The 72,089-nt window shown below is 43.7% G+C and overlaps 4 protein-coding genes across 4 annotated transcripts; 2 read left to right on the forward strand and 2 right to left on the reverse strand.

Moving 5' to 3' along the window:
* Positions 1 to 4,280: 4,280 nt before the first annotated feature.
* Positions 4,281 to 32,721, reverse strand: LOC311590938 (uncharacterized protein). The gene is made up of 7 exons (XM_084770230.1): positions 32,477 to 32,721; positions 31,876 to 31,914; positions 29,119 to 29,245; positions 22,869 to 24,646; positions 16,939 to 17,121; positions 12,557 to 12,683; positions 4,281 to 8,768 (listed from the first exon to the last, which is right to left on the reverse strand). The coding sequence occupies exons 1-7, from the start codon at positions 32,561 to 32,563 to the stop codon at positions 6,835 to 6,837; spliced, it is 4,275 nt and encodes a 1,424-aa protein (XP_084626356.1). The 5' UTR covers positions 32,564 to 32,721; the 3' UTR covers positions 4,281 to 6,834.
* Positions 32,722 to 38,940: 6,219 nt separating this feature from the next.
* LOC311590940 (vomeronasal type-1 receptor 4-like) lies at positions 38,941 to 39,879 on the forward strand (the record flags this gene model as incomplete). Its single annotated transcript, XM_084770235.1, has 1 exon — positions 38,941 to 39,879. The coding sequence occupies one exon, from the start codon at positions 38,941 to 38,943 to the stop codon at positions 39,877 to 39,879; it is 939 nt and encodes a 312-aa protein (XP_084626361.1).
* A 14,786-nt stretch (positions 39,880 to 54,665) lies between these two features.
* LOC311590941 (vomeronasal type-1 receptor 4-like) lies at positions 54,666 to 55,589 on the forward strand (the record flags this gene model as incomplete). Its single annotated transcript, XM_084770236.1, has 1 exon — positions 54,666 to 55,589. One exon carries the CDS (start codon positions 54,666 to 54,668, stop codon positions 55,587 to 55,589), a length of 924 nt encoding a protein of 307 aa, XP_084626362.1.
* A 6,879-nt stretch (positions 55,590 to 62,468) lies between these two features.
* Positions 62,469 to 63,371, reverse strand: LOC311590942 (vomeronasal type-1 receptor 1-like; the record flags this gene model as incomplete). The annotated part of the gene is made up of 1 exon (XM_084770237.1): positions 62,469 to 63,371. One exon carries the CDS (start codon positions 63,369 to 63,371, stop codon positions 62,469 to 62,471), a length of 903 nt encoding a protein of 300 aa, XP_084626363.1.
* Between the last annotated feature and the right edge of the window lie 8,718 nt (positions 63,372 to 72,089).

Below are 72,089 nucleotides of genomic sequence, written 5' to 3' on the forward strand. Positions count from 1 at the left end.
TTGCTACCATAAGAAATTAAAGAAACCAGATTAATATTTTTTAAATAAATGACTCCAATGGGAGGGGTGGTACATGCTTTTAATTTCAGCGAAAGCAGGCAGATTTCTGAGTTTGTGGCCAGCCTGGTCTGCATATGTTCCAGGCCAGTCAGGGCGAGAGAGAGAGGGGGTGGGAGTGGGAGAGAGAGAGAGAGAGAGAGAGAGAGAGAGAGAGAGAGAGAGAGAGAGACTGAGATCTTGCTTAAATCAAAACAAGTTGGTTGTAATAGCATACACCTTTAATCCCAGCACTTGGGAGGCAGAGGCAGGGGGGGGGGGTCTCAGAGTTCCGAGCCAGAAGCATGTAATTCTTGGATACCTCTGGGGCTTCGAGGCTAAACAGCTCATAAGGAGGTGTCTCACATTCAGTACTGGGACTTTTATTTAACGATCCAGCCAGCAACATATGCACACTTGTGCAGCACCGGCATGACTTGAGGGTAATCACCCGCTTTTTGATGGGATTTGGGGCCCACTACCAAGGAGGGAAGCCATGCCTGGTGATGTTAACCCAGTCAAAAGCCATGGTTGGTGAGGTCACAGGCCTCAGGCCCAGACTTAATACTGTTGTTTAGCTAATAGACGGAGCATAGAGATGGCTACTAAGTATGTGTCTGTATCCATGGGCAAATGCTACTGTCTGTCTCAATCAGAGAAGGCCCTTGATGGAGTGAACGCAAATAAATGAAGAGTCTTTTGTTTGCTTAAGGTGCTGACGATAAGTTACAGTTGAATGCTCAGCCCTAGGCAGGTACTTACCCTATTCCCGTGAAGGTAAGGACTGAACGTGCCAACAGACTCACTTTCTCCCCACCACGATGTCTTTAGAAAAACACAATTGTTCGTTTCTAACTGTGTTCATTTGTGTGTTTTGTGTGTGTAGGGTTATGCACATGCGGGCAGGTGGCCACAGAGGCCAGAGTTGCCTGATTCCTTGGAGCTGGAATTACAGGTGGTTTTGAGTCCTGTATGTCCCACCCCAAACTAATGAGTGATGGAGGTAAAGGCAGGTCCTCTGCAAAAGCAGTGAGTTCTCTCAACCACTGAGCCATCTCTCTAGCGCCTGTTTATTTGGTGTGTGTGTGTGTGTGTGTGTGTGTGTGTGTGTATGTGTGTGTGTGTGTATACACAGGCACAAAAGTGTGCCATTCGGGTGGTGATCCACAGCACAACTTGTGGGAATTGGTTCTCCTCCTCCTCTTCCTCCTCCTCCCCCATGGGTTCTGGGGATTGAACTCAGGTTGTTTGTTTTAGCTGCAGCCATCTTCACTCGTAGAGCCACCTCACAGGCCAAAATGGCCAGGCTGACAAATTTGCTGTTGTCAGCTAACAATGTGGCTCCTTTTGTTCCACCTGGGCCTGCGCTGGCACCTGTCCAGCCTAGCAGAGCTGCAATGTCTACTTCCGCCTCCGTCGCTGAGCTTGGCTGAGACAGAATATGAGATCCAAAGGATCAGATTCAGGCTAAGCTGGGCACTAGAGAGACACACAACACTCCCATTGGTTTCTTCCAGTTTTCTCAACTCATAGGGGGAAAAAATGTTAATGTCTCAATCTTCTGGTCATGGCTGCAAAGGGAGACATGTTTAAGGTTTTGTTCCTGGAAAAGGAATTCACACTGAGGGTTCAGGACTGAAGTGAGAGTCATTCCATGTACCAGTGGATAGGGTCAAGAAACACACCGCACTCTCCACGGCTCATCCTACTGGGTGACGGAAACAACTTATCTTCCCCCTAAGACAGTGGCCAAGAATTGGGACCTAGGCCAAGAGTGGCCTTCAGCCCTAAGGCTGGAGGAAGCAGGCTGGCTGGCCATGGGAAGACCTCCTGGGAATGTATTGTACATTTTTAATTTAGTGTGTGTGCGCGCGCGAGCGCATGCGCCCACGCTCGCACACGCGCACGTGCTATATCATTTGAGGTTAGAATACAAGTTTTGAGTTGTTTCCCAGAGTCCAGTTTGTACTGACCATATATATATATATTTGGGTGTAGGGCCATCCACTGATTTGTGTGTGTGTGTATGTGTGTGTGTGTGTGTGCGCGTGCTGTATCATTTGAGGTTAGAATACAAGTTTTGAGTTGTTTTGCAGAGTCCAGTTTGTACTGACCATATATATACATATATATTTGGGTGTAGAGCCATCCACTGGAGCATGGTTGGCCTACCAGAGGACATGCTTCTAAAAAAAAATCTGACTCTCTCCTACCAATAGCTATCAACAGGCAATAAGTCTTCTGTGGGGTTTACTAAGCCCTTCTCCCTTCGTGCAGGGATGCTGAGTGGCTTAACCTCGTGCAGGTAGTCATAGCTGCTGGGGGGATTCATGAATGCAGTGGTCCTGCCATGCCCAGATGATACTGTTCTGCCTGGACATCCCCAAGATGCTCCTGTTCTCACAGAGCCGCTCAGCCACGCCTGATTGTAACGGACTGAAATCCCCTGACTCTTGTAAGCCAATAAAATAAATAAATAAATAAATAAATAAATAAATAAATAAATAAAAATCCCTTTCTCCTGTAGGTTCTGTCGGGTGTTTTATCATAGCAACGAGAAAAATGAAGCGTGTAGCACGGCACCTATAGTTCACATTATAGAGGTAGAATTTGTGTGAAACATATTGCGTGAGGTCTGTTTTACCTGTTTAGAGATGGTATCACTATGTTGCTTGTGATGGCCTTGAAGTCCTTACGTGATCCTCTTAGTGCTGGAAATACAGCCACACGTCAACCTGTTTGTAAGTTAGGCTACCCATACAGAAAAGGGTATGAATCCCCCAAACTGTCACTTTGTGATTATTTCATTATAGTCCACAGTAGGATGATATATATATATATATATATATATATATATATATATATATATATATATATATATATATATATATATATATATCAGGAAAACTGATAATAAGAATGGGTTGTTTTTTACCGAATTGCTAGATTCAAGAATTTGATGAAAATGTTAATAATGCATTTTAAACTTAGAAATTAATATGCCTGTGCTGTTACTATTATGTTACAAAATGTTGAGAAATATTCTTTTAGTATCTCAAAACAATTGATTCATGTATCAAAGTTATTCATATGACCCAAAACGAAGTACAGTTCTACTCTACTACATTTCTTTTTTTTTTTTTTTCTTTTTGGTTTTTCGAGACAGGGTCTCTCTGTGTAGCCTTCGCTGTCCTGGACTCACTTTGTAGACCAGGCTGGGCTCGAACTCACAGCGATCCGCCTGCCTCTGCCTCCTGAGTGCTGGGATTAAAGGCGTGTGCCACCACCGCCCGGCTCTACTACATTTCTTATATATGGTTCTTACTTTTTATTTTATTTTTTTAAAGATTTATTATTTATTTATAACCATGTATACAGTGCTCTGCCTGCATGTACACCTGCAGGCCAGAAGAGAGTGTCAGATCACATTATAGAGATGGTTGTGAGCCACCATGTGGTTGCTGGGAATTGAACTCAGGACCTCTGGAGGAGCAGTCGGTGCCCTTAACCTCTGAGGCTGAAGAGATGGCTTACTTTTTAGAAATAAAGGGATTATCAGTCAATACCATGTAGACAAATGGTATTAACATTTTATGAAAAAAGGTATACAGGTGATACAACAGATAAAAATGTCAACATCATACAACATCATAGAAATACAATTAAATCCCAAATGAGCTGACATTATATGCAGTTCCCCGTATCAAAAGGACTACATTTGTCAAGGATGGACAGACTTAAAACAAACAAACAAACAAACAAACAAACAAACGAATGGACAAACTTATTAGTGTGCATATACTGATGTTGGTGTTACAAGGATGTTAAGTCACAGCAAAGGAGATAAACATATAGATTTAAAAACTGCCACGTACATAATCTTTGTGGCCTTTTTGTTGTTAACTGCACCGAACTGGAAATATTTACCTGCCTATTAATATGAATAAAAACAACACATTGATAAAATAATATTTCTCAGGAAAAGAAATGGTTCGTATCAGTAACTTTAATGAATCTAAAAGTGACTACCTATTGTCAAAAACACAAGAAAAAGTTAATACTTTATGGTGGCTGAAGTGATATCCCAGCAGTTGAGAACACCTGCTGCTCTTACAGAGGTTTGGTGCTCAGCACCAATATGGTGGCCCTCTTCTGATCTCTGCAGGTACCAGACACACACTTGGTGAACATACGCATGCACGGCAAAAACACTCGTACATATAAAACAAAATTTAAAAACTTACTTTTTTATTATTACTTTAGTTTATTTATTTTATTTTTGTAATTGAAATTACACCATCCCCCCCTTTCCACTTTCTCCTCCCACTCTTTCAAGTTTATGACCTATTCAATTATTGTGAAAAAAATGTCCCTAAATACATTAGTACAAACTCTTCAGTCCGTATAAAGCTACTTGCATTTATGTAAAGACCTACTTTTTTTTTTTTAAAGGTAGCACATTATGATGCTGCTCAGGATAGTTATAAAGATTACAAATCAATCCAGTTAAAACACGGAGATCAGGCTAGAACGAGTTGGCTCAGTGCTTAAGAGCATTCGCTGCTCCTGCAGAAAATTCAAGTTCAGTTTCCCAGCATCCACATGATGGCCCACAACCGTTCATACCTCCAGTCCTAGGGGCAAAATGCTTATACACATAAAATAAGAAAATAAAAAAGGAAAACTGTGTACCTGAAAGCCTGGGACGACAGGGGAATTATACAGAAACACAATAACTTCTGAATATTGGTTACTGAGGTCACAGTGTCTTTATGGGCTTAGATGGGTAATAAACTTTAAAAACGTATACACTTTTAATATTTACAGGTAATCATATTTCAATTTTACATAAGGAAATTCTTTTAAACGTGGCTAAAAGTGAAAAGGCTTAATCTTCGATGTTCTGGAAGTCGTGTTTGGCAGTCCGTTGTTTTTTCCATTCTTCCCTGAGACCAGGGGAGGACAGATTTACAGCAGCTGGGATGGGGAGGGGACCAGTGGAGGCTGATAAAATCTGAGGCAAGAAGACCAACATATGCTAGACAAAACCAAAGCTAGACACCAACCAAAAAAAAAAAAAAGTCATCAGTTCTTCCTTCTTTATGGAAATCTCACTCAACTCCCTTGTATTTTTGTCTGTATAATGTGTCTAGACTTATGGGGACATCCAAGAAACAAGGCGGAGAATTGCAAGTTTAAGGATATCTTCACAAGGGCTTCAAGTGGAAGGCATAAAGATGTGGTGGTCGGTGATTTGCTCAAGATACAGGGTCACTGGGATTTGAGACTAGGTCCAGAGCAAGTGTTGCTCTCCTACAGTGGGAGCCAATACAAGTAGCTGCTGGGCTGGCCATGTAAACTAAACTCCACTGACTCTCCTGTGGTACACAAAGTGAGGGTTTCATTAAAGAACAAACAAACAAACAAACAAACAAACAAAAACAAACCGGTCCTGCTTTTCATAGCAACTGGGCCTATGTTAGGAGTCTGCTCATTGAAGGCAACAAGCAGTACCCGGTGTTTACAAGTACGCGAGGGAATAAGGCCTTTATTAGTGCACAAAGCAGACCGATGTGACCCAGAAAGCTACTGGTTAGTGAGCTGAAGTGTGCAAGTGTCGCTTAGAACCACGCATAAGTCAGTCAGAAGAGCGAGAGAGGGCAACCTTAACTACAAAGAGTAATGTGTTACAGTAATTTGTATCCGTACAGCCTACAAAGCAAATAACTGACACAGGGAGACAGAAACGTACTTTAAAGCTGCCAGCACTTTGCCGGGCAGAGTCTGAACTGATTCTAATCTACTCGTAAACTAAACAAACTACTCTAAACCTTATAACATACATATATTCCAAGCACTTGCCACTATGACCCCTGGGCCAGTCCTTGTCAAATCCCCACCATCCTCCTCCAACCGTCTAACTCCTTTCCCCCCTCCAGGAAGTCCCGCCTTCCACTTCCTGTCCTTCTGCCCAGCTGATTGGCTAAACAGCGCTTTATTGACGGTTGATACATTCAGTTAGCATTTCTCCACAGTAATGCTAGGCTAAGAATTTAAAGGAAGGCAAGCCTTCCCCCACAAATCTACTGCTTAGCAGCCAAACTACAGACTCACACATATTTAGTCAGAAAAGGGAAATATGTCACCTATATGATGCAGGCTATGGAGACTTTTCTTTAGGGGAGTGCAGGCATGGTGGAGGTACACGTACATATATGCTGATGGTGCTAAGAAAGGAAGCTGTCAGTGAAAGAACGTGGCAGTGATTTAATTTAGGCAAGGGAGACTATCGAGAACTGCTGAAGGGCAGTTCCCATGTGCCTCACACCTGCCTGGAAGGCCTGGGGGCACTTTACCCCTCCAGATGTTTATGATGACGATGATGTTTACATGGTGGCAGATGGCACACTCAAAAAGTTCAGCTCAAAAAGTTCAATTCATGCCGGGCGCGGTGGCGCACGCCTTTAATCGCAGCACTCGGTAGGCAGAGGCAGGCGGATGGCTGTGAGTTCGAGGCCAGCCAAGTCCAACACAGAGAGACCCTGTCTTGAAAAACAAAACAAAACAAAACGTTCAGCTCATTTTAGCTGGGTGTGGTGGCGCATGCCTTTAATTCCAGCTCTTCGAGGTAGAAGCAGACAGATCTCTGTGAGCCTGAGGTCAGCCTGGTCAACACAGTGATCTCCAAGACAGCCAGAGCGACACACGGAGACAAACAAACAAACAAACAAACAAACAAAATGTTCAGCTCATCGGTTAAGAGTGAAAGATTACATTACCTGTGTCCTTAAGGCCTTTCTAAAACGTGCACTTTCGGGGGGCTGTGTTGGACGTAGGGTTAAGGAGCTTCCTACCTTTTCTGCCTTCCTGAGTCTTCCCTACGCTGTGACATTTTTGGTGCTGAAAGAAACTCGAGCGCTGGCTAAACGATTTACCACAGTTGGTGCACTCATAAGGCCTTTCTCCAGTGTGGACCACCTGGTGCTGAGTGAGGACGGACTTTTGCCTGAACGATTTCTCACACTGGTCACACTGATAGGGCCTTTCCCCAGTGTGAATTCTACAATGTTGAGTAAGGCTGGTGCTTCGACCGAAGGTTTTCCCGCATTCTCCGCAGGTGTAAGGCCTTTCCCCGGTGTGAACTCTCTGGTGTTTGATGAAGGCGGCCCTCCGGCTAAAGGACTTTCCACACTGGCCACACTCATATGGCCTTGCTCTAGTGTGTATCCTCTGGTGCTCAACAAGACTGTAGCTTTGCCGGAAGAATTTCCCACACTCGGCACACTCATAGGGCCTTTCCCCAGTGTGAGTCCTCTGATGTCGGTCCAGTTTGGATTTGTACCCAAAGGCTTTCCCACACTCCCCGCACTCGTAAGGCCTCTCTCCCGTGTGAACTCGCTGGTGTCTGATAAGGGTGGCTCTTTGGCTGAAGGATTTCCCACACTGGCCACACTTATAAATCTTGGTCGTTGCGTGAGTTCTACGGTGTTCAACGAGGCTGAAGTTTTGCCTAAAGAGTTTCCCACATTCTCGGCACTCAAAAGGCCTTTCTCCAGTGTGAATTCTCTGGTGTCTAACGAGGGTGGCTCTTTGGCTAAAGGATCTCCCACAGTCCCCACACTCGTAAGGCTTTTCTCCCGTATGAATTCGGCAGTGCTCAATAAGGTTCGAGCTTTGGCTGAAGGATTTGCCACACTCCCCACACGCATATGGCCTTTCTCCGGTGTGAACTCTCTGATGTATAACGAGGGTGGCTTTTTGGCTAAAGGATTTCTCACACTGGCCGCACTCATACGGCCTTGCCGTGGTGTGGGTTCGCTGGTGCTCAACAAGGCTGAAGCTTTGCCTAAACCATTTCCCACACCTGTCACACTCGTAGGGCCTCTCCCCCGTGTGAGTTCTCTGATGCCGAACAAGATTGGACTTACAACCAAAGGCTTTCTTGCACTCCCCGCACTCATAGGGCCTTTCTCCGCTGTGAACCCTAGAGTGTTCGATGAGGTTGGAGCTTTGACTGAATGACTTCCCACATTCGCCACATTTGTATGGCTTTTCTCCAGTGTGGAGTCGCTGGTGTGTGGTAAGTGTGGCCTTTTGGCTGAAGGATTTGCCACATTCAGTACACCGATAAGGCCGCTCCTCAGTGTGAGCTCTCTGGGTTGCTAAGAATGGGCATTTATCTTCCAAGCCTTGTCGGCACGCGCTAAGCTCAGGATCCATTTTCCCAATGCGCACCCTCGGGTGCTGAACAAGTTTGAGTTTGTGGCTGGAAGGTTTTCGGGATTCTTGTGACTTAAAGTGAATTTTCCTACCGTTAGCCTCCACAGACGTGGTGACTTCGCTTGGCTTCTCATCTTTGGGACTGCTCCAGGGCTGGAGAAGCTCCCATCTGGCTGGGAAGTCCTTTCTGACTTTTCTACAGGTGAAGGGATTCCCCGACTCGTGGGTTATGCAGCGTTTCTTAAGGGAGTCACCGTCCCCATCTTCCTTGAATGGATTCTTGGCATTTTCATGCTTTTGGCCCCGGAGGACTGAACAGGCTTCTAGAAAAGACAGTTTTTGTCCAGGTAGATCATCTAGGTGCAAAATGTCAGTCAATACAGGAACACAGGTGTCACCGGGGAGAGTCTTTCCAGCGAGTAGAACTGCCTTTGGAGTTCTGGCTTGTGATATTTCTACACAAACATTTTGTACAGAAGGGTTTTCTTCATACTTTGACTCATGCCAAGAATCTGAAAGAAGAGAAATGTGTTTGAAAGTCATGGGAATGGTGAGTAGGGGGTTATCAATGATGCTTTTTAAAAATTATTTTTCTCCATATATGATGTTTTAACCTCCTTAAAAAATAAATACTTCTAGCTAAGAAGAAGGTCTCATTCACTCCTTTAAAAATGGCGAATTGTTTGTTTGTTTTGAGACAGGATCTCATTTATTTATTTATTTATTTATTTATTATGTATACAATGTTCTGCCTGCATGTACACCTGCAAGCCAGAAGAGGGCATCAGATCACATTATAGATGGTTGTGAGCTGCCAAGGCGATCTGCTCTACATAGTGAGTTCCAGGACAACCAGGCCTATGGCTCAGAGGTTAAGAACACTGACTGCTCTTCCGAAGGTCTTGAGTTCAATTCCCAGCAACTACATGGTGGCTCACAACCATCTATAATGAGGTCTGGTGCCCTCTTCTGGTCTTCTGGCATACATGCAGACAGAATACTATATAAATAATAAATCAATAAATCTTAAAAAAAAATTCACATTTCTCTATATATCCAAGAATACACTCCTGTGTTCTGTCTTAGGGCCAGGCACTGAACCACAATACCTACTCCTTTCCAAAGTCCACCATTATTCTGTCTATGAGATAGTCTAATGCTAGTTTAAGAAGTAACACCTGGGCTGGAGAGATGGCTCAGTGGTTAAGAGTGCTGCCTGCTCTTCCTAAAGGTCCTGAGTTCAATTCCCAGCAACCACAAGGTGGCTCACAACCGTCAGTAATGTGATCTGGTGCCCTCTTGTGGCCTGCAAGTGTACATGCAGGCAGAACACTGTATATAATAATAAATAAATCTTTAGAGAACTTCTGGGTTGATGACTACAGTGAGGTGTTGCAAGAGTGATGTGTTCAGAGAGGACAGAAAGCTGCCAAACCTTCATCCCAAATAATATTTCCTTCCTCCCTCCCTCCTTCTCCCTTTATCTCCACTTCCACTTTTTAATGTGGAAGCCAGAGGAAAACTTTTGGGAGTTAGTTATATAGTTCTACCACGTTGAGCCTAGGAATCAAACCTGGAACTCCCTACTTGGTCACAGATGTCTTTACCTGCTGAGCCATCTTGCTGGACCTCTGCCCAGATCTTTGCCTATGGAGCTATTTCTCTTGAAATTCTTAAATTGCATGCCCCACAACAGCATTTTTCTATGTTTTGTGTGTTTTTTCTAGAAAATTATTAAGCTAGAGACGTGTTGGGAGAACCTTAAATTTTTCTTTTTTCTTTCTTTCTTTCTTTTTCTTTTTCTTTCTTTCTTTCTTTTTTTTTTTTTTTTTTGGTTTTTCGAGACAGGGTCTCTCTGTGTAGCCTTGACTGTCCTGGACTCACTTTGTAGACCAGGCTGGCCTCGAACTCACAGCGATCAGCTTGCCTCCTGAGTGCTGGGATTAAAGGCGTGCGCCACCACCGCCCGGCTAAACCTCAACTTTTTCTAGTTGCATAGGCAGAAATGGAATATGCTGGACATCCAATTTGCAGCTGGAATTTGAAGCGAAGAGACTGGACCTCTAGTAAGCATGAGACACACTTTATATGCCTGACAGAATAAAAACGTAGCCCTGCGGAGCCTGCTGCACTGCAGAATTGGTTTTTTAGCATTGTGCAAACACCCCCACGAACATCCTCCTCATTGGTCAGACACAATGCAATCTTTACAAAGATTTTAAAAGCCTACATCACCATCCGGTTCAACAATACACCCGCTGGACGTGCTTCTTCGACAAGAGTAGACTTGTAACACGCTTTACGTGTCAAGGTCCAGAGAATTACAGCTGTGGAAGTCTGTGGTGCTACGCCACGACAAATGCTCACAGGGCATATTAAGCAGAGACGAGCGTTAGAAAATACTGACGAGGGGGCAAATGATGCTTGCTTGCGGAGAAGAAAGGTTGGAATAGATGGAGCAGGAAGGCAAAGGTAAAATGACAAGCTGGACTTTGCCACTTTTTGGGTTCTTCCTTTTCCAACACTTCATCTTCCTGGTTACACTTTCTATCACTAGGTAGGAAAGAAAGAAAGATAGAGGGGAGAGAGGGGGAGAGAGAGAGAGAGAGAGAGAGAGAGAGAGAGAGAGAGAGAGAGAGAGAGAGAAAGAGAGAGGGATTTCTGAATCTAACTTTTTATTCTTGTTTCTTCTTTGATTTGGACTACTATCAGACTGCAAACAATTCCCCTGAATGACCAGCAACCACCCACCATGCCTATCAGGGATCTAGTATTTCTTTTCTCTTTCTTTCTTTCTTTTTTTTTTTTTTTTTGAGACAGGGTCTCTCTGTGTATCCTTAGCTGTCCTGGACTCGCTTTGTAGACCAGGCTGGCCTCGAACTCACAGCGATCCACCTGCCTCTGCCTTCCAACTGCTGAGATTAAAGGCATGCACCACCACTGCCTGATGGATCTAGCATTTATATGACCTCTGAAAAGTTCCCAGAATTCTAAACTTTGCGCAAGCACAGAAACTATCCACAGCTGGCAAAACCACACCTCCGCTAGAGCATGAGGCCAATCACAGTCACCTACCGTGAGGCAGCCCCGTATCCCCACATCTGGGATTAAAATGAAAACATATTTTTATAATGTTTCTCTGTTTTTAGAGAAACCAAAATTCCAGAGTTGTCACTACAGGCAAAGACTGAATATGGTCAAGAAAAGAGAGAAACGGGATATGGCTAGTGGCATATCATAACACTGCTGTATCACAGGTTTCTAGGGGGGAGATCTGGACACAACTCTGATGTCATTTTCTGCCTCAGTTGCCACTCGTGAGGGCCACGCTTCCCGTGAGACCCCTATTGCCTGTCACCCTGTGAGAAAACCAGAAGTCACCACGTAATCCCAGTTGTGTAAGTACATGTGAACAATACGATGAAAGTCTTGAGGAAAGACAGGATGCGTCAGTGACTAGTAGTGGTCTAGAGCAATTTAGTACACGGAAGATCATTGGGAATGAAAATGTCTTAAAAAAAAAAATAGCCTAGAAGGAGGTCTGGGAAGAGTTCATAGTCCACACAAATATCAGTTATGACAATGCTTGCCAATTCCTGGAAGAGGCGGCTGAACAGAGATGGCAGATAGGAAGATAAGAAAGTGGAGCAATAAAAAAACAAACAAACAAACAAAAACAAACCTCCAAAACAAAATCAAAACCCCCCCAAAACCCAAAAAACAACAACAACAACAACAACAACAACAACAACAACAACAACAAAGAAAGTGTAGCAATGCTACTACAGGTGCGAAGAGTCACTCAGCCAAGGAGAGACCAAGCCAAGTGGGAACTATAGCCTTGATTGCGGGACTCTTGTTACCTAGAGCATTCAATGAATCTTTTGGGGGGCTGTTTAGACGTGACCACCGGTTCTTCTCCTAAGCAGCTTTATTCAGGCCTTTCTTCTTCCTTCGGTGAAAATCCCCCCAAGCCACTCCCCTCACATTCATTTATAGCACTCAAACAGCCAATCACACCAAGACACGTCTCACGCTCTGATAGGCTCGCAAGCAGCGGGCCTTTTTCAAATAAGGGGTTGTGGAGGCGGGGGTCCACAAAGGGCTCCGTGGCTCTCCACAGGGGGCCATTAATTGTTTGGGCTGCTGAGGATAATGTCCCCAGCTCAGTGCTGGCACTCACAATGCATCTACCAAGGAAGCGGGGGAAGGCAACAGGGCCTGTAGCCTGACTGCAGAACGGTCTGGAGATGGAGAAAAGAGGGAAATGAGCACATGGGGGTGGGTACCAGGGCCTTACCCAGGGAGGTTATGAGCGCAAAGTTCTCCAGCATCACATCGAGATACAGCAGCCTCTGAGCATCATCCAGGAACTCCCATTCTGCCCGGGAGAAGTAGACAGCCACGTCCTCAAAGGTCACACAGCCCTGTCATGGCGGAGACAAGTCGCTCGATGACCAACTTCTTTTAGGATTCCAAGTTCACCCACCTGCACACCCTACCTTTATACACCATACTCCTTTGGGAGATACCAAGGCCACTCACACTCATGATGACTTCGGTAGCACTGTGACATCCTACAATATGTACCCATAGCCATGCTGGAGGGAACCACGCAGTTCAGAGCTCGGCAAACACAGGGTGCAACTCATGACAGTTATCCAGGGACACCTTAGTCTGTGTCTTTCATACACACCCACATGCGAGCTGACTATTCACTGAGACATTTTGAATGCCAGCACCCACAGATTTGAATCTCTCTCTCTCTCTCTCTCTCTCTCTCTCTCTCTCTCTCTCTCCCCCTCCCTCCCTCCCTCCCTCCCTCTCTCCCTTCCTCTCTCTCTCTCTGTACACATTTCTCCTTGGATCGTGTATTTCTCTCTCACATGGTCTCAAGTGTACATCCACTTCCAACTCCTTCGAGCAGCACAAGCATCTTCTTGGTCTCCCCGTATTATTAGTGCAAGGTGTTCAGAGCTTTTCAAACTAACTCAGACTTCCAATTCTTCCTAGTGTGAGAGGTAGTCCCCAACTTGGCTTTTACTGCCTCCTTCTTCTGTCCCTTACTTTGGCTTCAACTACTGTTGTAAGTCCTGTCTGGTGCTGTGATAAAACACTTTGACCAGAAAAACTTGGGAGAATAAAGGGTTTGTCGGCATGTATTTCCGCATCACGGTTTTATCCTTGAGAAAAGTCAGGGTAGGAAATCAAGCAAGAGCCTGGAAAAGAAACTACAGAGGACGGCTGCTCACTGCTCACGTATAGTCTCATCCATGGCTAGCACTCTTATACAGCCTAGGACCACCTGCCTAGGGAATGGTGCTGCCCACACTGGGATGGGCTCTGTGCCTCATAAATGATCAATTAAGTGCATCCCCAGTGGGCCAATCTGATCTGGATAGCGTCCCCAACTGAAACTCCCTTCTCAAGTTACTCTAGGCTCTGCCAAGATGACGGTGAAAGCCAAGTAGGACAGCTGCCAACAACCATCTGAGAAATCAGACTCCCATGGTTTTCTTCAGCTTCAGTTATCTTGACGTCGCCTCCCCAATCACAGCTTTCCTGTCTCTAACAACTGAATGCTTAATCCCGGATGATGCTCTACACTCCAGACCACGTAGACAAGCACTAATGACTCTGAGCTAACCCACCCGTCTGGCTGAAACTCCTCAGACACTTCTTTCTTTCTTTCTTTCCTTCCTTTTTTTTTTGAGACAGGGTTTCTCTGTGTAGACTTGGCTGTCCTGGACTCACTTTGTAGACCAGGCTGGCCTCGAACTCACAGTGATCCACTTGCCTCTGCCTCCCCGCGTGCTGGGATTAAAGGCGTGCAACACTACACCCAGTTCCTCAGACACTTTTATTTTTTTATTTTTATTTAAAAAAAAAGGATTTATTTTATGTATAAGGGCTATATTTGCATTGACATCTGCATGCCAGAAGAGGGCATCAGATCCCAGTATTAGGTGGTTGTGAGCCACCCCATGTGGTTGCTAGGAATTGAACTCAGGACCTCTGGAAGAGCAGTCAGTACTCTTAACCTCTGAGCCATCTCTCCAGCCCCCCAGACACTTAAAAAAAGATTTTATTTATTATTATGTATACAGTGCTCTATCTGCATGTACCCTGCATGCCAGAAAAGGGCATCAGATTACATTATAGACGGCTGTGAGCCACCATGTGGTTGCTGGGAATTGAACTCAGGACCTCTGGAAGAGCAGTCAGTGCTCTTAACCTCTGAGCCATCTCTCCAGCCCCTCAGACACTTTTAAAAGCTGGTGAGCCCAAATCCTGGTGAACACGCACTCATACTGGCCACATTGTCATCCTGACTCGAGTCTTTTCTATATGGCTATATCCACTCTTTCTATGGAAGCCTTGATTCCTGTCTGCTCAACTAAATTCCTATTCAATTCCTTTCCTTCATTTTCTCATCATGGTGATGCCCACCAACTCTACCCAGATGCTCAAGTCATGACACCTAGTCTTGGCCCCTACTCTTATTTTCTTGGATGTCAACATCAGGACTTTCCCAGGTGTAGCAGCACGTCCCTGTAGTCCAAGTGCTTGGGTGAAGAAACACTTGGCTCCAGCAGCTGTACATGAGCCAGACAACATAAGGCTGATTCTGTTTCCAGTTAAGTCCCGCTATATTCCAGGGCAAGCACCAGCCTTTTTAGGAGTCTTCAACCTTAATCTTTCCAAGTGCTCCCGACCTGCAGGGTCATCTTTCAAGTGGACATTGTCCACAGCTGCTCTCTGAATACACTCATTTACTGTTCCTTTTGAAAATATAGCCCGTGGCTAATGAGATGGTTAATTTGCTGCTCAGGTCTAAGGACTCAAGTTTGCTCTCTGGAACGCAAGGAAAGATGGAAGGAGATAATTCCACAGAGTGTTCCTCTGACCTTTATACACATGCTATGGTATGATTGTTTGCACACATATACAATAATAATAGATAAAAAAGTTTAAAATATTTTTTTAAAAAAATGAAAATATAGCTCACACTTATATTGAACTCCTGATTGCCTTCCTCTGCCTCACAAAGGCTGGAGTTACTGTGGTACATTCTCCTGAATATACACCTCGTTCTTAAGATGGGCAAAATAAAACTTCAGATATCCTAAGTGTGTGTGTGTGTGTTATACTATATATATTAGGATACACACAAATATATATTCTACAGTTAATTTTAAAATGCAGCCAGTTAAGCTTCCATCTGATAAAAATGTAAAACTTTAGAATCACTTGAGTTATTTTACTCTTCTTTCACTCCTCCAAAAGAGAAAAATCCAGGTTCCCTAAGTGAAAAATCAATCCAGAACCTCTCCACATCCTCTTAACTTCTGGTAGCTACATAGATGCAGCCATGACAACCATTGCCTGGACTATGGCAGTGGGTGCTTCTCTGTTCTCTCCCTGTCTCTGTCTCTCTGTGAGTATGTGCGTGTGCATGCACACATGTGCACACACACACTTGTGACCTCCTTTTATCCCCACAGTCTGTTCTTGTGGCAGACGTGGGGAACCTGGTAAAAAAATCTCACCAAGTCATCTCTGCTCCCATCACCTGCACAACAGCCCTGTAACATCCGAGGTCTGACGTCTCCTGCCCTGCTGTCCTAGTTTCTCCGTGGAAAGAAAAGGAACCTGTGCTCTCTAAGCAAGCTGAGCCTCACATTCCAGCTCCATATTTTGGGACCCATGCCTGGGGTAGCCTTCTTCTCTCATCCCAATGGTCGCTATGGGTCTCAAGGGAGACCTTTCTATATAAAGCCCCTGCGTGGGTTTCCACTCCTGGCTTGGGAGTTCCTGAGGGTTCCCAGGCCTATGTAGTGGAACTGTGGTAAAATCATCACCCTTAGCTCACAGTGCCAGAGACAAGCCGAAGACACCAGTAAAGCCCATGGAATATTCTCTACTTACCCGTGAACGAGCGCTTTTGTGGTCTGAAAAACTGTGAAAAGTTTACTAAGAATCATGGTAGGGGTTTCACCATCTCAGGCCTCCCTGCAATCTCTGCCCAATCCTGGAGCCACACAGCCTTATTAGGTCTGAATTATCCCTAGAACCTAATGCTCAAAGCTGATTCTTAGGAGATTCAACCTCTCTTGGCCTCAGGGTTAACCCCTTCTGGCCATCCCGAGTATTTTCTTTTCTCTTTCTTTCTTTCTTTCTTTCTTTCTTTCTTTCTTTCTTTCTTTCTTGTTTCTCGAGACAGGGTTTCTCTGTGCAGCCTTGGCTGTCCTGGACTGGCTTTGTAGACCAGGTTGGCCTAGAACTCACAGCGATCCACATGCCTCTGCCTCCCGAGTGCTGGGATTAAAGGCGTGCGCCACTACGCCCGGCTTCACCCCGAGTATTTTCAAACCATAGTTTCCCATTCTGAGCCTCACTAGGTCCCAGATCCGTGAGGACACACGTAAAATTCCTCATCTTCCCGTTGTAAGGCGTAAATGGTCCAGCTCAAACTTCCAAACAAGACACACACACCTGTCAACAAATAGTTTTTTGCAGCTTCCACTTTCACCCATCACATCAACCATCTCAGTAGTAAGGATTCCACTCACAAGTTCGGTACTGTTCTGGACACAGGGATTTCTTCAGTAGGAACATCGTAAAACAGCCTCTCTTGGGGATCTGGGACTGTGGTGAGGCCAAGGAGAACGGGACACTTACTTGGGCAGGTTGTGCTACTGCGGCAGCAGCCATCGCACTCTGCAAACGCTTTAGCATCGTTCTCCACAGTGGCCGGTGGCAGCGACGTAGACTTGCAACCCCTGTCTGTCCTCTCTTCTCACCTTGGTCCCCACGCCATACTCTTTTATCACCGATAGCCAGAAAATAACGCCCCCCAAACAGCTACAAGGACCGCTTGGCAGGGATGTAGGAAGTCTTGCCCACAATTTGCGGTCTAAGCACAGAAAAGGCCTTTCTCAAGTATCATTGGTCCAGCCTTTTGCCACTCGGCTCAAAGAATTGTGGGTAATGTAGTTTCCTTAGCTCCGCAGCATCCTCCGTTGGCTCCAGTGGCAGGTTCACGTCGACAAACTAGGGTTCCGGAAGCTGCTAGAAACTTTTAGACTAATAGTGCAATAACAGAGAAGCTCAGGGTCGCGACAAACAACTTCTCGGATAGAGTTAGGGTCCTGCGGGATAAGAAAGACCCCGGTCCTTAGACTCCTGAGCCAAGGTTGACCCCGCCCTTTCAGACTTGCTTGGGCTGCGACAACTGCCCCAGAAAACACAGAGTAGTAAATAAATAAATAAACGAATAAAAAAATGACCTAAAACCATTTGACTCATGGCAACAATGAGACCAACCAAACCAAACAGTAATCTGAACAGAAATCTGGAGTATTTGGCTTCTCCTAGGATTCCCGTCCTGTGAACAAAAGTAAACGGCAAAGGAGAGCTGGATGAGGACTGGGTCTCTAGAGGTAGAAAGCTGGATTTAGAGCCATCTGTAGTTGTTCAGTTTGCGATTAATATGATATAACTGTGTATTGCTCATGAGATGGCATTTTGAAGCCCTCCCTCATCCTCGCGTCCATCTTTCTGCTTCCTCTTCAGTAGTGTTTCTGGAGCATTGGGAGGAATAGCATCAAAGTCTTGTGTGGGGCTAAACTAACTCTCTCTCTCTCTCTCTCTGTCTCTCTCTCTCTCTCTCTCTGTCTCTCTCTCTCTCTCTCTCTCTCTCTCTCTCTCTCTCTCTCTCTCTCTCTCTCTCTCTCTCTCTCTCTCCCATGCCTCTTTATTTTTATTTCTCTGTCTCTGTATGTGCCCACGGAGGCCAGAAGAGGGTGTCAGATCCCCTGGAGCCAAGCCCAGCCATTACCAATCTGACATAGGTGCTGGGGACTGAACTTGGGTGCATTGGAAGAGCAGCACAAGCTCTTAACTGCCGCCACATCTCTTCACCCTCTTAAAATTTCCTCGAGCACTTGTTCGGAGGCTCTAGCAGGAAGAGAGCAGCTACTCATATACTCTCGATCACCGCTTCAGGAGGCACACACACCGAGCAGGGAGGGAGGAAGAGAAACACTTGCTTAGCCAGCCACATTAACCAAAATCAACCCTGGGGATGGGGGAGGGGGCGGGGGGCGGGGGACGGGGGGCAGGGGGCGGGGTTACAGATGTTGTAGCCAGATGGGCGTGCTGGCGCACGCGTTTAATTCCAGCACTCGGGAGGCAGAGGCAGGTGGATCTCTGTGAGTTCGAGGCCAGCCTGGTCTACAAAGCGAGTCTAGGACAGCCAGGGCTACACAGAGAAACCCTGTCTCGAAAAACAAAACAAACACAACCAACCAACCACCACCACCACCACCAACAACAAAAACAGACGTTGTAGCCAGATTGCCAGCTCATTCTCAGAATGTTTGTTAATGTGAATCACAACCCATCTTGAAGTTTTGCAAAAGCGAAAGGTACCTTAACTGAAATCACTAGTGTAAGAAAAAATACATTTTTCCAAAAAAGAACTGTACACCCTATGTCCTTTGTAGCTTTGTTGGCCGTCTTCAATTGGCAGCAAGCCACTTGACCACGGACAGATGAACAAACGGCGACTCTACCGCAGAACGGAATTCTGCTGAACAATGAAAATAATGATGTGTTCATGAAAGAAACAATAATGAACCTAAAACCAATCACTCAATATGAAAATAATTAGAAGATGGCCACTTTATGATTTCCTTCAAGTAAAATTCTTTTTTTCCTCCTCTCCTGAGACAGGATTTCTCTGTGTAGCGTTGTCTGTCTTAGAACTCACTTTGTAGCCCTGGCTGGTCTCAAGCTCACAGGGATCCGCCTGCCTCTGCCTCTTAAGTGCTGGGATCAAAGATGTGCCCCACCATCACCTGGCTTCAGATAAAACCATTATGAAAGAAAGCAAGTCACTAGATACAAAACTTTATACAAGGGAAGAAAAAAAATCTGGATAGAAACATTATTGGATTTTATGGATTTATGGTTTTATAGAATCAGTTCAGTGCAAATGCACTCACCAAAAAAAAAAAAAAAATCCCCCCCCAAAATGCATTCACAAATGCACACCTGCTATACATCACCATATTAATTTCACAATGATTTACATTGGTTCATTTTCAAAGGATTTCAGTATGTCAGTTTGGGGAGGATGCGGGTGGGGTGTGGGGCAGCTTAGTTCGAGGCAACAGGAGAACGTGGCAGAAGCTGTCTGTCCACAACCTAGTTCTAAGCACCTGGGCAGCAACAGCAAGAACAAGGGATCTCAACCTTCCTTCCTTCCTTTCTTTCTTTCTTTTTTTTTTTTTAATATTTATTTATTTATTTATACAGTATTCTGCCTGAATGTGTGCCTACACACCACACAAGGGCACCAGATCACATTGTAGATGGTTGTGAGCCACTGCGTGGTTGCTGGGAATTGAACTCAGGACCTTGGAAAGAAGCGACAGTGTTCTTAACCCCCCAGCCAACTCAAGCCCAATCTCAATGCTCCCAATGCTGAGACCCTTCAATGCAGTTCCTCACGCTGTGCTGACCCACAGCCATAACATTATTTCTGATGCTACCTCATGGCAATAATTTCCCTACTGTTCTGAATGGCAATGTAAATATCTGGTATGTTGACTCCCAAAGGAGGCCATGACTCACAGGATGACAACTGCTGAGCTAGGGCCCTGCTTCTAGTGACCAGCTCCTGTCACCTGTGCCTCAGTTCCCAAACAGTCCACCATCTGCCAAAATAGCACTACTATCTGGGAAGCTAATTTTTTTCTTTTTTTTCTTTTCTTTCTTTTTTTTTTTTTGTGGCTGCAGAGACAGCTGTGGGTGCTGGGAACCGAATTCTTATATTTTTGGTTGTGAGACTAGCCTTTAACGGCTGAGCCATCTCTCCAGCCCGAGAAGCTAATTTTTTTTTTTTTAAAACATCAGAAGCATTTCAGATTTCAACCATAAAATCCCATTCCTGGCTCTCAAAGGCTCATCGTAGCCATCTTATGACGTAAAATGCATTCAGTCCAACTTCAAGACTCTTCAGTCTTTACACTTCCAACGACGTTTAGAAGCTCAAAGTTCCTTCTGCGAAGAAAGGTAAACTTAAAAAAATTTTTTTATTTAAATAATTTATTCAGATCCCATCTCAGTTGTTATCCCCTCACTTGTATCTTCCCATTCCCCCATCCCTCCCTCTCTCCCTCTTTCATGCTATTTCCCTCCCATCGGTCTGTGACACTGTAAGATCACAGCCTATCAGGTCTCATCCTGGTAGCCTGTTTACTTTTCCTCCGACTGCCACCAGGCCTCCCCGCCGAGGGGGAAGTGGTCAAATAGGGCGCACCAGAGTTCATGTCTGAGTCAGTCCTTCGCTCTCTACAAAACTGTGGAGAATGTGCTGTCCATTGGCTAGATGTAAATAGGGGGTCAAAGGCTAAAAGTCTTAGCTGAACCAAGAGCATCATGTAAGTCGAAAATACAGCGGCACGGACTAAACATTCCTATCTCAATAGGGAAGAATTGGAACTTAGAAGGAAGGAATAGGAATAAAGGAGGGCAATAAATAAATAAATAAACAAACAAACAAAATAAACACAAATCTGAATGGAAAACAGTTAATTCTGTAGGACCTCGTCTGCAGGATCACAGATGCTATCACCTGAGATCCCACAAGCTTAAGTATGCCTACCCCTAAGGCCTGGATAGCCTGTTGGGCTGGTTCTACTTGGTGCTGGCAGTTCTCCTCAGCAGACATCCCGCGTTCCTGGTGTACGACATGCAACTCTGCCTTAACCTCTCATGAACCTCCCTGGCAGAGGCTTTTGTGAAAACTGACCATGCCACACACAGACACACACACACACAGACACACACACTACTTAGCACCTCAGGCTATCCTCTGGAACTGGTGAAAGCCTCCACTTGGCCAGCCTGTGAAAGGAGCACCATGCCAATGATGCTAATCCTGCCGGCTCAGGCAGAAACACAACCACTTCCTTGGTCCACAGCTGCACTGGCCTGCACGAGGGTGGGGGGTGAGGGGTGGGGGTGGGGTTGGGAGAGCCGAAACAGGAAAGGCTTCCTAACGTACAAAATCTCAGCAGCACCCTTTAAAAAAGAAAGTCTTTCACTTAGTTTGTAGTTTAACACCTGGGAGCCTTCAAGGTTTTTTTGTTTTTTTGTTTTTTTCCTGTGCCTTAGTACAAAGCACCTGGCTCCTTTTAAATGGTGTCATTCCCAGGAGCAACTGTGGTTGCTTTTCTCCAACACATTCTGTTCCTGGCAAAACTGCATGCTTTTGAATCGTCCTGCTCTGCTTTTTTTTTTTTTTTTTGCTGATGTTTCTCATGGTAAGTCTGATGATAAGTAGCCAGAGATGATTACATCACAGCCTGAATTCAGACTCAGTTAAAATGTCAGGGCACAATATGTGGGCAAATTATTTTCCAGCCTGGAACATCCGCGGTCTCTAGAGTAGCCTCCAGCTGGCTTTGCTCTCATATAAAGCCCCACCTCTTATCAAAGCCCGTATTAATGCATTCGCTATTTTACAAGTGACAAATGACACTTGGAATTATGGACTTGGTCCTATGAAACTCAGCAGAAGGTCCCCTTCAGCAATCCTGGGCATCATGTCAGACCACGTGACAAGGTTGGGATAAATTTAAGCTACTATAAGAGCACTGAGTGTCACGGTTCCAACAACTGACCTCACCTTCAGGGTAGTCTGTGGTCTAAACAAAAAAACGAAACACCTTCCTCCCAGCAGCAAACAGAAAGCAGGCACAGCCAGGATGGAATACTCTGCTTTGTTCCACTAAACGTCACACTGAGGCACATCAACAGAGGCCTCAAAAAGCTGGTCCAATCTCTATGCAAACAGGGCCTACGCTGGGATTCTACCCGCCGAAGGCTGTGAACAGAAACTCTTGGGTAAAAGCACACAGGACAGAACAAGACAAAACAGAACCCTAAGGCCTTTATTATAGCACAAAATGGCAGGGGGTGCCCGGCCAGCGACCTGGAAATGTGTAAACAGCATCACGAATCCTGTGAGACAAAGAAGGAAGAAGATGCTCCTTTCTGAAGCCTACAGCTAGACTCAGACCAGGTTCTTTTTTGGCAAAACAGAGACCCAGACACATTCTGTGAGAAACAGGGATTAAGGTCGTTCGCAAGGCACGTGCAGTTGAGGCTCTCATTAGGGAAGGGGGTAGGGGGGCAGTACGGGTATTTTGGGAGAAATCCGCACTCAGTGCAAGGTGTTAGAGCAGAGACAGTTTCTGTGAGACATTATGGTGGGTGTTTTAATTCTGGCAGTGGAGACAGAAGATCCAAAACATGCAGGGGAGATCTAGGGCAAGTTACACACGCCCAGAACTCAAACAGCACTTCACTGCTCCCAGTACTTGTGTGAGACAATCAATGTGACATTCTTGGGAGGTCTAAGGGTGTTTTCAAGGGGTAGGCTTCCAGGAGCTGTGATGGTCTACATCGTGTCCGAGGACTTCCTACATATCCAGCCTTTTTTAGATTTAAATTTAAACTTTATTTTTTTGTGGCTTCTCCATTCTCTGACACTTCTGGTGTTAGAAGATGCCAGAGGGCCGTTCAGCCTTTTCCCCTCATTTGCTACATCTGTAAGGCCTCTCCCCAGTGTGAAGTAACTGATGCCGAGTGAGGGTAGACACCTGGTTAAAAGATTTCCCACACTGGTCACACTCATACGGCCGCTCCCCCGTGTGGATTCTTCTGTGCTGGACAAGGTTGGTGGTGCGGCTGAAGGTTTTGCCACATTCGCCACACGTGTAAGGCCTTTCGCCCGTGTGGACTCTCTGGTGTTTAACCAAGTCAGCTCTCCGGCTGAAACACTTGCCACATTCACCGCAGCTGTAGGGCTTGGCTTTGGTGTGAATTTTCTGGTGCTCGGCAAGATTGTAGCTTTCCCTGAAGAACTTCCCACACTTGGCACACTGAAAAGGCCTTTCGCCGGTGTGAGTCCTCTGATGCCGGTCAAGTCTGGATTTGTACTCAAAGGCTTTCCCACATTCCTCACATTTATAGGGGCTTTCTCCCGTGTGGACTCTCTGGTGTCTGATGAGGGTGGCTTTTTGGGTATAAGACTTCCCACATTGTTCGCACTCGTAAAAATCTGTCGTGGTGTGGATGCTACGGTGTTTGATGAGGTAGAAGTATTGTTTGAAGAATTTACCACATTCCCTGCATTCATAAGGCCTTTCTGAAGTGTGGGTCCTCTGGTGCTTCATGAGGGTGGCTCTCTGACGGAAGGACAGACCACATTCGCCACACTCGTAAGGCTTTTCCCCAGTGTGAATTTTGGAGTGCTTAATGAGGTTGGCGCTTTGGCTGAAGGATTTCCCACATTCCCCACAGCTGTAGGGCTTTTCCCCAGTGTGAACTCTCTGATGTACGGTCAGAGTGGCTCTGTGACTGAAAGACTTTTCACACTGGCCACACTCGTAAGGCCTCTCGGCAGTGTGAGTCCTCTGGTGCGTGGTCAGGCTGACGATCTGTCTAAACAGTCTTCCACAGTCGCCACACTCATACGGCCATTCCCCGGTGTGCGTTCTCTGGTGCCGAAGAAGACTCGAGTGGCACCCGAAGGCCTTCCCACACTCCCCACACTCATAGGGCCTCTCTCCGCTGTGAACCCGGCAGTGTTCACTGAGGTTGGAGCTTTGACAAAAGGATTTGCCGCATTCGCCACACTTGTACGGTTTTTCTCCAGTGTGACGTCTCTGGTGGATCCTAAGTGTGGCTTTTTGGCCGAACATTTTCCCACAGTCCTGACACTCATATGGTCTGTTTTCAGTCTGGTCTGGCGGGGATGGCACAAGCGAGTCCTTGTTTAAGCCTCGGTCACAAGCGCCAGATTCAAGCCCCTCCCTTTCACTGCAAACTCTTGGATACTCTAGAAGCCTGCGTTGGCGGCTCGGAGAGTTCTTATACTTATCCGACTTGGAATTATTTTTCTCACGGTGAAAAGCCTTTCCATGCCTCGTTTTGTTTGGTTTCTTACCCCTGGGAACAGCCTTGGGTTGAAGAAGATTCCATATAGCTGGGAAGTTCTCTCCACAGAGGAAAGGATTCCCCGGCGCATGGAACATACAGCTCTTCACAAGGGCGTCCACGTCTCTCTTTAACCAGTTCTTGGCTCTGCGATGCTTCTGGTCCAGGAGGTTTGTACACACCTCAGTCAAAAATGGTTTCTGGCCAGGGAGCTCACTCAGATGCAAGATGTCTTTCAGGACTATGATACAGGTGTCAGACGGATGAGGCATCTGCGTGGGCACACCCTCCTTCGGAGTCCTGAGCTGTGGTCCTTCAGCTGGTGAAATGCCCTGCCCGCAGGCTGTTTCTTCGGCCTCTGCCTCAGGCCAACCAACTGAAAGGACAGAGAACCCAGTGAAGGACACACTGACTGAGCTTGGAATTACCAATTACACAATAAACTTTATATTCTCCTTCTTGAACGTACCACGAGCGGCTTAAGCATACAAAAAAAATATGTAAATTTTGCTGTCTGCTTAGCTTTATATTTATATCATCTTACGATGTGTAGGGTACGTGATATGCTTAGCTTTATATTTAGATCGTCTCACGACGTGTAGGACACACGAGAGAAGTATTTGCTCCAGCTTTTAGCTGCTTCTATTGCCAAGATGTAAGTTGTGTCAACCGGAGAGGGGACGATGACAGAAGCCAATTTAACCTCCCAAAGCAAATCCACCTCTTCCAGCAGATTTCGGTCTGAAAGGCTAGCTTGTGTCCAGCTGTCTGTTTGTAGCCAATTATCTACAGGTGAATTTCATTCCTGTGGCCGGTGGGAAAAAAAGAAATAACGTTTAAATGTTTCTATAGAAGGTTAAGAATAAAGATCATGGGGGGCAAATAGACAGTCTTTCCTGTATAGGCAGCAGCTAGGTGTTAAGTAGAAACATTTCACCATTGTCTACATCCTTAGTCCCCTCCTTTTTTTTTTTTTCCTTAAAAAATTATTTTTGTATTATTTTAAACTTAAAAAAAAATGAGCCTGGTCATAGTGGTGCACGCCTTTAATCCCAACACTCGGGAGGCAAAGGCAGGCAGATCGCTGTGAGTTCGAGGATAGCCTGGTCTACAACAGAGTCTAGGATAGCCAAGGCTACACAGAGAAACTTTGCCTAAAAAAAAAAAAAAAAAAAAAAAAAGAGTGAGCCCTCCTCTTCCAGAAGACCCGTTTGGTTCTCATCATCCATACTGGATAACTTAAAACCATCTATAACTCTAGCTCCAAAAGATGCAATTTTCTCTTCTGACCTGCACAGGCACCTGCATGCATGTGCACGTGACCCTGACTCTAATTAGGTCTCTCTCTTGCATCTGCACCCCTGGCGCCTGCTCTTTCCTCATGCCTCCCTGAAGGAGGCAGCATGCTTCCGTCTCCCAGAGGTTTTGGAAATCAATCCCCTTTTCCAGCAGCATTCACCTCTCCGTGGTTTCAAGGGCATGCGTCTCTCCACGCTGCCGCACAGTCACCTCTAGAAACGAAACCCCACAGTTGGCATTAATAAAACTGCAACAGCACGCAGCGCTACTCCTGTGGTAGAGCAGAGGCCGTTTCTTGGATTACTCTGCATTTACTGCCTGGAGAACTGATCCACAGTGCTGCCTGCCTGCCCTTTTGAATTCCAGCATGCCTGTCTTTCGTAGGCATCTGTGTCTGCACTGTTCACCTTAAAACTATAACAGGTCATAGAGTATGACATTATTATTATTATTATTATTATTATTATTATTATTATTATTATTATTATTATCAGGTTTTGGATAGGGTTTCTTTCTTTCTTTCTTTCTTTTTTTTTTATAGGGTTTCTTGTGTAGCCTTGGCTATTCTAGATTTGCTTTGTAGACCAGGCTGGCTTTGATTCCCCCTGCCTCTGCCTCCCCGAGTGCTGGGATTAAAGGCATGCGCCCCCCACCCCCACAGCCAGATGTGTTATGTATTCTTAACGTATCTTGGGCCAAAAGGCTGCAGGAAACTTGCATGTCTCTGGACCTGTTTGGTCCTGGGACCATTTGGTAAGGTAAGAGGAGGATGGCTTACTGCTGTAGCTGCAGAAATCCCCAGGGCTCGTGGCTAGCTGAGATGGGAAAAGAAAGCTCCAGAAGAAATCGAGCGAGGTGTCTCTCAGGATAATTTAAAACGACTGAGGATGCCACAGGACGAGGAGTGCTGAAGGTCAGATACTGAGTCTCAGTGGCATTCCCCATTGACTTTATAACGCATTCTCTACCATCATAGATGATGGTAAAGCGGGTCATAAGGCTCCTACCTGATATGCCTGTTGTCATCACAAAACAAATAATTCAGAAAATACAACTAAAGTTACCACTGTTCTTCCAGATACAGAGTTCAAGAGAGCAAAACATCTTAGAAAGAGAGCTTACAACAGGGACTATGCTCTATGCTTTGCTTTTTAAAATTAATTAATAAACTAAATAATTAATTAATTTTTTGGGTTTTTTTTTGTTTTTTTGTTTTTTTTTTGAGACAGGGTTTCTTTGTGTAGCCTTGGCTGTCCTGGACTCCCATTGTAGACCAGGCTGGCCTTGAACTAACAGTGATCCGCCTGCCTCTGCCTCCCAAGTGCTGGGATTAAAGGTGTGTGCTACCACCACCTGGCTCTTTAAAAAAAAAAAAGATTTATTTATTTATTATTATGTATACAGTGTTCTGCCTGCGTGTATACATGCAGGCCAGAAGAGGGCATCGATCACATTATAGATGGTTATGAGCCACTATGTGGTTGTTGGGAATTGAACTCAGGACCTCTGGAAGAGCCAACAGTGCTCTAAACCTCTGAGCCATCTCTTTAGCACCACCCCCCTTTTAAAAAAAGATTTATTTATTTATTAAGTATACAGTGCTCTGCCTGCATGTACACTTGCACACCAGAAGGGAGCACCAGATCTCATTATGGATGGTTGTGAGCCACCATGTGGTTGCTGGGAACTGAACTCAGGACCTTTGGAAGAACAGGCAGCGTTCTCAACCTCTGAGCCATCTCTCCAGCCCATCATGAGGAACTCACCAAGCAAACATCAACCCAAAAGGTGAAGACCCCAGGCCTTCCTATCTCCTACGATCATCTGATGTGCACAAAATGGACACGAAAGAAACCAAATGTTCAGAAAGTTAAAAGTTCAAGCTTAATAAAAAAAGATACATAGAAAAGGGGAAGAGTGAAATGAAAAGTTCATAGGAAAAACATTACTGTGAAAAAAAATACATATATCACACAATAGTATGAACACACACACACATATATACACATACCACATACACACACCACACCACACCACACACACACACACACACACACACACACACACACCTCCACAGGTCTAGCTCTAGATCAAAGCTCTATTTATATTGGCTTTTCCTGGTCTAGGACTAATCAAGCAACTCATACACTAGCTTGATCTGGCCTCGTTCCTTCACACGCCACTCTAAAAAAAAAAAAAAGAAAGAAAGAAAGAAAACACAAAAACACTATGAAAGGCCAAGAAACCATGTATGAGCTGTTACTCACGAGGAGCAAGTGACTGCCGAGACCTTGTGCACGTCCGCCTCGTGAAAGAAATCAGGACTCGGGGCTGGAGAGATGGCTCAAGAGGTTAAGAGCGCTGGCTGCTCTTCCAAAGGTCCTGAGTTCAATTCCCAGCAACCACATGGTGGCTCACAACCATCTATAGTGAGATCTGGTACCCTTTTCTGGCATGCAAGTGTACATGTAATGTAGGCAAAAACATTGCATACCTAAATAAATAAATCTTAAAAAAAAAAAAAAGACTGAGAGGATTTTTATAAACAAAAACAGAAATCAGGACTCCCTCACACCCCCCCAGTTGTTCAACTACATAGAAAATGGACAACGTTAAGTCTTAAAGACAAGCAGAGGAGCGGTAAAAAAAAAAAAAAACGATCAGTATTTTACAGAGGCATAGACAGAGGATCTTGTACAACAACACACAGTCTACATAAGCAGCGGCCACTAGGATCTGTAAAACTCCCGAAAGAGGCAGCTATCAGACTCAATTAGCTAGATGGGGGAAAGAACTTGGAGGAAAAGGAGTTACGGATATGAACAAGGTCATCCGCCTAAGGAAGGGGCAACATTTCAGTTCAGAAGCTGTGGCTGTTGTTAACTGATCACTTGACACAATGCTGAGTGGCTCGGGAGAAGGGCTTCCTGGCACATCTATGGGGGGAAATGTCTTGACTACACTAATTCATGTGGAAGACCTGCCCACCGTGGGTGGCACCATCCCTTGGGCTTGGGGTAGTGGAGTGACTGCAAGTGACAAGGTGAGCTGAGCAAATGGCATGCATCTGAGTCACTGCTGTCTGCTTTTGACTGTGGATGTAATGTGATCAGTTTTTTTTGTTTTGTTTTGTTTTTGTTCCCCCCCCCCCACTGCAAACTCCTGCTGCCGTGACTTCTCCATAACAATGGACTATAACTTGGAACTACTGAGTCTAAATAAACCCTTTCGTTAGGGTATTTTGTTAACTAAGACAGACCCAGGACCTTGACTTCAAGACTTCTGCCTCCTAGACGTTTTCATGTATGCTCTAGGGTGGCATGTGTTGGGCCTGTTTAGGGCAGTGCACCCAGCTCAGGCCAGGGGAGCAACAGTCCACGATGGCCAAGAGTGGAGGCATCTGGTGGCTGCTGACAGGAGGGCTCGCATCTCAGAAGGCACAGCTGCTGCGAAGGTAGGGAAGCCGACGGGACCTACAGTTTAGCTGTGGAAAGGGCAGAGCTGGCTCTGGGCAAAAGAGACACACAAGGGTGGGTACCAGGGCCTTACCCAGGGAGGTTATGAGTGCAAAGTTCTCCAGCATCACATCGAGATACAGCAGCCTCTGAGCATCATCCAGGAACTCCCACTCTGCCCGGGAGAAGTAGACAGCCACGTCCTCAAAGGTCACACAGCCCTGTCATGACGGAGAGACAAGTCACTCGATGATCTGCTTTTTTCTTAGGATCCCTAGTGTATGCATGCACACATCCATCCGTCCTTCCTCGCCCCTCCCCCTCCTCTCTCGGTTTTTCGAGACAGGGTCTCTCTGTGTAGCCGTGGCTGTCCTGGACTCCCTTTGTAGACCAGGCTGTCCTCGAACTCACAGGGATCCACCTGCCTCTGCCTCCTGAGTGCTGGGATTAAAGGCGTGCGCCACCACCGCCCGGCATGGGTGAAGAGTTTCATTCGGACCGATTGAGAGCTCAAGGGCACAGAGTCACCAGGGAGGATCGGAGTGTCTGGAGGGGAAGGCTTCTGTAGCTAGACAGTTGGTAGAGTCCTGTCAGAGGAAGCCCGTGACTGGTGAGGTGGCATCGAAACGCCATGTGTGCGGAAAAGCAATCTGCAGTTTCCCAAGTGGTGACGGTGGCTGACACTGGAGCAAGGGACAGAGTGAGCCAGCAAGACATTGAGAGAGAGAGAGAGAGAGCGGCAGCTGCCTCTTCTGACACTTGAAAGCCCTAGAAGTTGGGTAGTGATGGATTCTGCCTCCATTTATAAAGTTTTCTGTAGGTACATTCTGCTTAATGCAGATGCCCTGCAGTGTGGGGAGTGGAGGTTGAGGGGGCTTGTGGAGTGAGCTGTTGGAAAAGAGGGATGGGTTAAGAGGCAGCACACAGAGATGGGAAAACGTTAGCAGGCCCTTCCATTTGGGTGACCGGCAGTCTCTTGGCTTTGTAGAGGAACCCTAGGAGACATGCTTGACTGAAGTCACTCCAGCTAGACCCTTTGTCTCTCTCTGCGGCTAAAAGGTTAAAGATGGGGGAAGGGGGTTCAGAGCAGAGCAGAGTTCATTGATAAGCTTTCCAGACTCTTCAAGGGCATGAACAGGGACATTGAGAGCTGAGTACTGTTATCTCTGTGATTGGAATCATCTTGGGTTCAGGGTGCTCTCCTCCCCCTACACACACACACACACACACACACACTTTCTTTTGGTTGGCAGGCATTCTGCACCCCTTCTATAGCAGGGAACGGGTCTCTGCTTCTGTCCACGAGCACGAAAGCCATTGCGGTAGGACACCCTGGCTCTGTTCAAGAGCAAGGAAGCAGCTGTAATAGGGTCTCTTGCCTTAGTACACGAGTAATTGTGCTGGGATAAGACTGGGGTGCTCCAACCTCTTCTGCTCTCTGTGGCTATAACAGGGGCGGTGAGACCCGCCACATGCAAAGGGAAATGGACAATTTCCCAGGAATCAAGGCTTACCACTTGTTGCTTTAGGCAAAAAGCCATTTTTAAAAAAGAAAGAAAAAAAAAAAAAAGAAGAAATTCTTCATCCTTCAGATACCTCAAGAATCTGTATTAAATGCTGTTGAGGTGTGTGTGTGTGTGTGTGTGTGTGTGTGTGTAAACAGACACTCATAGTACCAACTGTGTTTGTGTACATCACCCAAGTTATTCCAAGTTTTCTATTTAGTTTATTTATTTTATCTGAGTTGAGTCCCACGCTTCCTATGGAAGCCTTGGCCACCTACCAGATCAGCCACATTCTCCTAGGCTCCCTCCAGCTCCTCCACTTCCCCTCAGGTCTGCTAATGACACTGACATGTCCAGCTGGATGCTCAGTCATCAGACGTAGTCACCCTTACTTTTCGGCTAATGGTATTACTATCAAGACCAGCTTCCTCTTGAGCACAATGGTGCCCACACACACAGTCCAAGCACTTAGGAGGCCGAGGCAGGCAGGGGTATTACCTGACCAGAGGAAGTAAAAAAACCAAACCAAACCAAACCAAAACAAAACCAGCCTTCAGAACATGAAGAAGCAAAGGATCAAAAAATAAAATAAGGGGCTGGAGAGATGGCTCAGAGGTTAAGAGCACTGGCTGCTCTTCCAAAGGTCCCGAGTTCAATTCCCAGCAACTGCACGGTGGCTCACAACCATCTGTAATGAGATCTGGTGCCCTCCTCTGGCCTGCAGGTTTACTTGTAGGCAGAACAGTGTAAACATTAAATAAATAAACAAATAAATTTAAAAATAAAATAAAATCAAAATGACCCAATTCCATTTTCTAACTGAAAGTCAAGCTATACTCCTGGGCAAAGAGCAGCCTTCATCATTTGGGAATGTCTCTATACTTAATTTTCTTCCAGAATTTCAGATCTGTGTTATTAGCTATCAGCTGACATCCCCACTACTGGATTTTGAAATCTCAATTTTCCTCTTTTTGAGTTTGTTTGTTTGTTTGTTTATTTATTTATATTCTCTCTCTCTGTATGCATATGTATGTGGGTGTACCTATGGAAATCAGGGGACAGTTTTCAGGAGTCAGTTCTCTCCTTTTACTGAGTAGGTTCTGGGGACTGACTTAGGTTCTCTGGCTTGGTAGCAAGTGCCTTTACCTGCTAAGCCATCTTACCCATCTCTCTGTCTTAGAGTCTCACCATATAGTCCAGGCTGGCTTCGAATGGGTGATCCTCTTGCCTCTAACCTCCCACATGTTGAGATTACAGGGGTACGCCCTCCATGTTAGACTTTACACACCAACGTTAGACAAAGAGTGAGGCCACCCTGGTGAGGTTCTGGAACACTCTCCACTCACCTGTGTACAGACCAGACGCGCGTCGGTAGATGTGGGAATCTGTGGGAAGAAAGTTGTGAGAGTCAAGGACCATGGTAGGGTTTCATGGGCTCAGGTCTCCCCGTGACCCGTGTCTAGGCCTGGATCTTCATGACCTTTGTATGTCTGAATTCTCTCTAAACCTTAGTGCACAGTGCTGAGTCATGCCAGCTGTGGGATGTCGCCCAAAGCTTAACTTTACTGAGGCTCAGCATTATCCCTTCCAGCCTGCTCTAACTCTGTGCAGCCTTTGGAGTGTTTTGAATAGCTTCTGGCCACATTTATCTTCCATTTGGTCCCTCTGGCTACCTAGGCTCCTGATGACAGAAGCAATATGTTTCACCTTGCCAATTTTAGGCTAGATTGCTTCCAGTTCAAGCGCCCAAACAGGACATTACCCACACAATCGATCAACCAATCTCCTCTTGGTCTCACTCTCCCACTAGTTACGTCAAACGGGGACCCCACCCACGGGCTTGGCACAGTTATGGACTCAAGGGGGTTCTTCCATAGGGACATTGGCTGAGCCTGAGCCATCAATGGGTGTCTAGGCAGGGGATCGCCTTAAGCACTCAGCACTCACCTGAGCCGGCTGCTTCAGCGACGCCATCGAACTCTGCTGATGGCGCAGGGACCCGCGCACGGGCACCACCGCTGCCGATGGTCTCATTGGCCGTCACGCCACGACTGCTCGCTCTCTTACCTTAATTTCAACTCGGCAATCTTAATAGTTCAGATTCCCCCAACAGTCTACACAAGGAAAGTTAAACCACAGACAGGTCACAATGCAGGAAATCCCGCCCAGTGTCCGTCGGCCCTGCCAGGCAGAAACTGTCCTTGGCTCAGCATTTTGCTACTCTGCTCTTGGCATTGTGGGTAATGTAGTCCCTATTGCTCAGGCGTGAAACAGCATCAACCCCATAGTCCATCCTCAAAAGGCTCATTTCAGAATACTTCCGCAGCAAAGGAAGAGTGTGAGTTTTATTTGGGTGAACCTATACGTATTGATAAAGGATGCTGGCACATCTTTTACCATGCTTTAGTGAAGGAATATGTTGCTACTTAAGGAAAGACTTTCAATACATTGTTGCGTATTTTAAATCGAGGTAATTTAGGGCAAATTTAGAAAGTTATAATGACGGCAAATTCTATACATGCTCCTTTTGCAAGTTTTGTGAGGCACTCTTTTTGTTTTGAATGAGTTAAGTATAGAATAAACCAATTTTACCAAGAAGAGACTTGATACCCTATGAGCATATACAGGGGGAAGAAGTCCCCCTCAATCACAGTCAGAGGGGAGGGGAGTAAGGGGGAAAATGGGAGGGAGGGAGGAATGGGAGGATACAAGGGATGGAATAACCATTGAGATGTAATATGAATAAATTAATTAAAAAAGAATAAACCAAATTGAAAAATAAGTACAGAGAGAGAAATATCAAAACGTCAAATTGGGAGCTGAAAATAGCCAGCAGAAACCTCCTAGGGGAGCCCCTTTGCAAGGCAGCCAGCTAGGGGGTCCCCATGGGAGGGTTCCAGGTAGAGCAATGTCTTCTCAGGTAAAACCGCTATAGGCAAAAAACAAACAGCATCATATAGAGACAATATCGCCAAATTAGGTATTCACAGCATCTAGCAGAAGCTCACGGAGAAGGCAAGGCAGTCGTGGAGGGTGGGGGGGGGGGGTTCTCTCCAAAGATGAACTTCCCAAGACCTAATTTCTCTTTCTCACTGCACGCATTTATTAATTTATTATTTGCTTCTTTGTTTTGAGATAAGGGTCTCACTTTCATAAGCTTGGCTGGCCTGGAACTTACTGTGTAAATCAGGCTGGCCTCTAACTCATAGAAGAGCCTTCTGCCTCTGGAGCGCTGGGATAAAAAGCATGCAACGTCATTCTGGGCACATTACACCTACATATACATCTACGTCTACGTTTACGTCTACGTCTACGTCATCTAGCTCTCTCTACATGTATCTGTAATGCTCCCAGAATATGTTCGGAGAAACTGTAGTAGTGCTTGTTGGAAATGTTTACTCTATAGCTGTTCATAGGAACACATGGTTTTACTCTCAGGCTGCTTTGCGTTTCCCTCTGAAGGAAAATGAAGATACGACCGCCCCAAGGAATGGTTGAAGAGAAGGTTTTTATCGCAGATGCGAGGGAAAGTACAGCCAGAGGAATCTGGGGCGCGGGGTGGGGGTGGTTGTGGGGGTGTCGAGACCGAACAAAGAGAGATGGGGAGAGGAAGAGAAGAGAGAGAAGGGACAAGAGAATCAAGGGACGTGAGAGTGGGCCAAGAGACTCTGTAGCTGAAATGGCCGCCATGACAGGTTTCTATAGGAAAGCGAAGCTGAGGGAAGGGAAGGGAAGCTGGGGGCTGGACCGGCTTAGGGTAGAGGGCAGAGTGAGAAGTGCTGAGAGGAGCCGCAGGGACTGAGAGAGCCCAGAGGCCAAGCAGACCCTTTGGCGTTCGCCACTTGTCCAAGCTTTCTCTGAGTCTTGGCACGCTCGCTCCTCGTCAAAGAACTTTGGGAGGGAGCGGTTCATCTCCAGACAAGACGTCTCAGAAAAAACACTCCCAAGGAAGAGCTTTTTCTTATGCTGGTTTCAAGAGGCTTAACAAAGAAAGAGTTCACAGGAGTGCTCTCTTTCGCGCGCGCTTGTGTGTGTGTGTGTGTGTGTGTGTGTGTGTGTGTGTGTGTGTGTGTGTGTATGTGTGCATCTGCATGTGTGTGTTTTAGAGATTCTAGCTCGTATTCTCATCCTTGCGCAGCAAGCACTTAATGAATAGAGCCATCTCCTTTATAAAGATGATTTTTTAAAAAAACATTAATTTATTTACTGTGTAGCCCTGGCTGGCCTGGACCTTGCTTTGTAGACCCGTCTGGCCCCTCCCCTCCCCCCAAACTCACAGAAAGCCTCCCGAATCCGCATTCTGAGTGCTTAGATTAAAGGCCTGGGCCACCACATCCAGTGACAAGTGGAATTTATAAGGCGTCTATGGAACAATTGTCAGTGAAAAATTTTTTAAAAAGACAAGACTACAAAGAAGCAGAGCGCATTGATTTGAATGCATGAACATTGGCTGCACAGTACCCAAAAGTGTGTCAGGGTCACAGTAAGGGAAGAAATTAAGAAGCATTCCTCCCCCATCCTCCCCCCCAACCCGGGTATTAAACCAAGAGCGAGGCCAGATTTGAATCCTCTAGTCTCTCTGTGTTTCTTTTGTCATTCTCTGGCAGTCTGTCCCGTGAGTCTCGATCTGTGTCAACCTGAGTGATGACGTGTGCTTTCGTCTGTCCCAGACTCTGCGTGTGCTGCACAAAAGCCATTGCTCTGTATTTATTGAACAGCATGGCAGCTTCACATAAAGGAAGGAATAACAAATACTTTACCTTTTTATAAGGGTTTAAGTCACTGACTCCAAATGACTCCAACTGCCCCAGGTAACAAACAGTGCCGCAAACGTCACTGAACACAGATTTATCAACCTACACCCACGTCACCTCCAACATTTGTAGTGGATCTGTGTTTCCTGAGGTTTCTTCTCAACTACTTGCTATTTAGTCATTTATTACCATAACATTACACTTTGGTTAGTGCACCAGTGCAGTGTGGAAACTGCACATTTTAGGATGAGAATTATGCATTAGCTTAGGTTGTTAAAGGTAATTACCTGAGAAATCCAAGTACGATTAAAAAAAATATGTATTTATTATGTATACAATGTTCTTCCTGCACATACACCCGCAGGTCAGAAGAGGGCACAAGATCTCATTATAGATGGTTATGAGCCACCATGTGGTTGCTGGAACAGCAGTCAGTGCTCTTAACCTCTGAGCCGTCTCTTCAGCCCAAGATTAAAAAAAAAAAATTACATTGTTCTTTCCGAAGGCAAATTGAACAAACAGGCTGAGTGCACAATAAAAGGGCAGTCTTAAATGTTAAATGGCTTCGAGGTGTCTTAACTTTGGCCGTGAGGCCCAGCAAAACATCCGTTCTCTTTGAATATAAGATATATTTTCACCATGATGCACCCTCACAGTAGAGTGGACTTGCAAGGGCACCCTTTGCCCTTCAGTGTCTCCTCTCTAGGGTGCAATCCCTGTCTGGGTCCCCTGTCTGAACTCTCAGCTGGCATCCACAGGGGAGAAGAGTCACTTTACAGCTCTAGCCTGATCCTCTGTGGTGCTCCCTACTCAGACAAAAAAGTGTTTCTTGCTCATTGATGGGAGCAGGAGTTTTTCAGAGGTGATGTCAACTCCCTTGGTATAACTGATATTATTCCTTCCTGTGACAGGAGCCAGTTCTCCCCTTGGGGGATGAGCTCTGAGAACATTCAGCCTTCATCTCAAGGGTTGCCATCAGGGTCGTATCTATATGAGTGTGTTAGGTTCCATTTGCCACTGAATCCTCCTCCAGCAGGCACCGTCAGGCACCTGGTGTGCAGAGGACAGTCAGTCTCTGGAAAATGTTTGAGTACAGATCTCTGAAAGCATCCTCCTCTTTCAGGGAAGGCCCCCTGCACGGCTTGAAGGCGCAGAGTGGGAAGGATCAGCCAGAGACTTGAATCCTGCATGGTTTGAAAACGCCGCAGGTGAGGGGTGCTATCCTGCCTGCCTCCTTTTTGATGCTCTTTAACGAGGCCCTGAAAGTGCATTTGTTTTTTAGGAACATGGGGGAGCTGGTGGCTAAAACAGCTTGTGACCATTTCTCAGAATTCACTTGCACTTATTATTATTATTTTTCCTTCGAGAGTCTAAGACTATTCACTGGGTTGGTAAAATCTCTTCCAGAGTTCTGTGAGTTAAAGAGCAATTTGGGAGGTGTTTGATGACCTCTGCAGTATTTACAACTCAAACTATGCTTTTTGCCCAGGGGCTTAAAGTGGATGTGGCTTATTTTTATCCTTTGCCAAAAACACCTGTGTAGAGTGTCATAGTTAATCTGCTTCTTAGAGGGCTTCATCATTGGGGTTATTAAAAGATGAACAATCAATAATGCGACGTTTCAATATCCAGATTTCAAACCCAGTGACGTTTCACTAGCTGATCGAGCTCAACCTCATGGTACCTAGGCAGAGGACCTAGAACTTACATTGTGCCATTTCCACACCCTCCCTGCCCCCCCATCACAGATGCCTGTATCCTCCTGATTTTACTCTTTCTTTTGGTTTTTGAGATGTCTTTATATAGCCCCAACTGTCCCCAGGCTGGCCTCGAACTCACAGAGATCCTCTGGCTGCTGCCTTCCAAGAGCTGGGATTAAAGGCACGTGCCACCATCTTAGCACGGCTACTGCTTTTTGAATCAAACAGGCATGGCATTTGTGCTATGTGCTTTGTACCCATTGCTGTGCCATGTGTATCACATCCTTGTTGACAGTGTACTTATTTCTGTCAGCTTCCGTCACGTGGTTTCACAGACCAGAAGGGATGCTACGGTTATTCAGTATTTTCACTTAGTGTCTATGGTGCTTTAATTTCATTACAAAAAGTTTAAGAATCTCATCAGCAATCCTCCTATGGGATAAACGCATTCATTGTGTCCTGTTTTAGACACAGCAGCAAGCAATGTGCTATTTCCCTTTTCACAGAGACGATTAAGTACGATAGACTTATATCTTAGATAGTGGTCACCAAATTAAAAGAGTAGGAAATAGCTTTGAAAACACTTAAAAGCAAACGTAAGCACGTGTATGTTTACGCAGCAGACTTATGTAACTGTGTGTGAGGACAAAGGGGAATTCCAATGTTGTTGTTTTTTCCCCTGATATCTGACAGTTACTATTTTCTTTTCTCATATATTCTTTGCCTGTATTTTCTCAACATTTCTTATTCTTTATTATTTATTCTCATGTTCTGGCTTAGAAGAATTTTTGTAGTGTAGTTTTTTTGGAAGGAAAGTGAGCGGGGCCCCAGGTGAAAGTGATCTTGGTGTGGGCTTTGCTGCCTTGAAACACCTCTGACACCCCATTGAGAGGAGCCTCTGTGATAGGCCTTAGGGAGCCATTTGGGCCCAGGGATTAAGGACAAGACCAGTGACACCAGTCAGGCGATTGTACTGCAAATCAACCATCGATGGGAGGGGGGAACCGGAGGAGAGACCAGGGGTGCCTGACCCGGCTGGGAGCGAGAGGAGAGAGAAGGCTGCGGGATTGGACCACGAGGGTGGAGGGTGCCAATCGCTTCTCTCAGGGAGAGGATCTGCGCGCAGGCCCGGAGACGCCTAGCGATTCGTCCCATGGAACAGATACCCGGGAGGGTTACTCTTGGTCTCTTTAACCTCCTTTCTCTATTGCTTAGGGTAGTGGAGTTGTAAGGAAGATACCTTTGTTTAATAAATTCATAATAAAAATCTAATTGTTAAGGAACCAGAGCCAACATATTTTGATCATTTTCATACCTTCCCCACATCTCCAGACACACAATCTTTCTCTACCTGATAGACTTTGTATTTTTTTTTTTTAAATTTTTATATTTTAACCTCTACAGCACAGTTTGTGTGGCCCATAGGATCTTGGATGTGCGACCACCTACGGAAGCATGGTTGACCAATTAGGACGTGCATGTTTAATAGAAGCTGACTTCCCATATGTTGTTGTAGCTATCAGGTGTCAAGCATCTTCATCAGGGCCTACTTTTCTCTCTGGAGACAGATAGTCTCCTTTCTGGTAAGTCTCTGCCTTTCCTAGTTGCTGGGATCTTGGAAACCTGTAGTGAGTCTGGACAAAAGACACTTGCCTGTATGTGGTTTGATTATTAGACCGTTCCAAAGAGCACTTGTGGAGGTTAAACCAGCCACTGCAATATGAAGTTTAAGTGTAACCACAACGTTCGAGTAAATTATGTGTAATTCAAACAATAGTGAATCATTGCATACTTGGAAACTTCTTACGAGAAAGACCCATGTAAACGTGCGAACTAATGAACACAACATGGTGATTCCTAGGCAGTCCAGTGATCGACATGCTATGAAGAAGACAGCCCAACTAATTTGATAATTGTCCTCTGGATGTGATGTGCAGTGACCCAGGACCTTGACGGAATGTCCTCGACCGACCTGGCTGTGGGGATCTTCTTCCTGTTGCAGACGGCACTGGGAATGCTGGGGAACTCAGCCTTGCTTTGCTGTTTTATGATCGCTGACCTCGCTGGGATCAGGGCAAAGCCCACAGACCTGATTGTTAAACACCTGACCTGGGCCAACATCATGGTTCTCTGCAGAGGAGTCCTGCAGACAACGGCTGCGTTTCGTCAGACATTCTATCTAGAGTATATTTCATGTAAACTTGCTTTATACTTCTATAGGGTTGCCAGGGGAGTATCCCTTGGCTCCACGTCCCTGCTTAGTGTCATCCAGGCCATCACCATCCGCCCCAATAATTCCACGTGGGCACAGCTCAAGATCATAGCACCCAGGGTCATTGGTCCATACTTGGGCCTGTGTTGGGCTACCCAGCTCTCAGTATATATTTTTATTCCTGTGTACACAACTGACATATGGGGTAGAATAAACGTTACTGGCATAGAAGATTATGGATACTGTGCTGTTGTGAATCCCGAGAGACGAATCATCACTCTTATTGCATTTCTATTGACGTCCGGTGACGTCATTTTTTTGGTACTGATGATGTGCGCCAGTGCCTCCATGGTGTTGGTGCTGCTCAAACACATGCAGAGGGTCCGTCGCATCCACAGATCCCTGCCTCCTAGGTCTTCTCCTGAGACCAAAGCTACCCGAAGCATCCTCACACTCGCGAGCAGCTTTGTGCTGTTCTACATAACCTCTACTGTTTTCACATCTCAGATGGCTGCCCTAGATGTAAAATTTCCGTGGCTGGTCAGTGCTAACGTGGCCGTGACTGCGTGTTTCCCAGCATGCTGCCCGTTTCTACTCCTCAGACAACATACCTCCGTTTTTAGGCTCTGCTGTACCTGTCCTTACCAGACCACACACCGTGCTCGGGTAGTCAGGGAGCTCTGAAAGCTGTGCTGTTTGCTTCCATTTTTTTTTCCTGTGTCTTTTCTACTCTGTTCTGTAGAATACATACCCAGAATATCCACAAAGGCTCTTCCCAATATCGTTTGTAACTTAGCCTGTGACTTAGGCCATCGGTGCTGGATGATGTGAGTGCTGAAATGGTTGCTGTTGGTTCCTCCCCCTCCTCCCCCCACCACGGAGGAGAATATCATACTAGCAGAGATGTTTAAGCCGTGCGGCAATATGGATTATAACGATGAAGGTGAGCTTCTACGAGGATGGACGCTTTAATCAGCCTGCAGGGATCAGGGAACCCCCTCCATGGGTCAGCTGAGTGATGGGGGTGGGGCGGAGGGGTGAGAGTAGGGGTCAGAACCGCGTGTGTTCCACTCTGTGGAGTCTCTTCTGGGCTGGAAGACCCAGACACTGATCTATTTAATAAATATATTTTTATTTATTGTTTGGGATTTCATACATGCATTGTTTTTTTTAAAAAAATAATTTATTCAGATTACACACCGATTGTTATCCCCTCACTTGTATCTTCCCATTCTCCCCTCCCTCCCTCTTCCACCCCATTCCCCTCCCCTAGACCTGTGACAGAAGGGGACCTCCTCCCCCACCATATGATCACAGCCTATCAGGTCTCATCTGCATATTCTGCTTGCCCTTCCTCTGAGTGCCACCAGGCCTCCCCACTAAGGGGAAGTGTGTGGCCCACAGTTCAGCCTCAGACACACAGTGCAGATGCTGCACGCAGGCAGGCATATGGTTGGTTGGCTGCTGGAGACAGTGCCCTCACTGGCATGGACCCAGGAACATCGTGTGGATTGCCCAGGTGATCCGAGGTCGGGTCCACCTGTGTTCCACACTGTGGCGTCTCATCTGGGCTGGGAGACAAAATGGTGATTTGGGGCCCACAGTTCAGTCTGAGATACAGAGGGAATGCATGCTTGTTTGTGGCTAGACCCTGGAGAACAAGTACCTGCAGGTATGTGGAGGCTTTGCCTTCCATTAGTCGGGTGATCTGGGGTCAGGTTGATTTGTGACCCACACCATGAAGTGTCCATTAGGCTGGGAGACCCAGACACCGATGTTTTGTGGCTCACAGATGATCTGGGACACTGAATGCTGTGTGCTGTGGCCTGAAGTGTTCCATCATGCCTGCCACTTTGGTATTCTTATGGGCACCACAGCTAGCCAATTGTCCCAGGTTTTTCTTTTTGGGGTCTTGACACCCTCCCCGTCATGGAAGTGTGGGTGGGTGCAGTGCATCTCCAGACAAGAAATCTCAGCAAAACACTTCCAAAGAAGTCCTTTTTTTTTTTTGGTTTTTCAAGACAGGGTTTCTCTCTGTAGCCTTGGCTGTCCTGGACTCACTTTGTAGACCAGGCTGGCCTCGAACTCACAGCGATCCACCTGCCTCTGCCTCCCAAGTGCTGGGATTAAAGGTGTGCGCCACCACACCTGGCTTTTAAGAAGTGTTTTTTTTTTGTGGTTGGTTTCAAGAGGCCCATCAAAGAAAGATTTTACAGGTATGTGTGTGTGTGTGTGTGTGTGTGTGTGTGTGTGTGTGTGTGTTATTGGCAATCAAATCAAGGATATTGCACAGGTTAGGCATGCTCTAACTCATCTTTTAAAGACAAAACAGAGAAATAATAATAATAATAATAAAATCTAAAACAAAAAGATAATTTTAAAGACAAAGTGTGAACAATTACAATAAATCATCCAAAATGCACTCAAATGCATGGTATTGGAATGTGCCATAAAAAGAGAAATAAAACACATCGTTTTAATATGAGAAGGAGCTCTGATGTGAAGACTTAAAGTATTAATTCAATTACAATAGAAATGATCCTAAAAAGCATTGTTACATGAAAGAAGCCTGATGTAATGTGGTGCATGCTGTCTAGCTAGCTAACTAACTACCTACCTACCTACCTACCTAAACCTAACTACACACACACACACACACACACACACACACACACACACGAGTCATGCGTTGTTGTACATGCCTCTGATAGCAGCCTTGGCCTCTGGAATGATAGGATGAAAGATGTTGGCCGTTACAACCAGCTTATTTTATTTTGTTTTGAGACAAGGCGTCACGTGACCCAGGCTATCCTTGAATTTGCTATACAGCCAAGGATAACATTGAACTCCTTTTCTCTTTGTTTCTATCTCCAGTCGTTAGGACTAAACACATGCCACACTATCCTTGATTAATCATATGCTAGAGATTAGTACAGTGATGAAGTTTAAGCTACATGCATTTTATAACAGGAAAAAGGGTTACTTCATAAACACACACATACACACACACACACACACACACACACACACACACACACAAGCAAATACACATGCAAACACACACACACCCCAATTAGAGTTCTAGGCTAAGTGGCATACAGAGATATTTGCATAGTCCTAACACACACACACACACACACACACACACACACACACACACACACCAATTAGCCTTCTAGGCTAAGGACTTCTTGCATAGTCCTAACTGAAGAATTCCAAAGTCTAAACTCTTTATTTCTCCCATGTACCTCTATGAAGGACCAGGACTAGTTTGCCATCTCCTACAGTTCCAATTTTACCTACCCCCCCCCCCTTTTTTTAATTGAGAGGAACAAGACCCAGCTATACCACTCTTAGGCATATACCCTAAGGATGCCCCATCATACCACAATGACACTTGCTCAACAATGTTCATAGAAGCTCTCATAATAGTCAGAACCTGGAAACAACCTATATTTCTGAATAATAGATATGTAAAATATGGTATATCTACAGAATGGATTATTACTCACATATTAAAAAACAGTGAGATCATGAAATGTGCAGGCAAATGGATGGCGGTAGAAAAAAATCAAGGAGGTCACATGAATCTTCTTGGGAAGGGGAAATAAAATAGGCATCGCAGGTCGATAAGATTGGGGTGAGGGATCAGGTTGGGGAATGGTGGAGTGAGAGAGTACTTGGAGAGACAGCTGCATTGGGGGCCATCTTGGGGGACCAGATAGAAACCCAGTGCAGTGGAAACTCCCAGTAATCTATGAGAGTGACCATATCTAAGACTCAAGCAATGAGGGATGTGGAGCCTGATGTGATCTCCTATAAACCCACGAGACTTCCAGTGGAGAGATTGGGACACCAACCCATCCACAAGGCCTTTGACTTACGATTTGTCTTGCCTATGAAATGTTCTGGGGGAAAAGGTAGTGCAGAGACTGTGAGAGTGACCAACCAGTGACTGGCCCAACTTGAGACTCAAGGCAATTAGAGGAAGCCCATCCCTAATGCTGTCTAAAGAGCCAGAACACAGAGGCTGAAGAGCTTATTGACCTAGGATAGACCAAATACATGTGGGAAAAAAATCAGTGAGATGATTTCTTATGATATTCTGCTATACTCATAGATTGGTACCCAGAGCAGTTGTCATCAAAAAGCCTTTATCCGACAACTGATGGAAAGAGATGTAGAGACACACGACCAAACATCAGGTGGAGCTCGGGAAATTTTGTGGAAGAACAGGAGGAACGATTGTACGGGGCCAGTGTGGCCGAAGATACCACTGGAAAACCCACAGAATCAACTAACCTGGCCTCATAAAGGCTCACAGCAACTTAACCAACAGCCAGGGAGAATACATGGGACTGACCTAGGCACTCAGCATGTAGTTTAATGTCATGTATCTTGGTATTCTCATGTGACTCCAAAGAGTGGGAGCAAGGCTCTTGCCTGCTCTTGAAACCCTTTTTCTTATCCTGGATAACCTCGCTGACTCTTCATAAGAGAAAAAGTGCCAATTTTATAGCAACTTTGTATGTCATGTTTGGTTGATCTTCATGGGAGGCCTGCCCTTTTCAGAAGCGAAACGGAGGATGTGTGGACATGGAGGCAGGGATGCAAGGGATGTGGGTGAAACAGAGGATGTGTGGATGGGGGGCACAGAAGTGATGTGAGCAGAGGAAATGTGCAAGGAGTGAGGCAGAACGGTGGTCTACATTTTAGAGACATCTAAAAATGAGATTGAAAATAAATAAATTAACGGCCTCATCAGTTTCTACCTCATACTGACTGTCTGACCAGGTATTCTTATTTCATTGCCATATTCCATCATGGAGTTTTTCAGCACACACTGATGGCATTGAGTCGCAGGACACGGCAGCCAAGGTCAGCTCTTCTCAGAGCACATATTTAAGTAAATACTATGTAATTCAGTGTTCCATCGAAAGGCCGACTTTGTATGTGTTCACAGTCCCATAACAAGGCTGTCTATTTTTCTTTCCCCCACTTTCTCTCCCTCCCTCTCTCTCCCTCCCTCTCTCTTCTCTCTCTCTCTCTCTCTCTCTCTCTCTCTCTCTCTCTCTCTCTCTCTCTCTCTCTCTCTCTCTCCTCCTGAGTGAATGGAGGCAAGAGGTCATTGATCAGTGATTTCCTTAGTTTTTCTCCATCTTGTTTGTTGAGGCATTCTCTGGAATTCTCTGTTTAGGCTGGACTGTGTAGTCAGCAAACATCTGGGATGTCTTTTCTCTGACATCCTAGAAATGGGGTTATAAGCATACGTTGTCTCCATGGTGTGTGTGTATGTGTATGTATGTGTGCATGTGTGTGTATGTATGTGTGTGTATGTATATGTGTGTATGTGTATGTATGCATGTGTATGTCTGTGTGTATGTGTATGTGTGTGTGTATATGTATGTATGTCTGTGTATGTGTGTGTATGTCTGTGCGTGTATGTGTGTGTGTTTGTGTGTGTATGTCTGTGTGTATGTGTATGTGTGTGTTTGTGTGTGTGTATGTGTGGGTATATGTGTGCATGTGTATGTATGTGTGTGCATGTGTGTGTGTGTGCATGTGTATGTATGTGTGTGTATGTGTGTGTATGTATGTGTTTGTGTGTGTGTATGTGTGGGTATATGTGTGTGCATGTGTATGTATGTGTGTGCATGTGTATGTATGTGTGTGTATGTATGTGTTTGTGTGTGTATGTGTGGGTATATGTGTGTGCATGTGTATGTATGTGTGTGCATGTGTGTGTGTGTATGTGTTGGAGATTCCACTTCATATCCTCATGCTTATGCAGTAAATACTTAAATCACACAGCCATCTCTTTTATAAAAAGTGATCGTTTAAAACCATTACTTTATTTCCTGTGTAGCTCTGATTGGCCTGGAACTTGCTATGTAGACCAGGCTGGACCCCAACTCATAGAAATATACCTGCATCTGCATGCTGAGTGCTGAGATTAAAGGCTACCACATCCAGTGACAAGTGAATTTTATAAGGCATCTATTGAGCAATTGTCAGTGAAAAATGTAAAAAAACAGACTATAAAGAAGCAGAGCGTATTCGGTTGACTGTATTAATAATAGCCCCCAACTTACCCAAAACACGTCAAAGAAACATTTTAAAAAAGAAATCAAGAAGCACTTTTCCCTGGATATTTAACCAAGAGTGAGCCCAGATTTCAACTCTTCTCCTCCGACTACCTCCTGCCATCCCAGATAACAAACAGTGCTGCACACATCGCTGCACACAGATTTTTACCAGCCTTTCTCAACATTTGTATTTGCTTCCTCAGGTTGCTCCCCAAATACTTGCTGCTTCAGCATTTATTACCATGACATGTACACCCAGCTGCATTACACTGAGGTCGGGGCCATGGGAAACTACACATGTTAGGATGAGAATTATGCGTTAGTTGAGGTTGTTAAAGGAAACCAAGGCAAAGGAGACTCTCTCAGAAGGCAAATTGAACAAAGTGGCTGAGTGCACCATAGGAAAGCAGTCTTAAATCTTAAATGACCTCAAGGTCTAGTAACTCTGGCTGTGATGTGCAGAGGCAGGGAGACCCCACTACTGGGCGACATATTTGGGGGCTGCACTTGCATCTGCAGTCTGTGCACACCACTCTGCCCACCAATTGCTCTGTTTTTTTTTATTTTTATTTTTTACTTTTTTTCCCCATCAATCAATCATGTATTTATTAATTATACTTGGGCCTACCACCCAGGCCATGAAGCAGGACTGTTTTCAGCCAGTGATCTTAGTTGCTGATCCATTTCTTTAACTCCTTTTTCCCCGTTTATGATGAGTTTTGTGCAACTCTAAACGTGTTTGAAATTCACTGCTGATGAGGAATGGGATACAACAGTAAATGTCCCCGGTGCCACAGCTTCCTCGTGTGTTTTGAGCGTATTTTAACTCTTTCCAAACATTCTATTTTTTAACTGGGTAGTACTAAAAGTAGTATTTGCCTTGAAACAATTTTGTGCTCTGTGTTGCACACTGGTCTTGAACTCATGTTTCTACTGCCTTTGGTTGTTACTTCCCAAGTTTCAGGCATGATTCCCCAGGTCTGGCTCGAAAATTGATCATATGAAGAAGACAAATAATTGGCCAAGTGTTCACACGTGTCTTTAGCCTTATTCTAATATTCAAATTTGTTTCTCCTGCTCGGTTTTCCATGTTCCTTCTTTGTGTGTGTTTGCATGCATGCTCGTGTGTGTGTGTGTGTGTGTGTGTGTGTGTGTGTGTGTGTGTGTGTGTGTGAATATATGCATGTACACTGCTATGAAGACCAGAGGTTACTCTCCAATGTCTTCCTTAATCACTGTCCACCTTATGTTTGGGATAGAGTCTTTTACTAAACCCAGAGTTCTTTATTTAAGCTAGGCTGGATGCTGTCCACTGACAACGTAGATCCTCTAGTCCCTAACCACACAGCATAGGGTAAGAGATGTCTACTATCTGCAAACCTTTTCTTGAGGGTACCAGTAATCCCAACTCACATCATTTTTCCTACCCACCAAGCCTCTCATCCACTTGGACACCTCCCAGCCCACAATTGCATTTTTAAAACCATCTATGGAATACTTGTCAGTTAAAGTATGGGGAGACAGTCTTCAGGAGGTCAGAATCCACTTGTCAACTTAACCTTGCTCCCTAAACTGCAATCCTTGTCTGGTCCCTGCCCGGGATTCCCTCAGCTCCTGACACAACAGGAGGGAAGAGTCACTTCTACACTTCTAATCTGTCCCTCTGTGATGCTTACTACTCAGTTAAATTTTTTTCTTGCATATTGACGTTAAAATGTGTTTTTCAGGGATGATGTTGACTCTCTCAGTAGACACCCCATGACATGATCCTGTCATCCTCTGAGGCCAAGCATACACTTTGGTATTTTTTTTGGAGGTTTTGATACAGAATTTCTCTATGTATGAAGTCCAAGCTGTCCTGGACCTACTGTGTAGACCAGGTTGGCTTGGAATTGACAGTGATCTGCTTGCCTCTGCCTCCACAGTACTTGGATTAATGGCATGTGCAAACAGCCAGACACTTTGGTATTCTTATGGTAACCACAGGTAGTCACTTGTTCCAGGCTATTTTGGGGCTTGGTACCTCCCTCATCACAGAACTAGGGGAGAGGGCAGTTCATATTCAGAAAACAGGTCTCAGGAAAACACTTCCAAGGAAGTGCTTTGTCTAGGTTGGTTTCAAAAAGTTCACCAAGGGATTATTTCACAGGAGTGTGTGTGTGTGTGTGTGTGTATGTGTGTGTGTGTGTGTGTGTGTGTGTGTGTGTGTATGTGTACACTAATAGAGATCAAATCCAGTACTTTGCACAGGTTAGATTTGCGCTCTTTCCCTTTAAAGAAAAAATAAAGAAGGAATAGTAAATAAATAAATAAAAATAAAATAAAGATATATTATTTAAAATTATCATATGAACAATTATATTAAAACACTCCAAATGTATGTGTAGCTATTTGGAAGTACCATAAAAAGAGAAGTAAAAAAAAAAAAAACTCCTCAGCATTTTTAAAATGAAAAAGAGCTCTGATGTGAAAAAATAAAGTGTTAATACAAGCTACAATATTGATGAACCTCAAAAAATATTATGTTACACGAAGGAAGCTGATATAAAGTGCTGTGTGTTGTCTGACATCATTTGTGTGTTGTCTGACATCATTTATATTAAGTATACAGACTTGAGCCAGGTGTGGGAGTGTATGTCATTGGTCCCAGCCTTGGCCTAATGAATGCTATGATAAACATGTGGGCCATTACAACCAGCTTATTTTATTTTGTTTTGAGACAAGGTGTCATGGGACCCAGGCTATGCTTGAATTTGCTATATAGCCAAGGATAACATTGAACTCCTTCTCCTTCTGCTTCTACCTCCAGTTAGGACTAAACATACGCCACACCATGCCTTGATTAATCATATAAGATGGATTGAACTAGAAGTGATCATAATGGGTGAGTTAACCCAGAAGCAGAAAGAGTCAAATGGTATATACTCACTTATAGCTGGACACTAGCCCAAGGGGCAGGTCCCATGAAAGTCTTCCCTTACCAGGAAAGTAGGACAGAGGTGAGGACATTCTATTGGGACTCTAGGTGAGAGAAGCATGGGAGAATGGGGAAATAGAAGGATCCAGAGGGTCCTAGAAACCTACAAGAACATTATGATGGGCGGATCTGGGCCCAGGCGTCCTGCTCAAACTATGGCACCAGCCAAGGACAATATGTGCAGTAAACTTTGAACCCCTACCCAAATCTACCCAATGGACAGGACATTCTTCACAGTTGAGTAGAGAGTGGGGTCTGACTTTCACACAAACTCTGGTGCCCCATATTTGGCCATGTCCCCTGGAAGGGGAGGCCTGGTGGCACTCAGAGGAAGGATAGCAGGTTACCAAGAAGAGACTTGATACCCTATGAGCATATACAAGGGGAGGAAGTCCCCCTCAGGAACAGTCATAGGGGAGGGGAATAAGGGGAAAATGGGAGGGAGGGAGGAATGGGAGGATACAAGAGATGGGATAACAATTGAGATGTAATATGAATAAATTAATAAAATATATTAAAAAAGAAAAAACTTAAAAAAGATAAATGAACCAGTGCTAAAGTTTAAGTTACATGCATTTTATAACAGTAAAATTGGTCACTTCATAATCACACACACACACACACACACACACGCACACGCACACGCACACGCACACACACACACACACACACACACACACACAGAAACACACACACAGAATTAGAATTTCTCAACTCTAGGTTAATGGTAGTCAGAGGTGCTTGCGTAGACAAAGCTGAGGGATCCAGAGTCTAAACTCTCATTTCTCCCATGTACTTCAGTGAAGGACTAGGAGCAGCTTGCAATCTCCTACACTTTCAATATTACCTATAATTTTCTTTAAAAAATGAGAGTGAGCTGGGTGTGGTGGTGCACTTGGGAGGCAGAGGCACACAGACTGCTGTGAGTTCGAGGCCAGCCCAGTCTACAAAGCGACAGGACAGCCAAGGCTACACAGAGACCCTGTCTCGAAAAACCAAGAGAGAGAGAGAGAGAGAGAGAGAGAGAGAGAGAGAGAGAGAGAGAGAGAGAGGGAGAGAGAGAACAATGTTTTGTTTTGATCCCAAGGGTGGGGTGGGGAACAGACTTGTGCGAGAACAGGTGATTTTTATCTACTAGAAGATGAGCCACCTTGTGCGGGGCTTGGTTTTTGCCAGCTGAGAAACATCTTAGTATAGACTCTAAGAGAATATATATATATATATATATATATATATATATATATATATATATATATATATATATCCAAAACAAGAGATAGGGCTTTTGGGGTCTTAGCATTGTGTGGCTGGTCATCATTACACTTCAAGATGCTCCTAGAGAGAGCACTCCAGAGAACTCTTAGGGCTTCGGGTTCCGGCTGCTGTTCCAGGTTCCAGCAACAACTTTGGTTGAATTGCTGGTCTGCTGAAATCCTGCCGACTACGCCAGGGAAAATGCTCCCAGGAACTGAGTCCAAAAAGGTCTACTCCTATTCCCATTAACTTCTTTCCTATCCTATCTAGGGTAGGTGGTTTGGAAGGGAGGTATAAGCATTGGCGAACCTCAAATGAAGTAGGTTTGGAAAAGGTCGAAGCCTACAGAACAAGACACATCTATACCACTCCCGGGAATATACCCAAAGGATGCGCCATCATACCAAAAGGACACTTGCTCACTATCTTCATAGCAGCTTTATTTGTAAGAGCCTGTAACTGGAAACAACCTAGATGTACAAAGAATGGATAATGAAAACGTGGTATATTTACACAGTGGAGTATTAAGCAGCTGTTAAAAACAATGAGATCATGAAATATCCAGGCAAATGGGTGGAACAAGAAAAATCATCCTGAGTGAGGTAACCCAGACCCTTTAAAGACAAACATGTATGTATTCGTTCATACTGGATATTAGTTATAAAGTGACGGACAATCACATTACAATCCACACACCCAGGGAAGAGCTCAAGGAGATCCCATGAATCTCCTTGAGAAGAGGAAATAGAATAGACATATCAGGTGGATAAGGGTGGGGTAGGGGCATGAGAACAAGAGAGATCGGGTGGGAGAAAGATGGAGGGGGAGAGTTGTGGGAGAGACAAGTGGCATTGAGGGGCATCTTAGGGACCAATTAGAAACCTAGTGCAAGGGAAACTCCCAGGAGTCTGAGTTGGACCCTAGCTAAGACTCCTAGCAATGGAGCTGGGGATTATAGAGGCTGAAATGGCCGTCTCCTCTAAGGCAAGACTTCCAGTGAAGGGATTGGGACACCAACCCAGCCACAAGACCTACAGTTTGTCTTCCCTACAAAATGTTCTGGAGCAAAGTTGGTATAGAAATCGTGGGAATGACCAACCAATGACTGACCCAGCTGAAACCCATGCCATCACAAGGAGGCCACCGCTGACACTGTGTGGAGAGCCAGGACACAGAGACTGAATAGCCCAGAGACCTAGGATAGACCAAACACCCGTGGCAAAAAATAATCAATGAAATTATTTTAAATGATATTGTTGTACTCATAGACTGGTGCCTAGCCTAGTTGTCACCAGAGAGGCTTCATCCAGCAATTGATGGAAAGAGATGTAAGACCCACAACCAACATCAGGTGCAGCTTGGAGAATCCTTTGAAGGAGGAAGAACTAACCTGGGCTCATAAAGGCTCACAGAGACTGAGTGGACAACCAGGGAGAATGCATGGGACTGGGCTAGGAACTCTGTATTTTATGGTTGTGTAGCTTGGTATTCTTGTGGGACTCCTTTTTTTGTATGTACCTCTTTTTTTAAAAAAAATTATTAATTTATTCAGATTACAACTCAATTGTTATCCCATCACTTGTATCCTCCCATTCCTCCTTCCTTCCCGTTTTCACCCTATTTCCTTCCCCTAGGTCTATGACCGAGGGGGACCTCCTTCCCCACTATATGGTCATAGGCTATCAAGACTCATCTTGGTAGCCTGCTTATTCTTTCTTTGAGTGCCACCAGGCCTCCCCACTAAGGGGAGGTGGTCAAATATGGGGCACCAGAGTTCATGTCAGAGTCAGTCCCCGCTCTCCACATAACTGTGGAGAATGTCCTGTCCATTGGGTAGATCAGAGTAGGGGTTCGATGTTTACTGCTTGTATTGTCCTTGGTTACCAAGAGCAATACCAGATTTGAATTCTCTCTTCTCTCTGTCTGTCTTCTGTCACTCTCTGTCTGTTCGGTGAGCCTGATTCTGTGTCTACCTGAACAATGATCTTCTGCATCTGTCTGTCCCTGCCTGTGTCTCTGGGTGTGCTCCACAAAAGACTTTTCTCTGCATCTATTCAACAGCATGACAGCTTCCCACACAGGAATGAATGAGGAATACTTTACAGAAATCACTAAAAGAATTTTACAAGGTTTAAGACACTGACTCCAACGGTGCCAACTGCCCCAGATAACAAACAGTGCAGCAAACATCACTGCACACATTTTTATCAACCTATATCCATGTCACCGCCAACATTTATAGTGGAAATGTGTGTCCTAAGGTTGCTTCCAAAGCACTTGCTCTTTCATCATTAATTACCTAACATGCATACACAGCTGCATTACACTTTTGTCAGGGTCACAGAAAACTACGCATTTTAGGATGAAAACCATGCATTAGCATAGGTTGTTAGAGGTAATTACTTGAGAAATCCAATGCAAGTAAGCCTGTTTGTTACATTGCTCTTGTAGAAGTCATATTGAACAAACAGGCCAAGTGCACAGTAGGGCAGCAGTCTTAAATCTTAAGTGAACTCAGGGTCTATTAACTCTGGCTGTGAGGTGCAGCAAAACTTCCACAGTCTCTCAGAATGTAAGAGAGATATTTTCATAATGATGCATCCCCCATGGTAGAGTGAACTTCCAAATGCACCCTTTGCCCTCAGTCCCTAGAATGCAATCTGTGTCTGGCTCTCCTAATTGGACTCTCACCTTCTGACAGCACAAGAGAGAAGAGTTATTTCGCAGTTCGAAACCTGCCCCTCGGGTTATACTCACTACTTCCTTAAAAGTTTTTTATTGTTAATTAATGGGAACAAATGTTTTTCACAGGTGATGTCACCCCCCTTGGCATTATTTTCATTGTTACATCCTGTGACATGATCCTGTCATTCCCTCAAGGCATAAACTCTGAGAAGATTCAGGCTTTCTCTTTAGGGTTGCCATCAACTACATATCTACGAGTGTGGTAGGTCCCCTTGGCCACTGAGTCCTCATCCATCAGCCAACATCACAGCTGCATCTCTACTTGCACATGTGAGTTACTTTCCTTTAGGTACCCAGTGTGCAGCAGCCATGGCAGTCTCTGGAAGATGGGTGAGTACAGGTCTCTGAAATGATCCTACTCTTTCTGATAAAGCCACCTACACAGGTTGAATGCTGAGAGTGGGAAGATCACCTTAAGGCTTGAATTGTACATGGTTTGTCAGAAGCTGCAGGTGAGAGATGCTATCCAGGGTTCCTCCATTTTGGTGCTGTTTGCAAAGGCAGTGTCAGTGTGTTTTTTCCCAGTCCATAGGGATCTGGTGGCTATTACAGTCTGTGACCATTTTTCAGAATTCACTTGCACTTAATTTTTCTATGGGAATCTAAAACTCTGTTCACTGGATTGATAACATCTCTTCCAGAATTTAGTGAGTTACAAGGGCAATGTGAGCAATATTTGGTGACCTCTGCATACTTACAACTCAAATTATGCATAGGACCTTAAAGTGGATGTGAATTATTTTGTTTCTTTATTGAAAACAGCTATGTAGAATGGCACAGTGTAGTATTCTTCTTAGAGGGCTTCATAATTAGGGTTATGTAAAGATGGACACGAAATAACCCAATGTTTTAATATATCCAAATTTCAACGCTAATGCCATTTGACTAGCTGAGTGATTTCAACCTCACACTGTCCAAGCATCAGAACCCACATTCTGTTATTTCCAGGCCCCACCCAGACACAAATACCTGTACCTGCAGACATCATTTTTTGTTTTGTTTTTGAGACAGGGTTGCTGTATATAGCCTTGACTGTCTCTAGTTTGTTATGCAGACCAGGATGTCCTCAAAATTGGGAGTTCCTCTGGCCTCTGCCTGCCAAATTCTCGGACTACAGACATATCTCACTATTCTTAGCTCAGATATTGCTTTTTAATCAAACAGATGTGTCATTTGTGCTTTGTGTTATGAACCCATTGAGCTATGTGTGCTGTACCCATGGCATCCTTGGCTGATAGTATATTTGTATCTGTCAAATGTATAGTTATATTTGTTAGATTTTATGTTCCACAAACCATAAGGGGTGCTACTACTATTCAATATTCCCATTTAACGTCTATTGTGTTTTAATTTCATTAAAATAAGGTAAAGAATCTCACCAGCAAACTTCCTATACAATAAATGCACGTATTGTGTCTTGTTTTAGATACACTTACAAGTAATTTGCCATTTATCTTTGTATAGAGAGAATTAATATGATAGGGTTATATTGTAAATAATATTCATCAAATTAAAAGATTAGGAAGTTACTTTGGAAACTCTTAAAAGCAAGAACAAGCACATGTATGTACAAACAAACATATGTAACTGCAATTACATGTGAGTGTGATGACAAAGGAAAACTCACATACTATTATCCTAATGGTCACTATTTTCTATCCTTTTTATTCTTAAATTTTACTATTCTCTATTATTTATTCTCTTGTTTCACCTTTGAGATCTCTGTGTAATGTATTGTGATCATGTTCATATTTTCCCCATTCCTCTAGATTTACCATCCTTTTCCTGATAAACTCTGTGTCTTTTTAATTTCTAAGCCTATACAGCACAGTTTTTGAGGCCCATATGATCTTGGGTTTGTCACCATCCACTGAAGCTTGGTTGACGTATCAGAGGTCACATTTTAAAGGAAGATGGTTTCCCTTTTCTGGATGGTATCCATTGTCAATAGCATTTTAGGGGCCACTATTTTCTCTGTAGCCAGAAAGTCTCCTTTCTGGTGAGTCTCTGCCGTTACAAGTTACTGGGAACTTGGAAACTTGTGTAGTGTGTCCACGTGCAAGACCCTTGTCTGGATGTAGTTTGATAATTAGACCTCTTCAGTGGTGCACTCGTGGTTGTTTAACCAGAAATTAATTACAAAGCACTCAAAAAAGAAAATAAGTACTAATGGCAGTATAAAGTTTAACTGCAATGTCCAGGTTAATTATGTGTAATTCAAACAATAGTAAATCATTGAAACCCAGGACACATCTTATAAGAAAGTCACATGTTAATATGTGAACTGCTGAACCTAACAGGATGGATTCTAGTCGGCACAGTGATTCACATGCTACGACAGAGAGAGTCCAACTTACCTGACAGTTGTTGCCAGGACGTGATGTGAGGTGACCCAGGATTGTGACAGAATGCCCTCCAGAGACCTGGCTGTGGGGATCTTCTTCCTGTTGCAGACGGCACTGGGAATGCTGGGGAACTCAGCCTTGCTTTGCTGTTTTGTCATCGCTGACTTCGCTGGGATCAGGGCAAAGCCCACAGACCTGATTGTAAAACACCTGACCTGGGCTAACTTCCTTGTTCTTCTGTGCAAAGGGATGCCTCACACAATGGAAGCTTTTCATCAGACATACCATCTAGATTATATTTCATGTAACCTTGCCTTATATTTTCACAGAGTAGCCAGAGGAGTATCCCTTGGCTCCACGTCCCTGCTTGGTGTCATCCAGGCCATCACCATCAGCCCCAATAATTCCAAGTGGAAACAACTCAAGGTCAGAGCTCCCAGGATCATTGGTCCTTCCCTGGGCCTCTGCTGGTCCCTACAGCTTTTGATATATGTTTTCGTTCCTGTGTATACAACTGACATATGGAGTGGAGTAAATGTTACTGGAAGAAAAGATTTTGGATACTGTGCTGTTGTGAATCCTGGGAGACTAATGAACACTTTCATTGTAGTTCTCTTGACGTCCAGCGATGCCATGTTTTTGGGGCTGATGGTGTTTGCCAGTGGCTCCATGGTGCATAGGCTGCTCAAACACAAGCAGAGGGTACAACACATCCACAGATCCCAGTCTCCTAGGGCATCCGCTGAGACCAGAGCCACCCATATCATCCTCACCATAGTGAGCAGCTTTGTGCTGTTCTATGTAGCTTCCATTGTCTTTACATTTTACGTGTCTGTCCTCGATGTAACAATTAGGTGGCTGGTGAATGCCAACGTGGCCATGACTGCATGTTTCCCAGCCTTCTGCCCCTTTGTGCTTCTCAGACAACATATCTCTGTTTTCAAACTTGCTGTACCTGTTCTTACTAGACACACTGCGTTCGTGTAGGCAGAGATCTCTAAAAAACTATGCTGTCTGCTTTTCCTTTCCACTTCTTCTCCTATGTACTGTTCTGTGCACACACATTCAATAAGAATGTACACAGTAATTGCAGAATGTATACTATGTTTCTTTCCAATATAGTTTGTAATTTAGCAACATGAGTGCTGAAACGATTACCGCTCACGGCTTCTACGGAGAATATTACGTTAGCAGAGATATTTAAGTTTGGTAGCTATATAGACCATAATGACTAAGGAGGACTTCTATGAGGATGCAATTTTTAATCAACATTGTCATCTCCAGTCCAAAAGTTAACCAGGCGTCTCTCTGACTCTTGCCTATGGATGTAAGCTCTCAGCTACTGTAAGCCAGCCTGCTTGATGGTGGAGTCTCTGCTATGAAAGAAATGTATTGATTCTCTGAGCATGTAAGCAAGCCTTCAGTTAAATCCTTTCTTTGATAAGTTTCCATGTTCATGGTGTTCCCTTCACTGCATTAATAAGTGCAAGTGGGGCCCAAGGACTGGGTATTTTTGTGATAGGTCTCATCATGTTATTATTTAGAGGTATAGGGAAGCCGTTGAGACTGTGGAGTAGCAAAGCGGTTGCACCCTGTGAGCAGCGCTTTCCAAGCCGTTCAACAGTAACTTAGAAGACAGACGCTCTGAGGGCATGGCGGACTGTGGAGGCATAGCTCAAGGGATTTCTGAGGTAATAATACTGGGGACTGATATTATAATATTTTGTTGCAGAACATGGCTGCTTTTTGCCCTTGTCCCACAAATGTGCCAGAGGCTAAATGGAAGAGTTTCGGATGAATGTAATTGGCATAGAAAATGTAAGGACAATGTTTATTAGTGATCACTCCTATGCAGACCTTTTTGAAAAACAGCAGGTGATGCAAAAGAGATTAAAAAAGGGTACAGTTTGAAGAGTAAAGCAACAGTGGGGATAGTAATGTTGGAGAATAATCTTGCTCTCAAACATGAAAAATGTAAAGAAATTTCTTTTGCTAACTGGAGTAAAAGCAATGGCACTCTCATGGCGAGAGTCAAGCCAGATAAGGCTGCGCGATGTGTGAAAGTTAAAGTCCTGAGGGATTTCCTATACCTAAACAACAAAAGAAAGCATATGCAGACAGAATACAGGAAAGGGCCAGGTTCTAGATTTAACAAGTGGAATAACTTGGCAGCTTCGGCCACGCAGTTCTGACTTAGAGCCATGAAAGGTACAGGAGTAAGTGTGTTGTGGACTCTTCCTCAGAGATTTAGGAAATCCACTGAGGGCAAATGGGTGACATTGGAGCCCCTGCATGGAGGCCGGGAAAGCCATCGCATGAAGCTATGAAGGTGAAGTCTCTATTGAGTTAGAGACCACAACATGTTGGAGATCTCAGCATGACAGGATCTCTGCCAAGGAGTGATAAGCTTGTATTTCTCAACAGAATTTGAAGGAGCAACAGGTTTGAAGATGCATCTAATAATCCCTGTAACATCATGTGTAGTGATACAGAATTTGGATTCTGCCCTTCAGGATTTTGGTCTTCCTTTGGTACAGTAGCTTCTCACTCTTGAAATGAGGACACTTGTCCTCACATTTGAAATGATAATATATGGTCTGATATATATATATATGTATGTATGTATGTATGTATGTATGTATGTATGTATAATTGTTAATATATTGCTTTGAGTCTCAGAAGAGACTCTGGACTTTTGGCTTTCACAGCAGACTCAAGATTGCTCTCTATCTGCCTGCTGCTTGTGGATTTGGGTTTACATTCTCATCCTCTTACCCAGTTCTGTACCCATCAGCCTGCCGTCATGTTCTCTGCCACCATAGAAATGGACATTAATATTCTTAAATTGTAAGCAAGCCCCCAATTAAATTATTTCTTTTACTTAAAAATATAGTTCTGGTTGTATTATGGCTCAGTATTTAAGGGCACTGGTCGCTCTTTCAGAGGACCTTGGTTCCCATGACAGCACTCATATGGCAGCTCAGATCTCTAGGTCCAGGGGACCTGAGAACCTCACACATACATACATGTAGGCAAACAACAGTTCACATAAAAATAATCCCCTCAGAATAGGAAATAAAATATATTTTGAGGTTGAGGGTCCAATAGAGACGGGAAAAGGAGGGTTCAAGCAGGGGATGGGGGTGGGGAGGGAGAGAGTACTGGAAGAGAGTGGATTTGGGGATGATGTAGGAACCTAGCGCAATGCAAACTTCTTGGAACATCACTCGGTGTGACCCTAGTGAAATCTCCGAGTAATGGGGTGGTATGAAAGTCAAACCAGCCATCGTCTGTAACTAGGAAAGGCTCCCAGCAGTGAGACTGGGACATCAACCTAGTCACAAAACCTCCAACCTACAGTCTTTTCTCTCTGCAAGGCATGCCGGAGTAATGGCATCATAGAGTATGCCAACCAATGACTGGTCCAACATGAGGCCCACAGCCTGAAAAGGAGCCCAGCCCTGAGACTGCCTAGATGGTCAGAATCCAGAGGCTGGCCATCCCAGAGACCCAGGATAGAACTAATTATGAGCTGGCAAAAAGAAACTGAAGAGGCCCATGAAATGGTTCCTAAGGGTAATCTCCTATACTCATACATCAGTGCCTAGCCCAATTGTCATCAGAGATTTCACCAAGCAACTGATGGAAACAGATGAAGAGACCCACAGCCAGATTTTGAGGAATTCTGTGGAGGAGGGGAAGGAAAGATTGTCGAAGCCAGAGTGGTCAAGGACAACACAAGAAAACCCACAGAATCACATTTTTTTCTTCACACAGGGTCTCACACTGTAGCTAGCCTGGCTTAGAACTCACTATGTAACAGATTCCCCTTAATTCGAGGCCATCCTCCTCTTTAAATGTGTAGCACTAGGATTAAAATCAGTTGCTTTTGTTTTACACTTCATTCTTTAAATTAAAAGGATTATTTATTTTAAATTTATGTGTATTCTTGTTTTGCCTGCATTTATGTCTGTGTACCACATGCCTGCAGTGTCCAGAAGAGGGAATTCAGTTCCTTGTTAGTGAACTTACAGAGATTGGCTATTCTGAATGTCAGTATTGGAGCACTGTGAGTGCAAGTGCTGCCTGTGCCATTACAGGCGGCAAACTTTAAACCCCTACCCAGATCTAGACAATGGACAGGACATTCTCCACAGTTGAGTGGAGAGTGGGGTATGACTTTCACATGTACTCTGGTGCCTCATATTTGACCATGTCCCCTGGAGGGGGAGACCTGGTGGCACTCAGAGGAAGGATAGCAGGTTACCAAGAAGAGACTTGATACCCTATGAGCATATACAGGGGGAGGAAATCCCCCTCAGGAACAGTCATAGGGGAGGGGAATAAGGGGAAAATGAGAGGGAGGGAAAATGGGAGGATACAAGGGATGGGATAACCATTGAGATGTAACAAGAATAAATTAATAAAAAAATGAATTGGTCATTGGATCTCTCACATCATGCAATCTAAGCATGCTCACCTCCCAGTCTTCCCTTGTCTACCCTCTCTCTGTGTCCTCCCACCCCATCCAAGAAGATAAAAAAGGAAAAAATGTTGTAAATAATAAAGGAATAAAGAAAAAAAAAACCCCAGCCAAGACCGAGAACCAAATCCATTTCTAGTGTTCATATACTAATTGGAGCATGGTCTATCTCTAGTGGCTATAGCTCCACCAAATGGAGGTAGTGTCTTCTCCACCTACACTCCTGCAAGAAGCATCAAATGTGGAGAGCCAAGTGATGGCCAGCTAGGATCATGGCCCCCCTCTCCTGTGAATCCACTCCATGAGGGCAATTGGAAGGGTCAGACTCAGCTCTTCTCACAGACGTCATCGTAGCTTCGATGGCAGCCAAGACTTCTGACAACTGTATGACCTTTGGTGGTAACACAGGTCACAGATGTCACCATGATCCAAAGCCACATATGGACCATTCATACCCTCAGATTTAAAATCCTTGTCTTGCGCATTGGCTGTAATAGTATCTCCAGGGCTTGTTGTGGTGGTTGGGCCGCTGCCTTCTGGTGGTATCAAATGGTCCTGGGCATTGTTGTTTGTGTTCTTAAGCTGATCTTTTCCCATTGTGATGTCTCTGGTTGGAGCATGTGCCCAGTGCCTGCTTGGACCTCAGAACTTTCTGTGGATTTTCTGGGTGATGTAAGGTTAGATCTACTAGTGTTCCTGGCTATGGTGTGTGCTAGGTGCTAGAAGCCACAGACGCTTGTGTTTTTGCAGGTCCCAGCTTGCACCCCCTCCCCAGGGAGTTCAAGAGCTGTGCACCAACCAGGCATATGGTCCTCACATGGGTGCAGGCTGGTTGTTTAGACCACCCCCAGGACCTTTCTGTGCTTCAAGAAAAACAACTCACTTGTGCAGGTACGGTGATGCTGGCTGCTGGATAGCGGTTCATTGGTCTATGAGACATAAAATCAGCATGTATCTACAAAGTTTATGGTAAGCCCCACGGTCAAGACTGGCCGTTGTCTGTGCTCATTTTTCAAGAGGACAACAGGATCATGTCCCAGGAAGGAACTATGATTTTTGTTTTAAGGTAGTTGACATCACCTCTGAAAAAACTTGTTCCTAAAATAATTAAGAAAGACTCTAAAATGAATATTGTACACCACTCAGGGACAGACTAAATGACCCCCCCCTCTCTCTCTGTGTGAAGTTCAGAATACAGGTATGAGAACCAAATAGGGATTACATTCTAGGGATGAGGGACAGAGGGCAGAGTGTGCAGTTGCAAGTCCACTTTATTATATCAATGCATTATTATGAAAATACCTATTACATTCTAAGAGACTGGAAGTTTTGCTGGACCCTTTCATCAAGAATTTATGCACCCTGAGGTTACTCGAGATTTAAGACTTCTGTCCTACTGTGTACCCGGGCTCTTTGTTCACCCTGTCTTTAATGGAACAATGTTCCATCCAAGCACACTTGCCTTGAATTTCCCATGTAAACAGCCTTTATAATGTAAGCTAATGCAAAATGTTAATCCTAAAATATGTAGTCTTCCATGTCCATAAGCAAAGAGGAATGTAGGTATAAATGCTTGTTATATAGTAATTGCTGGAAATAGCAAGTATTTTTTTAAAGCAACATTAGGAAACAGATATCCACCAAAAATGCTTAAAATGGCATAGATATATGTTGATAGACATATGTGCAGTGGTGTTTGCATCACTGTATGTTCTCTGAGGCAGTTGGGGGCATTTGGATTCAATGACGTAATCTCTTGTAGAACACATTTGGGGAGGAGGATAGTTTTTTCCTTTTTCCTTGGAATTTCTCAACATTTAGAATCTGAACCACAAATGCTATTCCTAGCTTGTTTAACCATTTCCCCCAGTTTTATTTGGGCCCCATACAAATGTATTACACATCCCAAATCAGCTAGAAGAAACCATAAGAGAACAATGTCCTTTTTCCCCAAAGGGGAGTTGGGTAGGTTTTTGGTTAGGTTCTTGGGCTACAGATACTTATTTTTATTGGTAATTGGTTACAAATTATTATTGGTTTTATTCAGAAGGAAAATGAAGTTGAATTCAGGGATGTCTCTCTTTTCCTTTGTCTTTCTTTCTTAGGTTTGCTGATAAAGGCTGAAAAGAAAGAAGGCAGAATATAGAAATATTTAGGGATGATAAGACAAAAAGCAGATTATTGACTCTACTCCTCAATTAAGGCCTTAATTGTTGCTCACAAGCTTATTTTTAATTCATTGGTATCCAAATTTGTATATTGATGCAAAATAAGTTTAATTTGGATACACTGGTATAGAATTCAAATTTAAGATTATTTTTCATGACATTATATATATTTCTATTCTAACATGGGCTATTGTACCCATACAACTCAAGTAGAATACAGTACTTTGAAAATACTATTGCAGGCTGTTTAGTATAATACATTATCCAAGTTCATTGTTAATTGATCAAGTCATGGTCATGTCAATTACTAGCTATTTTTTATCACAAGACTATACATCTTAGGTGTAAGAGATAGGTATGATTCTATAGCCAGATAAAGTAAAATACTTAGCTAACATCTTCAAAAACCTCAGAGTCCTAAAGACTATGACATTTAATGATGTTTTTATGGTTTTAGGGATACTTTGACAATAAGACAGGTTAACTCCTGGCAACACCCAGCCTACCTCAAAGAAGATGATGAACATCAAAGAACCTCCTTATGGATATGGTTTCAAATGTGGCAAACAAACCACAGGGGAAAATGTCCTCATTTTGGCCACTGACAGAATTCTGCCTAAAAATAATCAAATTTGGATACAGGCAGAGTTGACGGTCAAACTGTGAAAACAGGGTAAGCAAGTCCTCCGTAGCTCCTGCCTCACAAATATGTATGCCAGATATATTGGGCCAGAAGGCTGAAGATGATGCTCCAATGTTATAGAGAGTTTGGGGTGACTGTTCATGCAAGCAAAATGTCTTTTTTTTTTTTATCTTGGAAGGGGCACTTCCTGTTTACTCAGGTAATTAATTTTATTCCTTCTTAAGTCTCTGATGGGTTTGAAGACCAAATAGTTTAGTTTTACAATTAAGATTAGTTGCTTATGGGTTGAGATGTTTTTATGTCTAGATAGATGTTTTAAGTTGATAGAGATGAGATATGATAGATATTGATTTACATTCAGGATTTTAGACTCACCAAGATAGGAAAATGTTTTCTTCAAGGTTGCCAAATACAAATAGCCAAAGCAGTATGAATGTAACATTAATAAAATTACTTCTTGGTTCTTTTTGCTGTATGTAGTTTACATTATATATATATGTGTATTATATAAATGTATATATATATATATATAATATTCATGTACCTTAAAACAATAGACCACCGGGAGATAATCAGGAAAACGCCTTGTGTTTTGCCCTACAGACGCAGAAGACCCTGTAGACGTGGGTGTCACTGATGATGAGCACGTAGGGGCTGAACGCTGGGAAACAAGATGCAAGAAGGACAGACGTGTTCACTACCCACTGCCCACGCTGTTTAGCATGAGGAAGCCAGAGGATTAAGCTAATGTAGACAGAATAGAAGGCAGTGAAGAAACTCACAAGTGTCAAAACTCTCAATGTGGCTTTGGCCTCATGGGAATCTCTGGAGGAGAAGCCATAGCCATGAGTGTGCCGGACTCTCCGTTTGTGTCTTAGAAGCACAATGACCACCATTGTGCTGGCCCAGATCATGAAAATCAAACTCATTATATCACTGGAAAAGTACAAGAGATTGAATAATGGGGCAAATGTAGCTGTTGTTTTCCAGGAGCAATACCCACAAGTATTTTCCACACTTGTATTTTTCTCACTCAAAGGACCATGTACTACAAATGGAATGAATAAATTCATCAAGAGATGTAGGAACCATGTTGAGAGACAGCAGTAGACAATGAATTCTAGGGATCGAATTTTCAGTCCAATCCATCTGCACATCTTGGGGTTGAGCTTAATTGCCTGGAAACCACTGAAGAGATAGATGCTGCTGAAGGACACACCAGTGCCAACTCTATACAAATAGAAGATAAGCTTACAAATTGCATCATTCAGAAAACATGTCCATCCCAATATTATCAATGCCTGTGCCGTATCTTTAGACAGTAAAACCACTATGTTGGCCAAGACAAGTTGACTAAGAATCAGGTCTATTGGTCTCATGTGGTGTCCAGTGATCAGAGGGAATATGTACAGACAGAGGAGAGAGGAATTTCCCATGATGCCAATGAGTGTCTGTATGAGAAAAATAATCCTCATGTTAAAACTTGCAGGTACATCTTATCATCACCAAGAAGATGGTACTGATTTTAATAGATTCAGCAGAATGGGGGTGGGCGGTTTAAACAAATAGCAATAGGCATATTATTATTTTCAGTATATATTCCATGTATCCTAATTTTAAATAGTCATGGAGCGTTTCCTCGGTGTACATTCTCAACTTGATGAAGACTGCTGTAATGGAAGGTTTTTTGTTTGTTTTTTTCAAACTCAGTTATGTAAATATGTTTTTGTTTTAATCCCAAGTGTGGGATTTTAGATTTGGCTTTATATTGTCCACAGTTGATCATTCTCTCATGCAGGGCATATTCTTTTCCAGGTAGAGGTAGTTGGATTCTAAGAGCTCTGAGGGTTACAGAAAGAAAGCATAAAGGGAGACTGTGACTGTTTGGAGGAGACTTCAGGGGACTGTGCGCTTCTTTTGCTATTGACAGCCGAGGTTGACATTACCCTCAATAGAGACCAGTGACAATACCAAGCCGGAAAAAGAAAAAAAGTCTCCATACCGTGTTTTCTTTCTTCTAACTTTCTTTCTCTTCTACCTAGGGTTGGGGGATTAGCAATGAGGAAAAGGTGCCTAAGAACCCTAAATAAAGTATGTTTGGGAAAAATCTAAGCCCACAGACTGGTCTTTTAGGTACTCTCTGCATCTATTATGAGTGCTGCTTAGTGCAGTGCACAGTGGCCCATGGCTGAAGAAATGCCTTCAGGGGCAAGGAAAGATTTGTTGCAATCACATGAGTGTTTCCCTAGCAGACATGCTACAGGAAAAGCAGCAGTAACGGTGTAACAAACATTTCATTCTCGCATTAAAGTTTCAGTTTATAGCTGTTTTGTAGAAGGATAGAAAAGGAAGCTTCACAAAGTAAAATGATACATTACCTGAGGGCATGAGATATCTATACATTCCTCTAGAGTTTTTTATTCCCTTAAAAAATGAACAACATTAGATAAATATAAAGCTATTGTAATCAACTGTTCTAATTTTTATGTATACAAACTTACCAGAAACAATTCAAATAATATTAAAACACACAGGAATACATAAACGCAACAGTTCCTAGTGAGAAATCATAAACGGTTGCTCAAACTCATACTTGGACATTAAGTAGTTAATAATTCATAATATGCTACTTATGAAGTTTGTGAACTAAATTTTTGAGAATAATCCAAAGGTAAATATAAGAAATTGAGACCAACAAGGGATGGGTTAAAAATTGACATGTAATATGAATAAGTTAATAAAATATATTTTTTTTTAAAAAAAGAAATTGAGACCAAACGACTCACAGGAAAATTAATATGTATGTAACATATATATAAAAATATCCACTTCTATTTGTCTCCAGTAGACTGAAAATAGAAAATTTAGACAGCTGTATGCCCAGGACAGAGACAGAAACATCTCAATATCATGACTTCAGGAAACGGGGCAGAGTATGGAGATGATAAAGGTGAGACTTGTTCTAAGAGTTTCTAAAACTTTGTCTCAATTAAGAAAGTTTGAAGCTCCAGATTCTTGGTAATTCAACACTCAGTTGAGAGATACTAGTCAGCCCCCAAAGACATGAGACAGCAAGTCAGCACCTATTTGCATGTTCAAGCACCTCAGTAGATACAAGGAATTTTCACGTTGTGTGCTACGTATGCCTTCTATCACTCAGAAGGGTCACACAGCGTTGAAAAGGTAAACAAAGGATCACAGTAAACAAAGTAAACTCATAGGACAGAAACAAACAGAGAAGTAAAATAGGAGAGTGGGAAAGAGTAGTGGACACGTGAGAGGCAATCTCTGAAATAAAGATGAATAAAGGCAGCTAGATCTGGAGGGCGATTTTCAAGTTTCATATAAAACCTGTTTCAGAAGACCAAGTTGGAGTCTTGAAGTTGTGGACTGAACTGATTCTTGTCATAAATCAGCGCCAAAGTTCATAGGGTGGAAGGCTCCTGATTCCTGATGATCACAGAAACCTGTGGAGAGCAAAAGTGATGAGTGGCAACAAAGGCAGGAACGTCATCCAAAAATGGAAAACTAGTTACACAGTGAGGTCTTTGGTTTAAATAATGTTCTTACTCTACAAAAAGTAACCAGAAGTGATAAGAATAACATTTGATAGTAGGAAAAAATGTTGTCCCACATTGCCTCAACCTAGTTAAAAACCAACATAATGGTTAATTTCAGCACTGACGTGTTCAGTCCCTCAGTACAATGTCATACAAAAGTCTTAGTTATTTTATGTTTTCTCATTGGTATCACAGCTGTGATTCTTCCCATCCTATGGGTATCTTTTTGAAATAATTTGAACAGCAGTCAGAAGCAGGCACAGCTTATAATTTTCTTGCAATCATAAATGCACTTCTGTTCACAGGCAGCAGACAGACATTATCTGATTTTACAAATCTATATAAAACATAGAAAGGGCCACCGGAGTATGGATCAGAGTATCAGTAGAAGGTGATGAGAAATAATTTTAAGGCTTAAACAAATGAGGTTGAAAGCACACCACACACACACACACACACACACACACACACACAAACACACAGACACACACACACACACACACACACACACACACACACACACACACAGAGAGAGAGAGAGAGAGAGAGAGAGAGAGAGAGAGAGAGAGAGAGAGAGAGAGAGAGATTCTCACACACACTCTACTCTTGAACACAGGCCCTGGGGTTACTCTGAAGATTCCAAATCTCCATCTACAAAAACAGAGACCACATGGAATAATACAAAATAAAGTTTGTGACTTCCACAAAACAGTTATATAGGACAGTAGTAGACATACCATCATATCCTGTATCACACTGACATCACCACCACATACTTATATTTGAATGCTTGCTCACCAGCCAGTTCATGCTGGGTTGCTGTAGGCAGGCTTGGATGGAAGCTTGTTAAATAGATTTGGGATTCAATGATCTCATCTCAGTGGTAAGTGATCATCACTTCCCCTACAAGTTCTCTGACAGCATCCGTAATGAGGATGAGATTATCTGCAGAGGAGGATGTTCACGGTGGAAATTCCCAAAGACTACTGAATACGACCAATAATGATGGCACTCAGGAGATGTAGAACTGTTTTCCTGAGACATAATCTCAAAATAAACAGTAATACTACAGAGTGCTTGAAGAAGTCAGTGCAGGTCTCAGGAGTGCTACAAGAAGTTGAAGACAGTGCTCTACCTGAGTTTTAATTACCTTGGTGTTTGGGACTTCCAGGTTATAGTGAGGGTGCTGAAAACACAATGTCTCACTTCAGCTTTTTGGTGTTGCACTATGTCTGTCACTTGTACTGGATTTATGTGGTTAGTGAAGCCTTGTGCAATCAGGGAGATTTGCCATCTGTCTATCTAACTGCCATGAAGATGTTTGGATATGATTTCAGAATGATGCCTTCATGACATCATGAGGCGAGATGCCATATGAGAAGAAGGGCATTGTTAAATGGATGAAGAAAGATGCTGAAGTTGTGCGTTGTAGAGATGCCTTGAGTGAAACAGAGATTAACAAAGCTGTGGGTACCTGCCATGTGAGGGTTGAAGTGCATCATGTTTAGAATTATGCCTGAGGAAGGATATAAGTAAGGAAAGCAAGAATAATAATGATACTATTACTATGATCGCTACTATTTATGTTACTATTGCTAAATGAATGAAATAAAACACATTCATCAATGATACAGTATTTCCAACACCTGTTTCACTAGACTTCTTGTCTCCTGCCTCACAAGGCTTAGGATTTGGTTTATGTTGGTAAAGAATACACACCAGTGACTACATAGTTCCATTTAACGTCCTGGAGTCTAGAAACAGTGTGGTATTTGACCTTCAGGGATCATTAACAGAATATTATGCTGATGGGCTGCTCAGTGAAAACAATGTGTACAAGAATACTGAATGGATCCTACTAAGGGTTCCTCTTTTCCATTACCATAGCATCTTTGTTCTCAGAGGCTATACTAAATGCCACCATTCCTCTGATCAATGGTATTGACAGTATTGGCTTCTAGAACACATAGTCAATATCTGGACACGATAATCACTGAAACTCTCCTGGCACCATTACTAAATATGTGCTGTAGAATTTCTGGAATACTGAGGTCATGGATCTGGTAGGAGAATCTACTGCTGCTATTGTATATTTTCTCTGTGGATGAAACCTTCCATCATGCAGAGAGGATCACTAAGCAGTGTCTTAGGGTCTCTCCTGTTGAGAAGAGACGCCAGGGTAACGCTTAAAAAGAACCAAATTCAATTAGGGAAAGAATAAAGGTTGAAAGTTTCTGAAATCCCACTCACAGGGACACACTTCCTTTATTCCAACAAGCCAATACTTTTTAACAGTTTCATGCCTTTGAGTCTTGGAGGCCTATTTTCAATGAAACCCCTCCAAACAAGGAAATAAACCTTTCAAAGTTGCCTCAGAAAGTCCCTGACACTAACTGGATTTACTAGGTCCCCACCTTCCAGACTAAAGTATAACAGCTGAGAGTCCTTATCAGAAATATTATGCTGCAAGGAAGACTCTTGGCCTCAGACCCATTGTCCACAATAACTAAAAGCATCAGAGCTCAATGGAAGAGGTTTGGAACAATGGAGACACTTGGAAAGGGCAGTCTCTAACCTGTTGGACTGCCTAAAGGCTGTGCAGTGTGCTCCATGTTTCTATCTTTTGTGAATTATCACCCATGCTGAGGGTCCCTTAACTACCATGTCAGCTCTACTGTGCTGCTCAGGTGAGGTGAATGGCCTGTTTTCCTGAGTGTTGCAGCTAGAGAGGGGCACAAACAGCTCTTAGACTCGTGTGACCTCGTTGCCAGCACTTTTGCCTGTTGCCTGTGACAAGGTGTCGATATAAGTCTCTAAATCAGCCTTTTCAACTCAGAAGTTCTGTAAACTTATAAGGAAGCGAATTAAAATTATTAGAAGAAACCAAAACCTTGTTAATCTAATAAAAAACTGTGATGAACATCTATACTCTCACAAGTAAAATTGTTGGCCATTTGCAGAGTTGTAGTACATTTATTAACATTTGCAACACACAGAAATTTGACTCCATTGACTTGTGGGCCTGAGGTGAGAGGGAATAGAAAACTTGTTCAACTCATGCCTTTAAGGAATCAAAGAGTAGGGAAAGGCAGTGGCCAGGGTCCTAATGTCATTTTCATATATACAACCTATAGACCCAAGATCACACTACTAGTCTGTACCACATGAAGTTTCCAGCATCTCCAAATAAGACATAGCACATAGAGATTAAAATAATTTTTTAGGGGGCTGGTGAGATGGCTCAGAGATTAAGAGCACTGTCTGGTCTTCCAGAGTTCAATTCCCAGCAACCACAGGGTGGCTCACAACCATCTATTATGAGATCTGGTGCCCTCTTCTGGAATAGACCAAAATGAAGATCTCGGGTTCCAAAGAACAGAAGATATTTTCCCCAACTTAAAGAAAGATGCCCTTAAACATCTTAGGATATATATTTCTAAAGAGAGAACAATTGAAAACCTAGTGTCCTTGCAAGCTTTATTTGTTTGTTTGTTTACTTATTTGATTTATTTTTATTTTTGCTTAATTTTAATATATAACAACAATTTAAGAAACAGAGCTCAGAGGACATGACTTTGGGAGGAAGTCTGTGTGTAGGTACTTGTAATGGTTTGAACGAAAGAAATGATAAATGATTCAATTATACTTTTTTAGAGTTATAAACTTTTTTTAAAGTGTACTTATTTTATGTATATGAATGCTCTATCTGCATGTACAGATACAAGCCAGAAGAGGGCAAGATGTCTTATTACAGATGTATGTCAGCCACTCTGTGGTTGTTGAGAATTGAACTCAGGACTTCTGGAAGAGCAGCCAGTGCTCTTAACCACTAAGCCATCTCTCTGGCCCTTCAATTATATTTTGATTTCAAAAATTAAAGAGACAGCGTCTAAAAAAATTACATTCTGTAACACAAATTATGTTTCTTTTCAGAATCATAAAATACTCAATAGAATGTTGCAAAAATAAAAAAGTGTGATTTTTTCCGTATGTATGTTTATGCTCAACTTCAGCAAATGCAACCATTTTCCTACCTTTGTAGTCTAATCACAAATATTACCAAGACGTGAGATTCCTGATTTATCTTTAAGAAATCCCAAATTCGTTATTTTTAGCATTTTATCCTACATTTTAAGTTTATTTTGATATGTTTGATTAACTTTCAAAGTAGAAATATTCTTAAGGAATTTTAATATTTAGTGTTTTGATTTACCCAGCACCTCCCCTCACCATATTTTCCAGCCCTTATCCTAGCTTATGCTGTACAATGTCCATTATTCCTACTTCCACTCGTCCTTAGCCCTTCTGACAGGTATAAGATGGAATCTCAGAGTGAAAGAATAAAGTTATCATCATTCATTGGTGTGAAATGATTTCTTGTGAGAATACAATTTTCTCAGTGGGTGAGTTATCCACAACCCTCCGTTCTCTTGCATATAAATGTGTTCTGTTGCAGTATTGCGTAAGACAGACTAAGTCCATGTGCCTTAAATATCAGTTTAATGGGTTACATTGTCTGATCACAGGGTTACTCTCTGCTCCTTCCAATTTGACACATTAACCTTCAAATAAGAATTAAATAACCCTGTATTTATCCCCCATAGCAAAATAGAATTTACTATTATCACTCAGTTATTACAAAAATTCACCCACAATGGTATTCTTATTAAATACTACATCTATAGCATGTCATTCAATTTTAATTAGGGGATGCCTCTTGGAGTCGACTTGGGTGAGAGTCAAACATTAAAAGAAATCACTTCTTGCTAGGTCAATCAATTCAAACTGTATAAAAAGAGCAGTAAAGAGGGAAAGAGGAAAGAGCAGCTCATGCTCAGCAGCCTTAAGAGGACTAATGTCTCAGGATCAGGGATGGAGACCAAGATACAAAGGAAACATCTTCTACTGTTAGACCTAGTCAAATGCTTAACTCTGGGCCACAACGGAATAATTCCTCCCATCATCAGAAAACACCTTCTAATCGGACGGGTCAGAAGAGGTATCGGAAAGTGTAGAGGCGCAGCATTCACTTTGCGTCTGTAAGTATCAGGAGCAATTCATGCAGGAATAGACTTGAAGCAAGCAAGTGACCTTCCTGGAGGTGGCCCACTGCTGCACTATCTGTAGTAAGTGTGCCCTAGTAGGCAAAGTTTCTAGGGTCTCTAGACTGCTTCTTGCTGCTGATTACCTTTCTATGCTTGTATTTGGTGTGCCGTGTGTGTGTGTGTGTGTGTGTGTGTGTGTGTGTGTGTGTGTGTATGTGTGTGTGTGTGCAGCAAATACAAGAAATTTATATACAAGAAATATATATATATATTCATTGCATATGCTCTGATATAAGTGCTCTTCTCTGCCAGGCAGATTTTTTACAGAATCGTTATGAGGATGCTTTTTATAACTGATTCCCAAATTCACTCAAATAACTTTTTCATCCTTTTCTACAGAATAACTAAGTGTGCTGGGTATTCTGTGATTTTTTTCACTTTTCACTGACACATAAACTTCACTAGAATAGAGACAGACTTGAAACAGGCTTATGGCTCAGGTATGCTTACACTATAGCTCTGGGGATGAAGTCATGAGTCTCTGCATACACAGATAACACACAATGAACTAATCAGAACTATTGCTCTGAACTCACTATAAATTGAGAGATAGCTGGAAAATGTGTAGCCAGGTGAGTCTTAATGGAAAAAAAAACCCATATATTGTCACCACTTGAACCCTGTTAACCTTTAGTCCTTGTCAACCTTTGTCATTCTGAACTCACTATGAGCTTATGTGATGAATATATAGATAAGAAATATTTATTTTTTTTAATGAAAATAATTGTAACCCATTATATTGCTTGTGCAGTATTTATTTAGACAAGCATGGAAACTTTGGCCAAAAAGAGAAACTCACTTAAATGTCCAATGAGAATAGCTTTTCTACAACGGATCACAATTTTACTCTGTGGTCTATTTTGTTTCAATCCACTATACGGCTCAACAAAACCAAAAGAAATCTACTCGGCTCCTGAACTTTATATAGTTATTCCAAAGGAAACACACGTAACTCCAGATTCAAAGCTAATGCCTCCTACAAGCCGTGGGAAGTGAGCAATACTTGTCTGAAGTTCTGGGTTACATAGTCAGAATCATTGCTTCTCAACCATCTATTAATGGACAAAATTCATCATTTAATTTTGAGAAACAGATAAATAGTACCCCACGGTATAAATGTTCCCCATCATCGTTACCCATTCATCACCTGGTGGACATTTGTTTGGGGTTGGTCTAGAACTGTATATGAAAACACTAAATTCTGAGCCTCAGTATCGGGGTGCCACATAGATGAGTGCATTTTCACATACACTTGCCTTTCTTGTGGAAATATTTGAGCCCCAATATTCTCTGATTGTTGAAAAGAAAGAAAGGCTGGAGCCTGGGACTTGGCATAGTAGAGGTAGGTGGAGCTTCAGTGCCCAGGCTGGGGTCCTCAGCAGGGAGCATGAGGTAGGGAAATAGAGAGACCGGAGTAGGAAGAAGATGGAGAAACAGGACATGGCTTGATGGCACAGATCCAAGCACAGAAAAGACTTACTGGAAAGTAACATTGGGTGTGTAGCTGAGAAAGCTAAATAGCTTAGAG

Source organism: Acomys minous, assembly GCF_964271855.1.
Source record: "Acomys minous genome assembly, chromosome: 20".
NCBI lineage: Eukaryota > Metazoa > Chordata > Mammalia > Rodentia > Muridae > Acomys > Acomys minous.

Bases quoted from the DNA above. Each gene is read 5' to 3' on its own strand.
- LOC311590938 (XM_084770230.1), bottom strand. From the start codon at position 32,563: ATGAGACCATCGGCAGCGGTGGTGCCCGTGCGCGGGTCCCTGCGCCAT. The intron at 17,122-22,868 runs TGAGGGGAAAAG...CGGTCCTTGTAG, and splicing joins GGCCTTACAGATGTAGCAAA to CTGTTTGGGGGGCGTTATTT. The intron at 8,769-12,556 runs GTAAGGCCCTGG...CTCTTCTTTCAG, and splicing joins TGCGCTCATAACCTCCCTGG to ATTCTTGGCATGAGTCAAAG.